This window comes from Coregonus lavaretus (assembly GCF_964263955.1).
Source record: "Coregonus lavaretus genome assembly, contig: HAP1_SCAFFOLD_318, whole genome shotgun sequence".
In the NCBI taxonomy this organism is placed as follows: domain Eukaryota; kingdom Metazoa; phylum Chordata; class Actinopteri; order Salmoniformes; family Salmonidae; genus Coregonus; species Coregonus lavaretus.
The window spans coordinates 223,392-295,480 of NW_028158144.1; positions in this window are offsets into that span (position 1 = coordinate 223,392).

Consider the following 72,089-nt stretch of genomic DNA (forward strand, 5'->3'; position numbering starts at 1 on the left):
TGGCTTCTGAAGCGGCGTCGTCGGACGTGCCAGTTGTGGCTTCTGAAGCGGCGTCGTCGGACGTGCCAGTTGTGGCTTCTGAAGCGGCGTCGTCGGACGTGCCAGTTGTGGCTTCTGAAGCGGCGTCGTCGGACGTGCCAGTTGTGGCTTCTGAAGCGGCGTCGTCGGACGTGCCAGTTGTGGCTTCTGAAGCGGCGTCGTCGGACGTGCCAGTTGTGGCTTCTGAAGCGGCGTCGTCGGACGTGCCAGTTGTGGCTTCTGAAGCGGCGTCGTCGGACGTGCCAGTTGTGGCTTCTGAAGCGGCGTCGTCGGACGTGCCAGTTGTGGCTTCTGAAGCGGCGTCGTCGGACGTGCCAGTTGTGGCTTCTGAAGCGGCGTCGTCGGACGTGCCAGTTGTGGCTTCTGAAGCGGCGTCGTCGGACGTGCCAGTTGTGGCTTCTGAAGCGGCGTCGTCGGACGTGCCAGTTGTGGCTTCTGAAGCGGCGTCGTCGGACGTGCCAGTTGTGGCTTCTGAAGCGGCGTCGTCGGACGTGCCAGTTGTGGCTTCTGAAGCGGCGTCGTCGGACGTGCCAGTTGTGGCTTCTGAAGCGGCGTCGTCGGACGTGCCAGTTGTGGCTTCTGAAGCGGCGTCGTCGGACGTGCCAGTTGTGGCTTCTGAAGCGGCGTCGTCGGACGTGCCAGTTGTGGCTTCTGAAGCGGCGTCGTCGGACGTGCCAGTTGTGGCTTCTGAAGCGGCGTCGTCGGACGTGCCAGTTGTGGCTTCTGAAGCGGCGTCGTCGGACGTGCCAGTTGTGGCTTCTGAAGCGGCGTCGTCGGACGTGCCAGTTGTGGCTTCTGAAGCGGCGTCGTCGGACGTGCCAGTTGTGGCTTCTGAAGCGGCGTCGTCGGACGTGCCAGTTGTGGCTTCTGAAGCGGCGTCGTCGGACGTGCCAGTTGTGGCTTCTGAAGCGGCGTCGTCGGACGTGCCAGTTGTGGCTTCTGAAGCGGCGTCGTCGGACGTGCCAGTTGTGGCTTCTGAAGCGGCGTCGTCGGACGTGCCAGTTGTGGCTTCTGAAGCGGCGTCGTCGGACGTGCCAGTTGTGGCTTCTGAAGCGGCGTCGTCGGACGTGCCAGTTGTGGCTTCTGAAGCGCCGTCGTCGGACGTGCCAGTTGTGGCTTCTGAAGCGGTTGTGGCAGTAGGAGAGTTTCCATAGTCATCAGACCAGCGTCTCATCTTCTCAGCAGAGGCCAGGTCGTCGTTTGCCAGAGAGCTACCATAGTTTGGAGAGTCTTGGGATGCTACTTCATTTGTATCCAAATACTCTAGAGAAAAAGAGAAGAGGAACAGTTGGGTGTTCTACACGGTCTAGGCCAAATTGCCATTTGAATGTTCAGCAACATTGCACCCCACTGAACCCGACGTAGTTCTAAACGAATGTTGCAGGCCTAACATTTTCTGGCTCCTTTAGCATCAGACACTATGGATCGGAGCATGTGCAATGGAGACGTCATTTGATGACAGCTCTGAAAAACGTAGGTTCAGGTACACAAGCAAATTTTCAAAATCAACAGCAAAGGGTTGGATAACTTCTGGTTTAAAAAAAGATTCTAAACATTTGTTATTTAGACTGGGTTACTCTACGGTGTTGAATTAGTTTAAAACACAGCAGCAAAGAACATTGCTAGAAGGGATGGGATAACATAGGGGAAGAAACGCTTACCTCCAAGTCTCCTCTGCAGAGAGACTTGATCTTGTTTCTGGGACTTGCCAACAGGGGAACAAGAAACTGAGGAGAAAGAGTTGACAGAAGTTGAGTTGACACAAAATAGCTACATATATTTAATAGCAGTGAACAAAAAAGATGACCAACGTGGAAGAAACAGACAGTCAAATTTGAATCTCCAACTTACAAAGTTCAACATGTTTCCCAAACAAAACCCTTCAATCCAAATAAAACATTAGTGAACCAACCTTTGAAGACCCCCACAGTCAGCACAAAGAGCAGAAATTCTCTCACACCTCCCATGATTATGAGAATAGTCTTTATTATCAACAAGTAATGTCATCCCGTGGCCTGTATGAGGCTTATATAGGCCACTAATGACCGTTTACCAGACAAACATGACTTAACGATCAATTAACATGCTTGATTGAGTTGAAACATTCAGATAGAAATAGACCATGTAGAACAGATGTTTCTTTGGAGGGCAGGCAATCTTTTCTACTCTATATATTGCATTTATATCTGCTATGTTTTACCCTTCTGGTCTCAGATCAGCAGTAGAAAGAAGTAGGCCTAATTATTTTAGGTATAATCTTCAAAGATTTTCGGGGGAAATAAACACTGTACCCAAATCCACTTTTTATTATGATCCTGGGAAATGGGTAGGCCTCCACCATATGGTCCTTCACAGTTTTACACCTGTGTTATATTCCTTTATTTACATAGATCACATACATAAATATATATATGTTAGCTGTTAGTAGCTTTGGGATCAAATTTTCATATTGTATTGTTACTAACCATATATCATATTTTCCTCATTTGCTCTGTAGGAGACTTGGCTGGTGGAGATTCGTCATATGAAGGACATTCAAGTGGATGTGACCCCTAACCTGCAGGACAGGCTCAGCGGGGTGACAGACATCCTGTAACGGATCTCCAAGCTAGTGTCTGAGGACCTGGAGAAGGCTGTGTCTACAGCTGTGGAGCAGGACAAGCAAGGTAACCTAACCTCACCTAACCTCACTGTATGAAGGATTTTATTTTTATGTATAGTCATCTCCAATCTGTTAAAATATATGTCTCTGTATTTCTCGCCCAATCTCTCTCCTCTTCCCCATCCCCTTCACTAGGTTCTCCCCAGGATAAGCACACCATCCTGGCTGTGGTCCCCAGTCCTGCTGCTCCATGACACCTAGCCAGAAAGCAGGGCCTCAGTGAATGTATGTGGTTGTTCCTTACTTTAACATAAAACTCTCATAGATATTAACACAGTAACTGTAAATAATAACAACTATTCTGGGCTATATAATTAGTAACCTGAATGATCTATCACCTATCCGTTGTTTTAGAGCTAATTTAGACTAATAAGCTGTACACCTAAATGTCTTCTCCCCTGCTCCCTTCCCCCTCCTCCTCCTCCTCAGACCGCTGTACCCTGACCTTTGACCCTCGCACGGTCAACGGTCACCTGCTCCTCTCCAGGGAGAACCTACGGGTGCCTCTTCCCACCATAATCTTTGACCCCTACATATCTCCCCCAGGAAGGAAAAGGGGAAACAGTGTATGGTGGGAATGAACGATCTTCCCTGGAGCCTCCAGCTGGATGAGTGCCAGTTGAGCGCCTGGCACAATGGGTGCCGGGAAACGATGGCTGGCCACTCCCACCACTCCCACGCGGCTGCATGCCTTCCACTGTGCCTTCACTCAGGAGCTGTTCCCTGCCTGTTGGATAGGGGCGTCAGCATCACCCTCTGCTTGCCACGATGACAACACGAAAGGGAATGACCGTGACCTAACAATCTCATATTGGATTAGTCTCCATAACCATAGACTTCGATAGACATCGCATCATTGTATCTGTCCCATTATGGTGTCTGCAAGAGCACAGGCAGCGCCATTGAGGCCATCTCCATTTTGAAGTAGTCCATTGTCATTTTCTTCTCCTACTGCTTCTATGAGTTGGCAAACAAACTGAAAGGGTGCACACTGCCACCTAGAGTGTGTTTGAACAGGTATAAAGCCAAGGTTGGCGATTTACTGCCACCTGCAGTTATGGCATTTTTTCTCATGAGTATAATTCATTGGCTGATCCCCCGTGGTGACCTGGATGGAATTCTGTGATCATTCCTTAACCTATAGGAAGTCCCACCCCATCCCCCCTTTTGCCCTCAGAAAAGCCTAAATTTGTCGGTGCATGGACTCTACAGGGGTACTGGCCCATGTTAACTCCAATGCTTTCCACAGTTGTGTCAAGTTGGCTGGGTGTCCTTTGGGTGGTGGACAATTCTTGATACACACGGGAAACCCCAGCAGTGTTACAGTTCTTGACACAAACCAGTGTGCCTGCCACCTAATAACATACCCCGTTCATAGGCACTTAAATGTTTTGTCTTGCCCATTCACTCTCTGAATGATACACATACACAATCCATGTCTCAATTGTCTCAAGGCTTAACACTCCTTCTTTAACCTGTCTCCTCCCCTTCATCTACACTGATTGAAGTGGATTTAACAAGTGACATCAATAAGGGATCATAGCTTTCACCTGGATTCACCTGGTCAGTCTATGTCATGGAAAGAGTTCTTCATGTTTTGTATACTCAGTGTATATAAAGATGATATCTCTATCATTCTCTATGGGCTAGGTAGAGCAAGAACCATATTGTCTATACTTGTGTCACTAACCTTGGTCTAGGGGAGTAATTACATTTATAGAGGGAAGCGAGCTAGTTATTTCGATTGAATCCCAGCCCCTGTTCCAGTTGGATACTAGGACACTGATGCCTGGATGGGTGAAAGCAATATGGCCTTCCATTATGCTCCGTGGAGACTTCTAAGATCAGTTAGTTTGGGAAAGTACTAGGATGTATGTAGGAAAGTAAGTCATTTAGGCGTATTACGGAACTATCCTGTGTATGTGAGACCTTTCCTTCTCCGACTGTAGTCTGCAACACCCATTTTTCCCATAGTGAGATAATTTAGCCAAGTCAGCATTTTAGAAACAAAATCCTTAACCTGGTGAGACCCCAGGTTGCGAAAATGCAACAGGCCCTCAAACTCATGTCAAACACTACATAGTTTATCTCTTTAGACCCGTATGTACACTGAACAAAAATATAAACGCAACATGTAAAGTGTTGGTCAAGGATTATTTATTTTTTTATTCCTTGATGTGATGTGGTGGGTGAGTGAGTGTGTTCTAGAATGTTCAGAAGAGTGACATTCAGGACATGACATAATAGGCCAACTTCTCTATACACACACACACACACACACACACACAGGCAGTAGCAGTAGTAGCATATAGCCAAGATAATCTTTCCATGTACACTGAACAAAAACATATTGTAAACGCAACATGCAAACATTTAAAAGATTTTACTGAGTTACAGTTCATATAAGGAAATCAGTCAATTTAAATACATAAATTAGGCCCTAATCTAATCTGTGGCGTTGTGTTGTGTGACAAAACTGCACATTTTAGAGTGGTATTTTATTGTCCCCAGCACAAGGTGCACCTCTGTATTGATCATGCTGTTTAATCAGCTTCTTGATATGCCACACCTGTCAGGTGGATGTATTATCTTGGCAAAGGAGAAATGCTCACTAACAGGGATGTGAACACATTTGTGCACTAATTTTAAGATAAATAATATTTTTGTGCGTATGGAACATTTCTGGGATCTTTTGTTTCAGCTCATGAAAAATGGGACCAACACTTTACGTGTTGCGTTCATATTTTTGTTCAGTATAGTTAGTTGGACTAGGATCAGGGATTCGCTTCTATACTACCTAGACATTATGGTCCCTATCAACACAAAGTTCAAGTTTCATATTACACCATATTCCCTATATACAAGGGTGACATTTCAGATTTGTACCATAAGTCAAACTTCACCAACTCTTATGTATTTAAAAACTGTTTTTTAAGGTTAATTCAGGCTAGTCTCTTTGCAATAATATTTATTTTTCAACAGAGACCTGGTCATATGATCGACTGCTACCCTCTCATATTTAAGTCGTCACATTAAAAACCTGTACAGACAAATAATAAATAAACAAATAATAGTGTCCAGTACAGGCCGTGAGAAGGAGGGGTGGGAGCTGAGATACAGGCGCTCTTCTTGTCTTCAGCAGGGGAGTAGGGTGGAGGTTTGTCCTGGAGAAGATGTTTTCATACATTCCCCTAATTTATTTGGACAGTGAAGCTAAGACTTTTAATTTGTCTCTATACTCCAGCATTTTGGATCTGAGATCAAGTGTTTCATGTGAGGCGACAGTACAGAATGTCACTTTTTATTTGAGGGTATTTTCATTCATATCTGTTTTAGAAATGAAAGCATTTTATGTATCTAGTCCCCCCATTTGAATGTATCATAATTAATTGGACAAATCCAATTATAGTGAGTAGTCAAACGTTTAGTGTCAAAAGTTTAGTATTTGGTCCCATATTCCTAGCACGCAATGACAACATCAAGCTTGTGACCAATATTCCCTCTAATCTATTTTAGCACTGAGCAAATTTCAGGTCGGCTGAGCGCAAACTTGAACGTTTTGAAAATTCTGTTCAACTTCCAACGAGTGTTAACTGTGAACACTGAGGCTGTGCCCGCTTTAACTTACTGTTTTAACAGTGGCCAAGTAGGCTACTATGGCTATTTGATCATAATGTAGGCCTACTGTCAAAAACAATGGAGAAAATGCATCCCATAACATTTAACATGGAAATAGCTGTTCAATCATTCAGCCTACAGAAGCAGCCAATGTGTGGTGTTCAATGTAGGCCTACATTCCATGAGACTTTTGAAAAAAACATGCAGGGCTTGACATTAACCTCTATGAGATCGGTGTCCCGCATACGGGACGGTTGAATTAACGTGCGCTAATGTGATTAGCATGACTGTTGTAAGAATCAGCAAACTTTCCAGGACATAGACATCTATCATATGGGCAGAAAGCTTAAATTCCTGTTAATCTAACTGCACTGTCCAATTTACAGTAGCTATTACAGTGAAAGAATACCATGTTATTGTTTGAGGAGAGTGCACAACAAATGTATCACGGCAACTGGTTTGATCAATTCACCTCTGAAGGTAAATAATGTACTTACATTCAGTAATCTTGCTCTGTTTTGTCATCCTAAGGGTCTCAGAGATAAAATGTAGCATAGTTTTGTTTGATAAAATCAATTTTTATATTCAAATGTAGGAACTGGGTTCTACAGTTTGAACCCCTGCTGTAATAATAAATAATAATTAGTCATTTAGCAGACGCTCTTATCCAGAGCGACTTACAGGAGCAATTAGGGTTAAGTGCCTTGCTCAAGGGCACATCGACAGATTTTTCACCTAGTCGGCTCAGGGATTAGAACCAGCGACCTTTCGGTTACTGGCACAACGCTCTTAACCACTAAGCTACCTGCTGTCTCTGGCTCCACACCCACCCCGCCAGGCCATCTAGATGTGTGAAAGTTAATGTATAAGCTAGTTGTCACGATCGTCATACACAGAGGACCAAGGCGCAGCGTGGAATGCGAACATACTTTTAATTTGAATGATCACACGAACAAAACAACAAACGATACGAAACGTGAAGTCCTTGGTTACAATACAAACCATACGGAACAAGATCCCACAACACATTGTGGAAAACAGGCTGCCTAAGTATGGTTCCCAATCAGAGACAACAAGCAACAGCTGATACACATTGCCTCTGATTGAGAACCACACCGGCCAACATAGAAACAAAAGAACTAGTTAATAACCCTAGCACACAAAACACATAGAAACCACACACCCTGGCTCAACATAACAGAGTCCCAGAGCCAGGGCGTGACACTAGTGATCCATCATGTATGACATTCCTGGGAGCGTGTAAACGTACATTTTGTATTACCATATCATTTTTGTATGTTCTCTATAGTTATGTACTTGAAAATGCATCAATTGACCAATTCGGCACATTTGGGCAGACTTGATACAAAATAGTCCAGTATTGCACTGCTTCACTGGATCAATCAGAAACTTTGCAAACACACTGCTGTGTGGCCAAAATGGGCAAAATCTAAATTGCGCCTAAACTGCAATATTATATTGTGGTCTTTCTCTTGCATTTCAAAAATGATGGAACAAAAAAAGAATAGAAAATGCATGTTTTTTTGTTTGTATTATCTTTTACCAGATCTAATGTGTTAAATTCCCCTACATTAATTTCACATTTCCACAGACTTCAAAGTATTTCCTTTTAAATTGTATCAAGAATATGCGTATCCTTGCTTCAGGTCTTGAGCTACAGGCAGTTAGATGTGGGTGTGTCATTTTAGGAGGAAATTGAAAAAAAGGGTCCGATCCTTAAGAGGTTAACCTGTTTATCGACTTGTCCTTCAGACAAGGAGGTGACTGAACATTTTGTTGTGTTGTTTGATGGAAGATACCACTTTACAAAATAAAATGCATTATTATTCCCATACCATTACTACAGAGAATCAGACAAATTATGCTACACTCTGCCTATTGGCTTGTTAGTTTATTCAAGCCTGTCTGAAAATATAACACTAAGACAAAAAAAGCTCTTTACCTGACTCTCTTTTCAAAGATGTCTAGAAATGCACACATGTTGTGCTCTTGTAGGAAGCAACCACTCCCCCATTGTTGACTAGAAATTACCTATAACTGGGCTAATAACACAATAACTAGCAAAGGATATGAACAAAATGTGCACACGTGGCTACATGCAGCTCTTGCTTTGAACTCAAAACAAGCACATCTACTCACGACCAGAGCTGTAAACACAGTCCAGTTCAAAGTAAATGGCACAGATCCATATGTGGCAATAGTCTATTTGCATACAGGCCTACTGCAGCTCTGATTGGTTATACCCACATCTGTGTAGAGTACGGGCTGAGTCATGTGCAATAGAATCCTACTCCCATGCATTCTGCCTACAACAAAATCTCTTGAGTAGTTTGTTTTGTTTCAGTATGTTGCATTGAAAGTGGCTAATATTGCGTTGATTCGATCACAATTGCCACAGTAAAGGAAAAATGTTGGAAGTGTTAACTAACATGAAAAACTTGTTGAGTGTAGTTCAATCTTGTGCTTCTCTCTGAGGGCTGATATTTCTTCTGAGATCTGCATGAGGCAGTCTCTGGCTACTGCGCGATCAAACACGCGCTCGCTCAGAGGGAACATTGCTTGTGACTACAATCTTGTTGGCTGCATTTGCAGTTCATTTTGGTTGTGTTTTGGATTATGTTGTGTCCAATAGAAATATATGTAAATAATGTATTGTGTCATTTTGGAGTCCATTTTATAGTAAATAAAAATATAACTTGTTTCTGAACACAATCATGAATGAATCATGAATAATAAAGAGCAAGAAAGTTAAAGAGACACAACAATCATACCCCTGAAACATGCTAATGTCTCACCATTACCAATAACAGGGGAGTTTAGCATTTTTTGGTGGGTATGATATTTATGTCTATGTTAATCAATTGTCAATGAATTAATTGTGCTCTTATTTAATACTTTGGCAATATGGGATCACTCACATCATGCTAATTAAACTATCACTACTGAAGGAACTTTACAAGAGTGAGTTAGAGAAAGAGAGATGGCGCAGACTGAGAAGGCTGACATCTTACAGAAAGTACATACTATTGTCACATATGACCGCTAAGCACTTGTGGAAGTCAGATCGACAGTTACTAACCTCGATTTCGACTACAAATCCGACATCAACTCTTACCCAGCTTTTCTCTTGTTCACACCGGACACTATTATTTTGTTTCATGGGCTATAAAGAAACGCTGCAGGCGTAGACATGTTAGTCGGGCTGGCGTCTTCTTAAGACTGAGATGAAGAGAAAATCGACTGGCACTCCCCTTCGTTTCATTGGCAAATATCCAGTCAATCAGGAATAAAATGGATGAGCTTCGTTCGAGAGTCTCCTTTCAGAGAGACTTGAAAAGCTGCAATATTATATGCCTTGCAGAAACTTGGCTGACTCAATCTATGAACATGGAACTCAGTGGTTTCTCCATGCAATGGCACGATCGGATGTAGGCAGCCTCGGGAAAGTCCAAAGGGGGAGGAGTGTGCCTCTCCATTAACAACTGGTGCGCTGCTTCCAGTGTGAAGTAAATCTCAAGATTTTGCTCACCTAATCTACAATGCTTATGGTAAGCTGCATACCTTTTTATCTACCAAGCCAACACAACTTTGGCACTCAACAAACTGTATGGGGTGTATGGGGGATTTATTATTCTCCTAATTGATGGGATGACTAACTTAGAAAGAATGCATTCTGGACTGTGCTGATGTAGGTTGTGTCACCTGGCAAGCTGTGATTGATGTGAAGAGCTGTTTTAGGGGGTAAAATGAGATAAGGATTTGTGTCTCCAAATACTAGACTATACTGGTTCTTTGTGATCTGTGAACCTTCCTTGGACGTAGAAATGGTGTCTAGGGGAGCTGGCACTTCTCATTATGACAGGTTGTTATGATAAACGTATGCCTGGAAACAGGGATGCGCTAAGAGGCGGGGAACAGCCAGTGCGCCAACGGATTGGCTGAGTAAGTCTAAACCACGCTCAAGTGTCTACTCTGATTGGCCAGCAGAGAGGTGGGAAACTCTCTCTCTGTAAGAGTATTTGAGGAAGAATCTAAAACAATAGATTTAGTTCTCTGAAGTGCCCTGCGAGGTATTTCAAGGAGCCCGTATATACGAAACATCATATTTACCATTGAAGGTTTTTGCATTAATTAAAATAACTAGTATATCTTAGAAGTCGTGTTGACCTCTTTTGTTCCTAATGCCAGATTTGAATTGACGCAACTTTGACAGGTGATAAACAAACAATAAACCGCACACCCAGAGGCAGCGTTTCTAGTGGGCATAGACTTTAACGCGGAGAGACTTACAGTACAACCGTTCTACCTCACTTCTACCAACACGTCTCTGCACATGTCGAGAGACAAATTTGAGGTGACAGAGAGTGACATTCAATACCGCCTTACACACTCTTGCCTGCATCTAGCTGATATAGGGTGTAATCATTAGTAGTCCAACAGTTGCAAACTAGAGTTTCTATTGGACAAATTCATGTATGTTTATCCCTGTTTTGTTCCATTTGCTTCCGTTTATGAAACCATTTTCAACAGAATCGGCGGAATGAATACACCCCTGAAACACGTAAACAGAGTTCACTTTCATAACAGACACGTTGTATTCCTTCTCTTCCCTTCGCTTGTGGAATTCAATGCACAACACATCAGCTGTATGTGACCAGGCGAAGAAACCTTTCCAAGCCAAACCGGTAAACCCAGCCTACATTGTTGTCCCCATAAGTAACGTCATAGTCAGCATAGCTAATAGAACTAACACATTAGTAAACACGCTACAATCATGCAGTAACATTAGTGTACAGTCAGTAAGCAGTTACACCGGCGGACCCCAGTGGCAATAAATTAGTAATACCAAAAGCTTATCTTGACTTGGAAGAGTTCCAGTGTTGTGTTGGAAAGTCATAGCCACCTAGCTAACATAGCATCCCTCTGTTTGAGCAGGGTGTTTCAGTATGCTAAACTAGCAAGCTGCATTTCCTAGCTAAGTAAGTGAAAGTGAAAAAGAAATGATGAAATCTCTCTCTCGCTATTTCTCTCGTTTCTCCTTCATTTTGGAAGAAATTATTTTGTTCAAAACTTTTCAACTATTCTCTTTCTCTCTCTTTGAGTCAACTACTCACCACATTTTATATACTGCAGTGCTCGCTAGCTGTAGTTTATGCTTTTAGTACTAGATTAATTCTCTGATCCTTTGATTGGATGAACAACATGTTAGTTCATGCTGCAGGAGCTTTGATAGGCTGGAGGACGTCCTTCGGAATTTGTCATAATAACTGTGTAACTCTACGGAAGGGGGTGAGAACTATGAGCCTCCTAGGTTTTGTCAATGTACCCAGTGGAGGACGGAAGCTAGCTGTCCTCCGGCTTCACCATGGTGCTACCCTACATAGTGCTGTTGAGGCTACTGTAGACCTTTGCAAAATACTGTGTTTTAATCAGTTATTTGGTGATGTGATTATATTTAGCATATTTTTATGTAAAAATGATCACTTTTTTAATGTTTTACCATTTTAATTTTCATGAAATTCACTGAGGAGGATGGCCCTCCCCTTCTTCCTCTGAAGAGCCTCCACTGGTATTGACTGCAGCTGAAATGCTTCCTGAGGAGACTATAGATGGCATCTGGGTTAGCTAGAATGCCACTATTCCTGATTCCGATTGAGACTACATCTTCTGCTCTTCCCTTGAGATGGATGAGAATCTCTCAGGCCTGTTCCTCTATTTTCATGTGTCCCTTTTTAATAAAGTTTATCATGGCCTCTTCCCATTCATCAAATGTAATTGTGTCTTATCTCTCCCCTCTAAAGGAAGGTGGTTCTTTGACTTTTCTTTGGGCAACTACTTGGACTTGGGAGAAGTCTAGAACTTGGCTAACTGTAGGGTCAGGTCTGTGTCTTGGTTCACTTTGGCTAGTGGCTGTAGCTCCTGTTGGGCTACTAGAACTGAAGTGCATGATAATGCTATCAGCTAGCTGCTGTCCTATCTGTTGGACTATGATACTCATCTGGCCTATTAGCACTGCATCGTCATTGGGGTTAGGAGTGGAGGTGCTAACAACCTGGGGCCTAGGTGAGTTGACAGCATGATGACAATGAGAAGCTGCATTGTCCCCACTGACTAAAGGAACTTCCCCTGCAATTTCACTACCATTGACATCACCACACACACTAGGACTACCAGTTGGGAAAGGAATAGATAACCCCAACACACCCCTTCCCCTACCAACATTGACAGGTGTTAGCAAATCTGAAAAACAAATATGGTTGAAACTCATTGTAGTAGCTCAAAATGAAAGTTGATAAAAAAAATATTTTGTAGCAAAATTTGAAATTGTGTTTTTTACATTGGATAAAAGTAGAGACTCAGAGCTAGAAAATTGTGTATCATACACTACAGTTGAGGAAAAATTAGAAATTAATTCTGCGTTAAAAATTGGTAAACTTGTAACCTAACTTATGAGAAAATTGCCTTTGAATGTTTTGTACACCTTATGGAGACCTCTTCTTTGTCTACACCCATTCAGCATCGTTCAGCTTTAGCCCCACCCATCTCTTTAAGGTATGATCCAAGCGTCCTGTCCTAACAACAACAGTCAAGCTAACTGGCTAGCTTGCTAGCTACTTCCAGACACAAATGAGAGAACAGCTCACTCTGACCATTTTACTCGCCCTAGTAGAGCTGGTTAGGATGTGTTTATGTTTTCCAGAGCGTTGGTGACTGCAACTGTGCTGCTGGCAACAATTTACGCTTTTTTGCAAATGTCTACTGACACCGGCCATATTCCATGGGTGTTGAGCGTTCGTAATTTCGTCAGTTATTATGCGCTCTGGCACACTCAGACGAGAGTTCTCTGAAATCGGAGTAGATAGCCAGAGCGAATTTAAAAGCTACATCTATCAACCTTGCCACCAGAGGTCTCTTCACAGTCCCCAAGTCCAGAACAGACTATGGGAGGCACACAGGACTACATAGAGCAATGACTACATGGAACTCTATTCCACATCAGGTAACTGATGCAAGCAGTAGAATCAAATTTAAAACATTTCTAAAAATACACCTTATGGAACAGCGGGATTGTGAAGCAACACAAACATAGGCACAGACACATGCATACACACACATGATAACATACGTTCTATACACACACGTACACATGGATTTTGTGTTGGAGATATGTGATAGTGGATTATGGGCCTGAGGGGGCACACTTTATGTTGTAAATTCTGTAATGAATGTATTGTAATGTTTTAAAAATTAATTTTGTTGGACCCCAGGAAGAGCTAATGGGTACAAATATCTACCTCAAATACCTTGTAACCCTGCACACTGATCTGGAACTGGTACTCCTTGTATATAGCTTTATTCTTGGGTATTTTATTCCTCGTCAAACATTAAAGGAACAGTTGTCTCCATGTCTCGTCCGTACCTGGTAGGAGTACTCGGGTGGGGGTCCCGCGGAGTTCATCCCATTGGCTGGGGGAGGAGGGTAGGCATAGGCCTCATTGGCCATATATTTTCCAGAGAATCTACCAATTTTCCTTCCTGAGGAAATTGCAATAAATTCTCGGGCTTCCCGGTATTCCCGTTCAAACCGAAAGTGCTATTTAAAAGCATATAATACCATTAAATAAAATCTGACATGATTATACCACTCTAAATGGAGAAATATGCACAATCTAAAGTGTTCTTTATGTATTTGTTGCAATTTAATCAACAATGTTCCCTCAAAGTCACCACACCATTTCATTGATGTAGCCTAGTTTTAACAGGCCTATGAAGCACTGATGGCCGACGGGTCAAATATGAGGTTAATACAGTACAAATTAATATTTTTAGCCTACCTTTGAAAGATGCATTTTGGTCCTTTTCTCTCCCCTTGCACCTGGCTATTGAGGGAATTTGGGAAGGTTGTGGCTGTTTATACTTCACTTATTGTTATGATTTTGTCAGAGGAAACTATAATAATAATAATAATAATATGCCATTTAGCAAACGCTTTTATCCAAAGCGACTTAGTCATGCGTGCATACATTTTTTGTGTATGGGTGGTCCCGGGGATCGAACCCACTACCCTGGTAGAGCACGCGTTACAAGCGCCGTGCTCTACCAGCTGAGCTACAAACTAATCGGAATCTCCAATAATCAAACAGTTAAGCGGAGATTCAACAATGGATAGCGCCGCAGTTGATCAATTGCCCGTGAATCTAAACCCGCATTTAATATGCCATTCTAAGGTAGGCTATATTTTACATAAAATCTTATGAGGCCTACTTACTGCATCTGTTTTCTAGCAATAAAGTAAATGATCATCTCTGAAGTCACAGCATAAATGAAACGTGAGACTTTGGACTACACAAACAGACTATATATTCAAAGTAAATAAACTGCCATTATTACTTTTATTCAATACAAAATACAGTTCTCGCATTATTTTTCAACAGGAAAAACACTTGGTCAGAAACTAAGTAATTGACACTGACTGATTCCATGTAGCAAACAAAATCATTTGCATAGGCCATACCCGTTTTAACGTGTTGCTTCAAAACAGGCTCAATTCAGGTCGGATTTGCAGTCGGCCTCGTTGGCATAAATGAGTGAAGCTTTGCCACAGACCTTTTGTATTAAAGCAGGTAGGCCTACCGGTAGCTCAAAAGTTGGAGTCAATTTTGTTACTGTATTTCAAGGTTGCGTGTACATGCACTTTGAATTCATGGCGACTAAAAACGGTAGGCTACGACGCACAAACCCTAGGCGCTACAAGCAACTCTGGGAGAGCTAGGACCAGATCGCAGCCTGCCAGCTAAGACAGGTTAACATTGCCTTTAACCTAAAAGTTTGGATTTTTACTGGCATATGCAGACCAACCCCCAAAACGATTGGCTAATGATATGAGAGCTGGTGTTACATGTAAGAATTCACGAGTAGGAAACCAATTGTCCGTAGACTCAAGACTAGTAGACACTCAGCAGAGTAATTTAAATGCAATTTGACAACATTCAGCACTGACACCATTAACCCCAATTCTAGCAACATCCTCATTTACAGACGTGATATGCACCAACCAAGCGCTCAGTTCTACAAACTACATCAGGTTAAATTGACCTAGAACCCATTACATCATTTGATGCTACTAGCATAAGCAAATGTAGCTTAAGAAAGTCCAATGGTAATTTAAACACAAATTGGTCGAAGTAGTAATATATTGCTGATGCCAAAGCATGTTTATAATGCAATAAAACTGTTTTGCCATCACCCCAGTTACTAAAGTCAGGTCATTGAACCTCCAAAACAAAACTAAGGACACAAGTATTAAAGTTACTGTTTAATTGAGGCAAAACACACAAACGCAGTTACACACAACCTGGACTAGAGTACCCATGTACGTCCCACTTCAGATATCCAGGTTTGTGGTCAACGGGGTCTCAGATGCAGAGGTGAACTGTTCCTCAATGGCATGGTCAGTAACAGAAGGCGCTTGGTCTACAGACTCGTCCCCACTTGTGCAAGAGTATAAATTACCCACAATCAGTAGTTCTCGTGGCTTCAGTAGCCAGTTGTGGCGTCGTCGGACGTGCCGGTTGTGGCTTCTGAAGCGGCGTCGTCGGACGTGCCAGTTGTGGCTTCTGAAGCGGCGTCGTCGGACGTGCCAGTTGTGGCTTCTGAAGCGGCGTCGTCGGACGTGCCAGTTGTGGCTTCTGAAGCGGCGTCGTCGGACGTGCCAGTTGTGGCTTCTGAAGCGGCGTCGTCGGACGTGCCAGTTGTGGCTTCTGAAGCGGCGTCGTCGGACGTGCCAGTTGTGGCTTCTGAAGCGGCGTCGTCGGACGTGCCAGTTGTGGCTTCTGAAGCGGCGTCGTCGGACGTGCCAGTTGTGGCTTCTGAAGCGGCGTCGTCGGACGTGCCAGTTGTGGCTTCTGAAGCGGCGTCGTCGGACGTGCCAGTTGTGGCTTCTGAAGCGGCGTCGTCGGACGTGCCAGTTGTGGCTTCTGAAGCGGCGTCGTCGGACGTGCCAGTTGTGGCTTCTGAAGCGGCGTCGTCGGACGTGCCAGTTGTGGCTTCTGAAGCGGCGTCGTCGGACGTGCCAGTTGTGGCTTCTGAAGCGGCGTCGTCGGACGTGCCAGTTGTGGCTTCTGAAGCGGCGTCGTCGGACGTGCCAGTTGTGGCTTCTGAAGCGGCGTCGTCGGACGTGCCAGTTGTGGCTTCTGAAGCGGCGTCGTCGGACGTGCCAGTTGTGGCTTCTGAAGCGGCGTCGTCGGACGTGCCAGTTGTGGCTTCTGAAGCGGCGTCGTCGGACGTGCCAGTTGTGGCTTCTGAAGCGGCGTCGTCGGACGTGCCAGTTGTGGCTTCTGAAGCGGCGTCGTCGGACGTGCCAGTTGTGGCTTCTGAAGCGGCGTCGTCGGACGTGCCAGTTGTGGCTTCTGAAGCGGCGTCGTCGGACGTGCCAGTTGTGGCTTCTGAAGCGGCGTCGTCGGACGTGCCAGTTGTGGCTTCTGAAGCGGCGTCGTCGGACGTGCCAGTTGTGGCTTCTGAAGCGGCGTCGTCGGACGTGCCAGTTGTGGCTTCTGAAGCGGCGTCGTCGGACGTGCCAGTTGTGGCTTCTGAAGCGGCGTCGTCGGACGTGCCAGTTGTGGCTTCTGAAGCGGCGTCGTCGGACGTGCCAGTTGTGGCTTCTGAAGCGGCGTCGTCGGACGTGCCAGTTGTGGCTTCTGAAGCGGCGTCGTCGGACGTGCCAGTTGTGGCTTCTGAAGCGGCGTCGTCGGACGTGCCAGTTGTGGCTTCTGAAGCGGCGTCGTCGGACGTGCCAGTTGTGGCTTCTGAAGCGGCGTCGTCGGACGTGCCAGTTGTGGCTTCTGAAGCGGCGTCGTCGGACGTGCCAGTTGTGGCTTCTGAAGCGGCGTCGTCGGACGTGCCAGTTGTGGCTTCTGAAGCGGCGTCGTCGGACGTGCCAGTTGTGGCTTCTGAAGCGGCGTCGTCGGACGTGCCAGTTGTGGCTTCTGAAGCGGCGTCGTCGGACGTGCCAGTTGTGGCTTCTGAAGCGGCGTCGTCGGACGTGCCAGTTGTGGCTTCTGAAGCGGCGTCGTCGGACGTGCCAGTTGTGGCTTCTGAAGCGGCGTCGTCGGACGTGCCAGTTGTGGCTTCTGAAGCGGCGTCGTCGGACGTGCCAGTTGTGGCTTCTGAAGCGGCGTCGTCGGACGTGCCAGTTGTGGCTTCTGAAGCGGCGTCGTCGGACGTGCCAGTTGTGGCTTCTGAAGCGGCGTCGTCGGACGTGCCAGTTGTGGCTTCTGAAGCGGCGTCGTCGGACGTGCCAGTTGTGGCTTCTGAAGCGGTTGTGGCAGTAGGAGAGTTTCCATAGTCATCAGACCAGCGTCTCATCTTCTCAGCAGAGGCCAGGTCATCGTTTGCCAGAGAGCTACCATAGTTTGGAGAGTCTTGGGATGCTACTTCATTTGTCTCCAAATACTCTAGAGAAAAAGAGAAGAGGAACAGTTGGGTGTTCTACACGGTCTAGGCCAAATTGCCATTTGAATGTTCAGCAACATTGCACCCCACTGAACCCGATGTAGTTCTAAACGAATGTTGCAGGCCTAACATTTTCTGGCTTCTTTAGCATCAGACACTATGGATCGGAGCATGTGCAATGGAGACGTCATTTGATGACAGCTCTGAAAAACGTAGGTTCAGGTACACAAGCAAATTTTCAAAATCAACAGCAAAGGGTTTGATAACTTCTGGTTTAAAAAAAGATTCTAAACATTTGTTATTTAGACTGGGTTACTCTACGGTGTTGAATTAGTTTAAAACACAGCAGCAAAGAACATTGCTAGAAGGGATGGGATAACATAGGGGAAGAAACGCTTACCTCCAAGTCTCCTCTGCAGAGAGACTTGATCTTGTTTCTGGGACTTGCCAACAGGGGAACAAGAAACTGAGGAGAAAGAGTTGACAGAAGTTGAGTTGACACAAAATAGCTACATATATTTAATAGCAGTGAACAAAAAAGATGACCAACGTGGAAGAAACAGACAGTCAAATTTGAATCTCCAACTTACAAAGTTCAACATGTTTCCCAAACAAAACCCTTCAATCCAAATAAAACATTAGTGAACCAACCTTTGAAGACCCCCACAGTCAGCACAAAGAGCAGAAATTCTCTCACACCTCCCATGATTATGAGAATAGTCTTTATTATCAACAAGTAATGTCATCCCGTGGCCTGTATGAGGCTTATATAGGCCACTAATGACCGTTTACCAGACAAACATGACTTAACGATCAATTAACATGCTTGATTGAGTTGAAACATTCAGATAGAAATAGACCATGTAGAACAGATGTTTCTTTGGAGGGCAGGCAATCTTTTCTACTCTATATATTGCATTTATATCTGCTATGTTTTACCCTTCTGGTCTCAGATCAGCAGTAGAAAGAAGTAGGCCTAATTATTTTAGGTATAATCTTCAAAGATTTTCGGGGGAAATAAACACTGTACCCAAATCCACTTTTTATTATGATCCTGGGAAATGGGTAGGCCTCCACCATATGGTCCTTCACAGTTTTACACCTGTGTTATATTCCTTTATTTACATAGATCACATACATAAATATATATATGTTAGCTGTTAGTAGCTTTGGGATCAAATTTTCATATTGTATTGTTACTAACCATATATCATATTTTCCTCATTTGCTCTGTAGGAGACTTGGCTGGTGGAGATTCGTCATATGAAGGACATTCAAGTGGATGTGACCCCTAACCTGCAGGACAGGCTCAGCGGGGTGACAGACATCCTGTAACGGATCTCCAAGCTAGTGTCTGAGGACCTGGAGAAGGCTGTGTCTACAGCTGTGGGGCAGGACAAGCAAGGTAACCTAACCTCACCTAACCTCACTGTATGAAGGATTTTATTTTTATGTATAGTCATCTCCAATCTGTTAAAATATATGTCTCTGTATTTCTCGCCCAATCTCTCTCCTCTTCCCCATCCCCTTCACTAGGTTCTCCCCAGGATAAGCACACCATCCTGGCTGTGGTCCCCAGTCCTGCTGCTCCATGACACCTAGCCAGAAAGCAGGGCCTCAGTGAATGTATGTGGTTGTTCCTTACTTTAACATAAAACTCTCATAGATATTAACACAGTAACTGTAAATAATAACAACTATTCTGGGCTATATAATTAGTAACCTGAATGATCTATCACCTATCCGTTGTTTTAGAGCTAATTTAGACTAATAAGCTGTACACCTAAATGTCTTCTCCCCTGCTCCCTTCCCCCTCCTCCTCCTCCTCAGACCGCTGTACCCTGACCTTTGACCCTCGCACGGTCAACGGTCACCTGCTCCTCTCCAGGGAGAACCTACGGGTGCCTCTTCCCACCATAATCTTTGACCCCTACATCTCTCCCCCAGGTGACCTACGAGGGCATCCCCAGGAAGGAAAAGGGGAAACAGTGTATGGTGGGAATGAACGATCTTCCCTGGAGCCTCCAGCTGGATGAGTGCCAGTTGAGCGCCTGGCACAATGGGTGCCGGGAAACGATGGCTGGCCACTCCCACCACTCCCACGCGGCTGCATGCCTTCCACTGTGCCTTCACTCAGGAGCTGTTCCCTGCCTGTTGGATAGGGGCGTCAGCATCACCCTCTGCTTGCCACGATGACAACACGAAAGGGAATGACCGTGACCTAACAATCTCATATGGGATTAGTCTCCATAACCATAGACTTCGATAGACATCGCATCATTGTATCTGTCCCATTATGGTGTCTGCAAGAGCACAGGCAGCGCCATTGAGGCCATCTCCATTTTGAAGTAGTCCATTGTCATTTTCTTCTTCTACTGCTTCTATGAGTTGGCAAACAAACTGAAAGGGTGCACACTGCCACCTAGAGTGTGTTTGAACAGGTATAAAGCCAAGGTTGGCGATTTACTGCCACCTGCAGTTATGGCATTTTTTTACATTTACATTTACATTTTTACATTTTAGTCATTTAGCAGACGCTCTTATCCAGAGCGACTTACAGGAGCAATTAGGGTTAAGTGCCTTGCTCAAGGGCACATTTACGTCATTTAGCAGACGCTCTTATCCAGAGCGACTACAAATTGGTGCATTCACCCTATAGCCAGTGGGATAACCACTTTACAATTATACAATTTGTTTTTTTTTTTTTTTTTTTTTTGGGGGGGGGGGGGGGTGGGGGGGTAGAAGGATTACTTTATCCTATCCCAGGTGTTCCTTAAAGAGGTGGGGTTTCAAATGTCTCCGGAAGGTGGTGAGTGACTCCGCTGTCCTGGCGTCGTGAGGAAGCTTGTTCCACCATTGGGGTGCCAGAGCAGCGAACAGCTTTGACTGGGCTGAGCGGGAACTATGCTTCCGCAGAGGAAGGGGAGCCAGCAGGCCAGAGGTGGATGAACGCAATGCCCTCGCCTGGGTGTAGGGACTGATCAGAGCCTGAAGGTACGGAGGTGCCGTTCCCCTCACTGCTCCATAGGCAAGCACCATGGTCTTGTAACGGATGCGAGCTTCAACTGGAAGCCAGTGGAGTGTGCAGAGGAGGGGGGTGACGTGAGAGAACTTGGGAAGGTTGAACACCAGACGGGCTGCGGCATTCTGGATGAGTTGTAGGGGTTTAATGGCACAGGCAGGGAGCCCAGCCAACAGCGAGTTGCAGTAATCCAGACGGGAGATGACAAGTGCCTGGATTAGGACCTGTGCCGCTTCCTGTGTAAGGCAGGGTCGTACTCTCCGAATGTTGTAGAGCATGAACCTGCAGGATCGGGTCACCGCCTTGATGTTAGCGGAGAACGACAGGGTGTTGTCCAGGGTCACGCCAAGGCTCTTCGCACTCTGGGAGGAGGACACAACGGAGTTGTCAACCGTGATGGCGAGATCATGGAACGGGCAGTCCTTCCCCGGGAGGAAGAGCAGCTCCGTCTTGCCAGGGTTCAGCTTGAGGTGGTGATCCGTCATCCATACTGATATGTCGGCCAGACATGCAGAGATGCGATTCGCCACCTGGTTATCAGAAGGGGGAAAGGAGAAGATTAGTTGTGTATCGTCAGCATAGCAATGATAGGAGAGGCCATGTGAGGCTATGACAGAGCCAAGTGACTTGGTGTATAGGGAGAAAAGGAGAGGGCCTAGAACTGAGCCCTGGGGGACACCAGTGGTGAGAGCACGTGGTGCGGAGACAGCTTCTCGCCACGCCACTTGGTAGGAGCGACCGGTCAGGTAGGACGCAATCCAGGAGTGAGCCGCGCCGGAGATGCCCAGCTCGGAGAGGGTGGAGAGGAGGATCTGATGGTTCACTGTATCAAAGGCAGCAGACAGGTCTAGAAGGACAAGAGCAGAGGAGAGAGAGTTAGCTTTAGCAGTGCGGAGAGCCTCCGTGACACAGAGAAGAGCAGTCTCAGTTGAATGACCAGTCCTGAAACCTGACTGGTTTGGATCAAGAAGGTCATTCTGAGAGAGATAGCAAGAGAGTTGGCTAAAGACGGCACGCTCAATAGTTTTGGAAAGAAAAGAAAGAAGGGATACTGGTCTGTAGTTGTTGACATCAGTGGGATCGAGTGTTGGTTTTTGAGAAGGGGTGCAACTCTCGCTCTCTTATTGACGGAAGGGACATGGCCAGCGGTCAAGGATGAGTTGATCAGCGAGGTGAGGTAGGGGAGAAGGTCACCGGAGATGGTCTGGAGAAGAGAGGAGGGGATGGGGTCAAGCGGGCAGGTTGTTGGGCGGCCTGCAGTCACTAGTCGCAAGATTTTATCTGGAGAGAGAGGGGAGAAAGAAGTCAAAGCATAGGGTAGGGCAGTGTGAGCAGGACCAGCAGTGTCATTAGACTTAACAAACGAGGATCGGATGTCGTCAACCTTCTTTTCAAAGTGGTTGACAAAGTCATCCACAGAGAGGGAGGAGGGGGGGGGGGGGGGGGGGGAGATTCAGCAGTGAGGAGAATGTGGCAAAGAGCTTCCTAGGGTTAGAGGCAGATGCTTGAAATTTAGAGTGGTAGAAAGTGGCCTTAGCAGCAGAAACAGATGAAGAAAATGTAGAGAGGAGGGAGTGAAAAGATGCCAGGTCGGCAGGGAGTTTAGTTTTCTTCCATTTCCGCTCAGCTGCCCGGAGCTCTGTTCTGTGAGCTCGCAATGAGTCATCAAGCCACAGAGCTGGAGGGGAGGACCGAGCCGGCCGGGAGGATAGGGGACACAGGGAGTCAAAGGATGCAGAAAGGGAGGAGAGGAGGGTTGAGGAGGCAGAATCAGGAGATTGGAGGGAGAACGATTGAGCAGAGGGAAGAGATGATAGGATGGAAGAGGAGAGAGTAGTGGGAGAGAGAGAGCGAAGGTTGCGGCGGCGCGTTACCATCTGTGTAGGGGCAGAGTGAGTAGTGTTGGAGGAGAGCGAGAGAGAAAAGGATACAAAGTAGTGGTCGGAGACATGGAGGGGAGTTGCAGTGAGATTAGTAGAAGAGCAACATCTAGTAAAGATGAAGTCAAGCGTATTGCCTGCCTTGTGAGTGGGGGGGGGGATGGTGAGAGGGTGAGGTCAAAAGAGGAGAGGAGTGGAAAGAAGGAGGCAGAGAGAAATGAGTCAAATGTAGACGTGGGGAGGTTGAAATCCCCCAAAACTGTGAAGGGTGAGCCATCCTCAGGAAAGGAACTTATCAAGGCGTCAAGCTCATTGATGAACTCTCCAAGGGAACCTGGAGGGCGATAGATGACAAGGATATTAAGCTTAAATGGGCTAGTGACTGTGACAGCGTGGAATTCAAATGAGGAGATAGACAGATGGGTTAGGGGAAAAATTGAGAATGACCACTTGGGAGAGATGAGGATTCCTGTGCCACCACCCCTCTGACCAGATGCTCTCGGGGTATGCGAGAACACATGGTCAGACGAGGAGAGAGCAGTAGGAGTAGCAGTGTTTTCAGTGGTAATCCATGTTTCCGTCAGCGCCAGGAAGTCGAGGGACTGGAGGGTAGCATAGGCTGGGATGAAGTCAGCCTTGTTGGCGGCAGAACGGCAGTTCCAGAGGCTGCCTGAGACCTGGAACTCCAGGTGTGTGGTGCGTGCAGAGACCACCAGGTTAGAGAGGCAGCAGCCACGCGGTGTGAGGCGTTTGTGTAGCCTGTGCGGAGAGGAGAGAACAGGGATAGGCAGAGGCATAGTTGACAGGCTGCAGCAGATGGCTACAATAATGCAGAGGAGATCGGAATGAAATGAACTAAACATCAGGGAAAGGAGAGAGCAGGCCTCCCTCACCAAAAAAAATAAAATATATATAACTCTCCCAACTTCCACCTCAGAAACTATAATTGTTTCACTGAACCACCCGAGTAAAACTCTCCCAACTTCCACTTTAGAAATTAGAATTGTTGTAAACTACAGCAGACTGTTATCAGTAGCTGTAATTAAGTACAGCAGCTACCAACCACCTAACGTTAATGCCTCGGATGAGGTTAGAAAAACAGCTGAATGGTAGCAGCTAGCTGGCTCAATCACAGGTACTCTTAAGCATGAAATAACATTGGAAACAATTAACCACAGTTGCAAAAAGTTACCAGTATAATTCATTGGCTGATCCCCCGTGGTGACCTGGATGGAATTCTGTGATCATTCCTTAACCTATAGGAAGTCCCACCCCATCCCCCCTTTTGCCCTCAGAAAAGCCTACATTTGTCGGGGCATGGACTCTACAGGGATACTGGCCCATGTTAACTCCAATGCTTTCCACAGTTGTGTCAAGTTGGCTGGGTGTCCTTTGGGTGGTGGACAATTATTGATACACACGGGAAACCCCAGCAGTGTTACAGTTCTTGACACAAACCAGTGTGCCTGCCACCTAATAACATACCCCGTTCATAGGCACTTAAATGTTTTGTCTTGCCCATTCACTCTCTGAATGGCACACATACACATACACAATCCATGTCTCAATTGTCTCAAGGCTTAACACTCCTTCTTTAACCTGTCTCCTCCCCTTCATCTACACTGATTGAAGTGGATTTAACAAGTGACATCAATAAGGGATCATAGCTTTCACCTGGATTCACCTGGTCAGTCTATGTCATGGAAAGAGTTCTTCATGTTTTGTATACTCAGTGTATATAAAGATGATATCGCTATCATTCTCTATGGGCTAGGTAGAGCAAGAACCATATTGTCTATACTTGTGTCACTAACCTTGGTCTAGGGGAGTAATTACATATATAGAGGGAAGCGAGCTAGTTATTTCGATTGAATCCCAGCCCCTGTTCCAGTTGGATACTAGGACACTGATGCCTGGATGGGTGAAAGCAATATGGCCTTCCATTATGCTCCGTGGAGTTGCCTCCATATTCCCTTCAACTATCCAGACTTCTAAGATCAGTTAGTTTGGGAAAGTACTAGGATGTATGTAGGAAAGTAAGTCATTTAGGCGTATTACGGAACTATCCTGTGTATGTGAGACATTTCCTTCTCCGACTGTAGTCTGCAACATCCATTTTTCCCATAGTGAGATAATTTAGCCAAGTCAGCATTTTAGAAACAAAATCCTTAACCTGGTGAGACCCCAGGTTGCGAAAATGCAACAGGCCCTCAAACTCATGTCAAACACTACATAGTTTATCTCCTTAGACCCGTATGTACACTGAACAAAAATTTAAACGCAACATGTAAAGTGTTGGTCAAGGATTATTTATTTTTTTATTCCTTGATGTGATGTGGTGGGTGAGTGAGTGTGTTCTAGAATGTTCAGAAGAGTGACATTCAGGACATGACATAATAGGCCAACTGCTCTATACACACACACACACACACACACACACACAGGCAGTAGCAGTAGTAGCATATAGCCAAGATAATCTTTCCATGTACACTGAACAAAAACATATTGTAAACGCAACATGCAAACATTTAAAAGATTTTACTGAGTTACAGTTCATATAAGGAAATCAGTCAATTTAAATACATAAATTAGGCCCTAATCTAATCTGTGGCGTTGTGTTGTGTGACAAAACTGCACATTTTAGAGTGGTATTTTATTGTCCCCAGCACAAGGTGCACCTCTGTATTGATCATGCTGTTTAATCAGCTTCTTGATATGCCACACCTGTCTGTCACGGTTTCGGCCGAGGCTGCTCCTCCTCCTTGTTCGGGCAGGCTTCGGCGGTCGTCGTCCCCGGAGTACTAGCTGCCACCGTTCGATGTTTCATGTTTGTTTGGTTTTGTCTGTTTGTACACCTGTCCCTTGTTAGTGTTTGATTTTGTTTCCTATTTAGTTATCGTGTGTTGGGTCAGGTGTTATGTGTGATTGTTTTTTGTCAAGCTGTTGCTCTCTGGATTTACTCTCGTGTTTTGTTGTGTTTCGAGAGTCCGCACTGTGTGCGCTATCGTTGTTTTACGCACTGTGTTTATTTGTGCGTAATTTGTATTTTGCCTCCCGGTTGGGTTGGCTGTTCGCCTGTTTGGTGCTGCTTTCGTTGACTAAAGTCTGTTCACGAACGCCCGTGTTTCCTGCGCTTGATTTCCACACCGCATCTACACTCAGCTACTGACAGAATCACAGATCTACCCATGGAATCAGCAGGAGCAACCGCGCCAACGGACATCATGGAGGACCGATTTCGTGGGCAGGAGGACAGGATCAACCAGATCGGTCACGCCCTGGATCGGGTGATGAACACTCTCCACCGATGGGAAAGCAGCGGGGTACCCACGCCCCCACCTACCGGACCATCCCCATCGGTCAGTCCTCCTGTCCCCCTTCCGGAACCCAGCGGGATTCGGCTCTCGCTCCCGAGGGCGTACGACGGCTCCGCTGCCGGGTGTCAAGGGTTCCTGCTGCAAGTGGAGCTCTACCTCGCCACCGTACACCCGGCGCCCTCGGGACACGAGAGCGTCTCCGCCCTCATCTCCTGTCTCACCGGCAAGGCGTTGGAGTGGGCCAACGCCGAATGGAGGAGAATAGACGCCGCTACTATTACCTATGCGGAGTTCTCCCGCCGCTTCCGTGCCGTGTTTGACCATCCACCAGAAGGGAAGGCGGCGGGGGAGCGTCTGTTCTACCTCCGACAGGGGATGAGGAGCGCACAGAATTTTGCTTTGGAGTTCCGGACTCTAGCGGCAGATGCAGGGTGGAATGAGCGGGCCCTCATAGACCCCTTCCGCTGCAGCCTCCGGGAGGACGTCCAGAGAGAGTTGGCGTGCAGGGATACCACGTTGTCGTTTGACCAACTGGTCGACATGGCCATTCGGCTGGACACCCTGGTCGCCACCCGTGGACGTCCCGGGTGGGGGTTGCCCATTCCACCTTCCGGCACCTCCGAGCCGAGCCTTATGGAGCTCGGAGGTGCTGGCGCTAGAGAACGGAGGAGTAGGAACCCGAGGGGGGCCGTTCCCTGCACCAACTGTGGCCGTGGAGGGCACACCGCGGCTAGGTGTTGGGGAAGGTTCCCCGGTGGAGGTGAAGGCAGGCCACGCATTGGGGAGTCCTCCCAGGTGAGTAGGCGCCCTACTTACCCAGAGCTTTCTGTCGTTCACGTAACCTTGCCTGTTTGTTTCCCACAGGTTGCACCTCGTTCCCAGCATAAGGCGCTAGTAGATTCAGGCGCAGCTGGGAATTTTGTAGATCGCCAGTTCTGTGTAGAGTCAGGGATTCCTCTCCTTCCCATTGATATGCCTTTCCCTGTACATGCCCTAGATAGCCGTCCGTTAGGATCTGGGTTAATTAGGGAGGTCACAGCGCCCCTTAGGATGAAGACGCAGGGGGGTCATGAGGAGACGATTCAGCTCTATCTGATTGACTCTCCTGCGTATCCGGTGGTGCTGGGACTTCCCTGGTTGATTACCCATGATCCTACTATTTCGTGGCGAGAGAAAGCTCTTAAAGGGTGGTCTGTTCAGTGTGAGGGGCTATGTCTGGGTGTTTCCATAGGGGCGACCTCGGTGGAGAGTCCAAATCAAATGCCCGCACTGCATATTCCCCCCGAGTATGAGGATTTGACATTGGTGTTTAGTAAGACAAGGGCGGCGCAGCTGCCGCCTCATAGACGGGGGGATTGTGCGATAGATCTCCAGTTAGGAGCAGCACTCCCGCGGAGCCATGTGTATCCCTTGTCTCAAGAGGAGAGGAAGGCGATGGAAACTTACATCGCCGAGTCTCTGAGACAGGGATACATACGGGCCTCCACTTCACCCGCTTCCTCGAGCTTCTTTTTTGTGAAGAAAAAAGATGGAGGTTTGCACCCGTGTATTGATTACCGCGGTCTCAATCAGATTACGGTGAAGTACAGTTATCCACTTCCTCTGATTGCGACTATGACGGAGTCATTACACGGTGCTCAGTTCTTCACAAAATTGGATCTCAGGAGCGCATATAACTTGGTGCGCATTAGAGAGGGCGATGAATGGAAGACAGCATTTAGCACGACCTCCGGTCATTACGAGTATCTCGTCATGCCATATGGGTTAATGAATGCTCCCTCAGTCTTCCAATCCTTTGTAGATGAGATTTTCCAGGACATGCAGGGGCAGGGAGTAGTCGTGTACATAGACGATATTCTGGTGTACAGTTCTACCCGAGCTGAGCATGTAGCCCTGGTGCGCCGAGTGTTGAGGAGACTGTTGGAGCATGACCTATATGTCAAGGCAGAGAAATGTCTGTTCTTTCAGAAGTCGGTCTCCTTTTTGGGTTATCAGTTGTCTGCGTCAGGGGTGAAGATGGAGGTTGACCGGGTGTCAGCTGTGCGTAATTGGCAAACCCCAACCACTGTGAAAGAGGTGCAACAGTTCTTGGGTTTTGCGAATTATTACCGGAGGTTTATCCGGGGTTTTGGACAGGTGGCAGCTCCCATAACGTCTCTGTTGAAGGGGGGTCCGGTGCGCTTGCGGTGGTCAGCTGAGGCGGACAGGGCTTTTGGGAGACTGAAGGACCTGTTTACCTCGGCGCCGGTGTTGGCGCATCCGGATCCCGCGTTACCATTCCAGGTAGAGGTAGACGCGTCCGAGGCCGGTATTGGGGCCGTCCTCTCACAACGGTCTGGCACACCACTTAAGCTCCGCCCCTGTGCTTTTTATTCTAAGAAGCTCAGTCCGGCGGAGCGGAATTATGACGTAGGGGACAGGGAGCTGTTAGCCGTGGTACACCCTTTCCTCATTTTGACGGACCACCGTAACCTGGAGTACATCCGGGCAGCTAGGAGACTGAATCCTCGCCAGGCCCGCTGGACTATGTTTCTAGCCCGGTTTGTGTTTAAAATCACTTACATCCCTGGGTCCCAGAACGGGAAGGCAGATGCCCTGTCTCGGCGGTATGACACGGAGGAGAGGTCCGTTGAGCCCACTCCCATACTACCAAAGTCTTGTTTGGTGGCACCGGTGGTATGGGAGGTCGATGCAGAGATCGACCGGGCGTTACGCACCGACCCAAGTCCTCCACAGTGTCCAGTGGGTCGGACGTACGTTCCGCTCGAGGTACGCGATCGCCTCATTTATTATCTTAAAGGTCCCCCTCCTCTGGACATCCAGGTATCGGCCGGACAGTTCACTGCCTTAGCACTAAGTACTGGTGGCCAACGTTAGCCAGGGATGTGAGGGTTTATGTCTCCTCCTGTTCGGTGTGTGCACAGTGTAAGGCGCCCAGACATTTGCCCAGGGGTAAGCTACAACCCCTGCCCGTTCCACAACGACCCTGGTCCCACCTCTCGGTGGACTTTGTTACAGACCTTCCCCCCTCACAGGGGAATACTACCATCCTGGTCGTTGTGGATCGGTTCTCGAAGGCCTGTCGTCTCCTTCCCATGCCGGGTCTCCCTACTGCCCTACAGACCGCTGAGGCTCTGTTTACCCATGTCTTCCGGCATTACGGGGTACCCGAGGATATAGTGTCTGATCGAGGCCCCCAGTTCACCTCCAGAGTGTGGAGAGCCTTTATGGAACGGTTGGGGGTTTCGGTGAGCCTTACCTCGGGTTACCACCCGGAGAGTAATGGGCAGGTTGAACGTGTCAACCAGGATTTGGGTAGGTTTCTGAGGTCTTATTGCCAGGGCCGGCCGGAGGAGTGGGCGAGATACGTTCCGTGGGCCGAGATGGCGCAGAACTCTCTCCGCCACTCCTCCACCCAACTAACCCCTTTCCAGTGTGTGTTAGGGTACCAGCCGGTTCTGGCACCTTGGCACGAGAGCCAGATCGAGGCCCCTGCGGTGGATGAGTGGGTGCGGCGCTCGGAGGAGACATGGAACGCTGCCCACGTCCATCTGCAGCGGGCCATCCGTCGGCATAAGACGAGCGCCGATCTCCACCGCAGTGAGGGGCCTGTATACGCACCTGGAGATCGAGTCTGGCTCTCGACCAGAAACCTGCCCCTCCGCCTGCCCTGCCGGAAGCTGGGTCGGCGGTTTGTGGGGCCATTCAAAGTCCTGAGGAGGTTGAACGAGGTGTGTTACAGGTTAGAACTGCCTATTGATTACAGGAATATTAACCCCTCGTTCCATGTGTCTCTCCTCAGGCCGGTGGTAGCTGGTCCACTCCAGGACTATGAGATAGAGGAGATTCCTCCGCCCCCGTTGGACATCGAGGGGGCTCCGGCGTACACTGTGAGGTCCATCCTTGATTCGAGACGCCGGATGGGGGGTCTCCAATATCTCGTGGAGTGGGAGGGGTACGGCCCGGAGGAGCGGTGCTGGGTGCCGAGGAGGGACATATTAGACCTGTCCCTGCTGACCGAGTTCCATCGGGGTCATCCTACGCGCCCTGCTCCGCGTCGTCCTGGTCGTCCCCGAGGCCGGGATCGGCGCACGGCTGGAGCCGCGCGTCAAGGGGGGGGTACTGTCACGGTTTCGGCCGAGGCTGCTCCTCCTCCTTGTTCGGGCAGGCTTCGGCGGTCGTCGTCCCCGGAGTACTAGCTGCCACCGTTCGATGTTTCATGTTTGTTTGGTTTTGTCTGTTTGTACACCTGTCCCTTGTTAGTGTTTGATTTTGTTTCCTATTTAGTTATCGTGTGTTGGGTCAGGTGTTATGTGTGATTGTTCTTTGTCAAGCTGTTGCTCTCTGGATTTACTCTCGTGTTTTGTTGTGTTTCGAGAGTCCGCACTGTGTGCGCTATCGTTGTTTTACGCACTGTGTTTATTTGTGCGTAATTTGTATTTTGCCTCCCGGTTGGGTTGGCTGTTCGCCTGTTTGGTGCTGCTTTCGTTGACTAAAGTCTGTTCACGAACGCCCGTGTTTCCTGCGCTTGATTTCCACACCGCATCTACACTCAACTACTGACACTGTCAGGTGGATGTATTATCTTGGCAAAGGAGAAATGCTCACTAACAGGGATGTGAACACATTTGTGCACTAATTTTAAGATAAATAATATTTTTGTGCGTATGGAACATTTCTGGGATCTTTTGTTTCAGCTCATGAAAAATGGGACCAACACTTTACGTGTTGGGTTCATATTTTTGTTCAGTATATTTAGTTGGACTAGGATCAGGGATTCGCTCCTATACTACCTAGACATTATGGTCCCTATCAACACAAAGTTCAAGTTTCATATTACACCATATTCCCTATATACAAGGGTGACATTTCAGATTTGTACCATAAGTCAAACTGCACCAACTCTTATGTATTTAAAAACTGTTTTTTAAGGTTAATTCAGGCTAGTCTCTTTGCAATAACATTTATTTTTCAACAGAGACCTGGTCATATGATCGACTGCTACCCTCTCATATTTAAGTTGTCACATTAAAAACCTGTACAGACAAATAATAAATAAACAAATAATAGTGTCCAGTACAGGCCGTGAGAAGGAGGGGTGGGAGCTGAGATACAAGCGCTCTTCTTGTCTTCAGCAGGGGAGTAGGGTGGAGGTTTGTCCTGGAGAAGATGTTTTCATACATTCCCCTAATTTATTTGGACAGTGAAGCTAAGACTTTTAATTTGTCTCTATACTCCAGCATTTTGGATCTGAGATCAAGTGTTTCATGTGAGGCGACAGTACAGAATGTCACCTTTTATTTGAGGGTATTTTCATTCATATCTGTTTTAGAAATGAAAGCATTTTATGTATCTAGTCCCCCCATTTGAATGTATCATAATTAATTGGACAAACATCAAGCTTGTGACCAATATTCCCTCTAATCTATTTTAGCACTGAGCAAATTTCAGGTCGGCTGAGCGCAAACTTGAAAGTTTTGAAAATTCTGTGCAACTTCCAACGAGTGTTAACTGTGAACACTGAGGCTGTGCCCGCTTTAACTTACTGTTTTAACAGTGGCCAAGTAGGCTACTATGGCTATTTGATCATAATGTAGGCCTACTGTCAAAAACAATGGAGAAAATGCATCTCATAACATTTAACATGGAAATAGCTGTTCAATCATTCAGCCTACAGAAGCAGCCAATGTGTGGTGTTCAATGTAGGCCTACATTCCATGAGACTTTTGAAAAAAACATGCAGGGCTTGACATTAACCTCTATGAGATCGGTGTCCCGTATACGGGACGGTTGAATTAACGTGCGCTAATGTGATTAGCATGACTGTTGTAAGTATCAGCAAACTTTCCAGGACATAGGCATCTATCATATGGGCAGAAAGCTTAAATTCCTGTTAATCTAAATGCACTGTCCAATTTACAGTAGCTATTACAGTGAAAGAATACCATGTTATTGTTTGAGGAGAGTGCACAACAAATGTATCACGGCAACTGGTTTGATCAACTCACCTCTGAAGGTAAATAATGTACTTACATTCAGTAATCTTGCTCTGTTTTGTCATCCTAAGGGTCTCAGAGATAAAATGTAGCATAGTTTTGTTTGATAAAATCAATTTTTATATTCAAATGTAGGAACTGGGTTCTACAGTTTGAACCCCTGCTGTCTCTGGCTCCACACCCACCCCGCCATCTAGATGTGTGAAAGTTAATGTATAAGCTAGATGTCACGATTGTCATACACAGAGGACCAAGGCGCAGCGTGGAATGCGAACATACTTTTAATTTGAATGATCACACGAACAAAACAACAAACGAAACAAAACGTGAAGTCCTTGGTTACAATACAAACCATACGGAACAAGATCCCACAACACACTGTGGAAAACAGGCTGCCTAAGTATGGTTCCCAATCAGAGACAACAAGCAACAGCTGATACAAGTTGCCTCTGATTGAGAACCACACCGGCCAACATAGAAACAAAAGAACTAGATAATAACCCTAGCACACAAAACACATAGAAACCACACACCCTGGCTCAACATAACAGAGTCCCAGAGCCAGGGCGTGACAGTACCCCCCCCCCCCCCCCAAAGGCGCGGACTGCGACCGCGCCAAACATAAACCGAACAGGGGAGGGCCGGGTGGGCATTCCTCCTCGGAGGCGGTTCCGGCTCCGGGCTTGACCCCCACCCTCCAACCAACCCCCCAAAGCGCCCCTGGTCCGGTCTGGCCCTGCTGGCCGGAGCTGGACTGAACACTGGTGGAGCGGATTGCTCTAGCTCCGGAGTGGAGCAGCTGACCGGTGCCGGACCAGGCACCGGTGGAACAGGCACGGGCTGTGCCGGACTGACGACGCGCACCACAGGCTTGGTGCGGGGAGCAGGGACGGGCCGGACCGGGCTGACGACGCGCACCATTGGCTTGGTGCGGGGAGCAGAGACGGGCCGAACCGGGCTGACGAAGCGCACCACTGGCTTGGTGCGGGGAGCAGGAACAGGCCGGACCGGGCTGACGACGCGCACCATTGGCTTGGTGCGGGGAGCAGGGACGGGCCGAACCGGGCTGACGAAGCGCACCACTGGCTTGGTGCGGGGAGCAGGAACAGGCCGGACCGGGCTGACGACGCGCACCATTGGCTTGGTGCGGGGAGCAGGGACGGGCCGAACCGGGCTGACGAAGCGCACCACTCGCTTGGTGCGGGGAGCAGGAACAGGCTGGACCGGGCTGACGACGCGCACCACAGGCTTTGTGCGGGGAGCAGGGACGGGCCGAACCGGGCTGACGAAGCGCACCACTGGCTTGGTGCGGGGAGCAGGAACAGGCCGGACCGGGCTGACGACGCGCACCACAGGCTTGGTGCGAGGGGCAGGAACATGCCGGACCGGGCTGGCGACGCGCACCACAGGCTCGGTGCGAGGGACAGGAACAAGCCGGACTGTACTGGGGACACACACCACTGGCCCTACGCGGGGATCAGGAACGGGCCGGACCGGACTGTCATCACACCCCAGTACCTCTCGTCGTGCCTCTACATTCTCCTTCCCCCTGGTGACATGTGACTCCCGTAACCTGGCGGCCTCCTTTGCCAACCCGCTGAACCACTTTATCCCAGGCCTCCTGCTGCCCCGTCGTCCACGGCGTGAGCCCCCCCCCTAAAAAATTTCTGGCCGTCTCTCCTCCCCATGGGCCAGGCCTCCATGGCTCTCGCCAGACTCTCGCTCCTCTGCTCCAAAGTCCAGCTTCTCTCCTCCTCCCGCGGCTTGACCCAGTCGAGGTTGATATCCTTCAGAGTCACCTCTGGCGTTGGCTCCTGGACACGCTGCTTGGTCCAGTTATGGTGGGATCTTCTGTCACGATCGTCATACACAGAGGACAAAGGCGCAGCGTGGAATGCGAACATACTTTTAATTTGAATGATCACACGAACAAAACAACAAACGATACGAAACGTGAAGTCCTTGGTTACAATACAAACCATACGGAACAAGATCCCACAACACACTGTGGAAAACAGGCTGCCTAAGTATGGTTCCCAATCAGAGACAACAAGCAACAGCTGATACACGTTGCCTCTGATTGAGAACCACACCGGCCAACATAGAAACAAAAGAACTAGTTAATAACCCTAGCACACAAAACACATAGAAACCACACACCCTGGCTCAACATAACAGAGTCCCAGAGCCAGGGCGTGACACTAGTGATCCATCATGTATGACATTCCTGGGAGCGTGTAAACTTACATTTTGTATTACCATATCATTTTTGTATGTTCTCTATAGTTATGTACTTGAAAATGCATCAATTGACCAATTCGGCACATTTGGGCAGACTTGATACAAAATAGTCCAGTATTGCACTGCTTCACTGGATCAATCTGAAACTTTGCAAACACACTGCTGTGTGGCCAAAATGGGCAAAACTAAATTCCGCCTAAACTGCAATATTATATTGTGGTCTTTCTCTTGCATTTCAAAAATGATGGAACAAAAAAAGAATAGAAAATGCATGTTTTTTTGTTTGTATTATCTTTTACCAGATCTAATGTGTTAAATTCTCCTACATTAATTTCACATTTCCACAAACTTCAAAGTATTTCCTTTTAAATGGTATCAAGAATATGCGTATCCTTGCTTCAGGTCTTGAGCTACAGGCAGTTAGATGTGGGTGTGTCATTTTAGGAGGAAATTGAAAAAAAGGGTCCGATCCTTAAGAGGTTAACCTGTTTATCCACTTGTCCTTCAGACAAGGAGGTGACTGAACATTTTGTTGTGTTGTTTGATGGAAGATACCACTTTACAAAATAAAATGCATTATTATTCCCATACCATTACTACAGAGAATCAGACAAATTATGCTACACTCTGCCTATTGGCTTGTTAGTTTATTCAAGCCTGTCTGAAAATATAACACTAAGACAAAAAAAGCTCTTTACCTGACTCTCTTTTCAAAGATGTCTAGAAATGCACACATGTTGTGCTCTTGTAGGAAGCAACCACTCCCCCATTGTTGACTAGAAATTACCTATAACTGGGCTAATAACACAATAACTAGCAAAGGATATGAACAAAATGTGCACACGTGGCTACATGCAGCTCTTGCTTTGAACTCAAAACAAGCACATCTACTCACGACCAGAGCTGTAAACACAGTCCAGTTCAAAGTAAATGGCACAGATCCATATGTGGCAATAGTCTATTTGCATACAGGCCTACTGCAGCTCTGATTGGTTATACCCACCTCTGTGTAGAGTACGGGCTGAGTCATGTGCAATAGAATCCTACTCCCATGCATTCTGCCTACAACAAAATCTCTTGAGTAGTTTGTTTTGTTTCAGTATGTTGCATTGAAAGTGGCTAATATTGCGTTGATTCGATCACAATTGCCACAGTAAAGGAAAAATGTTGGAAGTGTTAACTAACATGAAAAACTTGTTGAGTGTAGTTCAATCTTGTGCTTCTCTCTGAGGGCTGATATTTCTTCTGAGATCTGCATGAGGCAGTCTCTGGCTACTGCGCGCTCAAACACGCGCTCGCTCAGAGGGAACATTGCTTGTGACTACAATCTTGTTGGCTGCATTTGCAGTTCGTTTTGGTTGTGTTTTGGATTATGTTGTGTCCAATAGAAATATATGTAAATAATGTATTGTGTCATTTTGGAGTCCATTTTATAGTAAATAAAAATAGAACTTGTTTCTGAACACAATCATGAATGAATCATGAATAATAAAGAGCAAGAAAGTTAAAGAGACACAACAATCATACCCCTGAAACATGCTAATGTCTCACCATTACCAATAACAGGGGAGTTTAGCATTTTTTGGTGGGTATGATATTTATGTTTATGTTAATCAATTGTCAATGAATTAATTGTGCTCTTATTTAATACTTTGGCAATATGGGATCACTCACATCATGCTAATTAAACTATCACTACTGAAGGAACTTTACAAGAGTGAGTTAGAGAAAGAGAGATGGCGCAGACTGAGAAGGCTGACATCTTACAGAAAGTACATACTATTGTCACATATGACCGCTAAGCACTTGTGGAAGTCAGATCGACAGTTACTAACCTCGATTTCGACTACAAATCCGACATCAACTCTTACCCAGCTTTTCTCTTGTTCACACCGGACACTATTATTTTGTTTCATGGGCTATAAAGAAACGCTGCAGGCGTAGACATGTTAGTCGGGCTGGCGTCTTCTTAAGACTGAGATGAAGAGAAAATCGACTGGCACTCCCCTCCGTTTCATTGGCAAATATCCAGTCAATCAGGAATAAAATGGATGAGCTTCGTTCGAGAGACTCCTTTCAGAAAGACTTGAAAAGCTGCAATATTATATGCCTTGCAGAAACTTCATTTTGTGTCAGAGGGTAAGATGAGAAATCATTAATGGTGCTATTGGTGGAAATCTATTTATCATTTCAAGGCATGGAGTAACAATCTGCATTTATGAGTGTAAATTCCACTGCTGATGTGTTGATTGAATGGGTACGATGGAGTATTTGTTTGGTTAATGCTAAATGGAAGATTTGGAGCGTGGTTGGGGGTTGAAAACTCACTTATTCAATAGGGAATGGGTGGAGAGAGAGAGAGTTTTTACGTGTATTAAAAGTTGCATAAGATAGCTTTAGTAGTATTCTAGATAGGTCTATGAAAATATGTTACAAGTACGAATGACATTATTTCCTAAGAAGGAAGATTGTAGGGAAGTTTCCCGCGCCTCCCTTATAATGTAGGAAGGAGCAGGAGAGGGGGAGGAGATGTAAGAGACAGTACATAGTTCAGATGGTAGGAATGTCATTAAGTGTATGCTGATCAACGATAGCAAGTATTTGTTTTATTAATTAGGGCCTAATCAGAGAGAAAAGTTTAAGAAATGGAATAGCAAACTGAAATGGGTTAGCGGGAAAATACAAAATTGTCGGTACATTCTAGAACGATAATTTATTTTGGTTACGGGGATGCAAGTATGCATTGGCTGTTGTGCTGGGGGAATAGCGCCAGCCTGTGGTGGGTTATGGATTGGTGAAATTGGGGGGACAGGAACAATAGAAGGGGAGACAGATTTTCCTAGGGGGTTGAACAAATAATTAATAATGGATCATTTGAGATGAGATCACATGTAACAGAGTTAGGGTAATCAATTAAATAATCATTGTATACTCAAGGAATTTTGAGTGGTTTAATGGATTAGTTATGAGGAATTAGATTGATACAAACAATTATTGATGGGTTAAGACTGGGGATATCTGTATCATGTTTTGTGTATACTACCATCTTTAGATTATAACCAGGAGAAAGAGATTAGCTCATCTCAGTTAGGCAGTATTTAGGTAATACAAGTGAGCTACCAAATTAAGTGAGGCCTGGCTATTTGTGGTTGTTGTTTTTCAAATTGGGTTAAAATGGGTTCACAGAGCCAGAGGCTGTACAGAGAAAGGTGGAGCCCCCATGTTGCCCTAGTGAAATAACATTCATAGGAATGGTTATCACTAGGTAAATGGAGAAAACAGGGGGAAAACATTACTGACTGGCAGAATACACCAAATGGGGATCAGTGTGGCCACTCCACTGGGAGATATAGAAGAAAGTTGAATTGGAGAGCAAAAACCCTGCCCGGGGTCCACCTGGAGATAAGTTTTAACGGATGACAGGAAGAGATTTCTTAACTCAGGAACAGGAGGCTGAGTTAGCAGCAATTCCGTTCAAATTATGGTCACAAGGACCAGCCGATGTAGGACTAATTAAGGGGGTAGCTCCAGTACAAGTGATTCCTCGATCCGATCATAGACCATACCAAAAGCAATATCCTATGAAACCAGAAGCAATAAAAGGGATAACACCTACATTTGAGCATTTACTTAAGGGAGGGGTGATAATTCCTGGAGATGAGGCACAATGCAACTCTCCAGTATTTCCTCTTAAAAAGGTGGCACCTAGCGCCAACTGGAGGATGGTCATGGACTTGCAGGGGGTTAATAGAAATATATTTCCCAGAGCTCCATGTGTACCAGATCCACATACATTGCTGAACCAATTGAAACCAGAGAACTCCTATTTTACAGTGATAGATTTAGCTAATGCTTTCTTTAGTATCCCAGTTCATCCGGATAGTCAGGGATGGTTTGGCTTTACTTTTCAGGGAAGGAAATGGACTTACGCTAGGATGCCTCAAGGCTACTCGGAAAGTCTTACAATCTTTGCCCAGGCTATAACTAGGAATTTGGGAAAGTTGGAACCTAGGGAAGGAAGCCAAATGTTAGTTTATGTAGATGATATTCTATTGGCTAATCCCACTCAGGAGGGATGTAAGAGGGATACAATCAAATTGTTAACCTTCCTGGCAGAACAGGGACACAAAGTGAGCAAAAAGAAACTTCAACTTTGGCAGAGCGAGGTCATTTACCTAGGAAACACTATAACTCAGGAGGGGCGAATGTTCAACTCATCCAGGAAAACTGCTATACTTGAAGCGCCAAAACCGTTAAACAAAAAACAAATGATGAGCTTTTTGGTAATGATAAACTGCTGTAAAGCTTGGGTACTCCATTATGTACTGCATACGGGTAAATTAAGTGATCTTAACTATGGGAAGGCAATGGCAGCCCATGGTAAAATAATTTGGAACTCTAAGGAGGCATACATACATCAGGGATGTTATCCAAATGGTAGAGAGTAAAGAGGGATATGACATTGGTCGTGATTTAAAGATGATGAGGTTTTTTGGTGGGCTATTAGATATAACTGGGTTAATCATGAACATAGAGGTTTTTATTCTTTGTTGCTAGGCAGAAGACTTAGGTGACCTAAATATGGACTTGTCATGTCCAACAATCAGTCTTCAGGTCAAGCCCGGGAGAGCCTGGGTAGAACAGAGCTTGAACTAAACATGAGTGTTTTTACAAGATAAGAGATTGATGATTGGATTACTAATTGATTCTGAACTGGATGAAAGTCGAATTTAGCTGCCATAAAAGACAAAGGAAGTGGGAGGAGCAATAAAGAAGCAAAAGACAATCTCAAAAATGAAAGGCATGGCAATTGGATGATAAATTACATAAGGGATTGTTTAGGAAGGTGGTAATATTGACACATGGGCAAATCATGTGTCAAAAAAGGGGGAGTGATAGGATTAAATAATAATGATAGGATTAAATAATAAATAGAAAAAAATAAATAAAAAAATAGAAATTGAGAGCTGAACATGTATGTGTGAAGATAGTTTATTAACCACACCTGTATGTCAGAGGTTTTGTGCCCCACAGGTGAACTAAAGGAGAAGGTGACCCACTCTATCTCACCAGGAGACTGGGTGAGCATCCAGTCCCTAAAATAAGAAAAACTGGAAGCAGGCCTGTTGGGAAGGGCCCTATCAAGTCCTATTAGATCCACCTGGGTGCATGTCACACACTGCAAAAAGGTAAACCCAGTTACACCTGACGAACAAACACAGAGTTAGGAGAAAGAACCGATCACCACTAGGGCTCGGGGGTTGGCTCCTTAACGAAGATTCCCTTACCCTCTCTGATCATCCCTGTGTGAGTTCGGTAGAAGGTGAAGCAATGGGTTGGCGTCTGACATGTTCTCAGGGCGAGGGTGGGGATTCACAGGTCTCCTGACGGTAGGTAGATGCCTGATTGTGGGGGCCATATTCCTAACACACTCAAACCCTCCTGATCAGCCAGAAGTAGTAGTTAACCTAACACAAGTTGATAAAATAATACCTGAGCACAGTCTACGAAGGCATAGGAGACAGCTAGACGTAGGGAAAGGGGAAGTACTAGGGACTTTAGGGAAGGACATCACCATATGTATGTCACCATGTACATCCTGGGATTATGTAGTTGCTCATACCAAGTGGGGGGGGATATGTCAATCTCCATACACAGTTTAGGGACAGGTGTAGTATTGTGAAAGTAGGGAATTACCAGAAATGGCAGTGCGACCCATATAAGGGTAGGTACTGTCTGAAAGTCTGAATTATGCTAAAACAGGTTACAGACCTGAACAAGTGAGATATCCTCTTCAACTGGGGCACCCTATAGAGTAAACCTCTCTGAGGGAGGTAGTGAGACCGGGGCTGTGGTAAAGATAGTACAAACCGTAGGAATCTTGACCGGTGGTTGGAATGGATTTAGTATACGGCAAGAAATGTCTAAAGAGGACTGTTATGCCTGTGGGACAGCCAAACCAAGGTTAACAACTACTCCGTTCCCCTTGACAGGCTTTAACTCTCTGTCAGGTTTATCCTCCATGCAAGCCACCTGGGAATGTGGTGAAAGAGTCTTGTAGTAACTTGAACTATCTGTATCCCCCGAAAACAAAGTCATTCCGACCTAGGTTGCCTCTGTTTGAAGTCTCAGGGGGTTCTAATTGTTTTTCTAGGACTGGTAATATAGGATACAGAGTAGGGCATCTTAGCTCCTGCTCCCACACAGAGAATATCACAACTAAAAGAGACCATGACTAATCTCTCCTCTTTGTTGCAGCCAGAGGATTTTAGGAACCAAAACCAGGCCCGTGCTGACATCTGATGGTTGTGTGGTGATAACTGATTGTGAACTCACCTACATATGTAAACAATCAAACGTGTCAGAGACTGGTGAGTTGTCACGTAGAAAGTGGGACCTCCTCCCGGGTTCCTTTGATGAAAGGATATATATATTGATGGGATAGGAGTACCTCGATGGGTTCCAGAACAATTCAAAGCTAGGAATCAGATCGCAGCTGAGTTTGAATCAAGTATTTTTTGGTGGTCAACAATTAATAAAAACGTAGATTGGATAAATTATATTTACTATAACCAGCAAAGATTTATAAACCACACTCGTGATGCATTAAAGGGATTAGCTGAGCAGACAGCGGCAACTAGCTTAATGACATGGCAGAATAGAATAGCTTTAGATATGCTTTTGGCTGAGCGGGGCGGAGTTTGTGTTCTGTTTGGATCTATGTGCTGTATTTTCATCCTCAAACAACATAGCACCGGACGGGTCCGTGACAAAAGAGCTTCAGGGGAGTAACTACGCTGACGAACGAACTGGCTGAGAACTCTGGTATTGATAGCTCCATAAACGGTTGGTTTGATAACATATTTGGTAAATGGAAAACTATTGTTGTAACTATTCTGGTTGAAGTTATAGCTTCTATGGGTATACTTGTTCTTTGTGGATGTTGTCTTATTTCCTGTGTCTGAGGTTTGGTGAGAAAGGAGATGGGGAAGGTGGTTTCCCAACAGATGGTGAGATACGGCCCAATCCTGGACTCCGACCTAAGGAATTAAGGATATGACCTACCAGGCTTGGTGGAGTGACACTAGAGGGTGTCTAAAGGGGGCCAAAATATACTTCTCTGTTTGTGTTTTATGTTTTAATAGTCTTATGTTTTGTGTTCTATTAATCCTGTGTTTTATGGTTTGAAGTTCCTTGGTGACTGGTAACAATTTGCAAGTTGGGTGTAGATGGACTGAGGGTTTTTATTTTTTAGTATCATCATAGCCTATTAATAAAAGTGTGATTCTTTTTGTTTGTATTGTATTATAATGAATGACACCCTGTGTTGTCATATTTTGAATCACACCCAGTGGGTGTGAAAAGGGGGATTATGGGGGATTTATTATTCTCCTAATTGATGGGATGACTAACTTAGAAAGAATGCATTCTGGACTGTGCTGATGTCGGTTGTGTCACCTGGCAAGCTGTGATTGATGTGAAGAGCTGTTTTAGGGGGTAAAATGAGATAAGGATTTGTGTCTCCAAATACTAGACTATACTGGTTCTTTGTGATCTGTGAACCTTCCTTGGACGTAGGAATGGTGTCTAGGGGAGCTGGCACTTCTCATTATGACAGGTTGTTATGATAAACGTATGCCTGGAAACAGGGATGTGCTAAGAGGCGGGGAACAGCCAGTGCGCCAACGGATTGGCTGAGTAAGTGTCACGGTTTCGGCCGAGGCTGCTCCTCCTCCTGGTTCGGGCAGGCTTCGGCGGTCGTCGGCCCCGGAGTACTAGCTGCCACCGATCTATGTTTCATGTTTGTTTGGTTTTGTCTTGATGTTGTACACCTGTGTCTTGTTAGTCCTCGTTAGTGTCCTATTTAGTTCTCGTTGTGTGTGTTTGTCTTTGTGTGTGATTACTCTTCTGTTTTGTGTTGGAGCTACGTACTTCCCTCCAGTGATTTGGAGAGGTTTTTCGCACATGTTAGTGTGCCGTTGGTTTGACGCCTGTGTGCGCCGTTATTTCGCCTTCGGGCTTATTGTGCTTATTTTCTACGTTAATATTGCACTAAAGTCTTATTGGACTGAGCTTCTGCGTCCTGCGCTTGATTCATGCACCACACCCACCTTCAGCACCCCTTGACAGAATCACACACCAAAATGGAATCAGCAGGATCTGCTGTTACGCCTGAGTCGCTCGAGGAGCATGTTCGCGGCCAAGATGACCAGATACGACAACTGGGGACCGCTCATCAACACCCTGCACCGATGGGAGGCCAGCGGGGTACCCACACCTCCACCTACCCTGCCAACCCCATCGGCCGGTCCACCAGTCCCAGGTCCGGAACCCAGGGGGATTCGGCTCTCGCTCCCGAGGGCGTGTGACGGAACAGCTGCCGGGTGTCAGGGGTTCCTCCTGCAGGTGGAGCTCTACCTGGCCACTGTACACCCGGTGCCCTCGGGACACGAGAGCGTTTCCGCCCTCATCTCCTGTCTCACGGGCAAGGCGTTGGAGTGGGCTAACGCCGAGTGGAGGAAGATGGACGCCAACACCATCTCCTACGCCGAGTTCTCCCGCCGCTTCAAGGCCGTGTTCGACCATCCACCTGAGGGCAAAGCGGCGGGGGAGCGTCTAGTCCACCTGAGAAAGGGGAGGAGGAGCGCACAGGCGTTTGCTCTAGAGTTCCGGACTCTAGCGGCGGACGCAGGGTGGAATGAACGGGCCCTCATCGACCATTTTCGATGTAGCCTACGGGAGGACGTTCAACGTGAGTTGGCCTGCAGGGATACCCATCTCACCTTCGACCAGTTGGTCGATATGTCCATCCGTCTGGACACCCTGCTGGCCACCCGTGGACGTCCCGAGGGGGGTCCGTCCATTCCGCCCTCCGGCACCTCCGAGCCGAGCCCTATGGAGCTCGGGGGTGCCGGCGCTAGAGAAAGGAGGAGGAGGAGCCCGAGGGGGCCTGTCTCCTGCACCAAGGGCGGTCGTGGAGGGCACACTGCGGCCAGGTGCTGGGGAGGGTTCTCCGGGGGAGAAGACAACAGGCCACGCACTGGGGGGGCCTCCCAGGTGAGTAGACGTCCCACTTACCCAGAGCTTTCTGTTGCGCACTTTTGTATACCTGTGTGTTTTCCACAGGTTGCACTTCATTCCCAGCATAAGGCGCTAGTAGATTCAGGCGCAGCTGGGAATTTTGTTGATCGGAAGTTTTGTTTAGATTTAGGGATCCCTCTCCTACCTGTTGACAAACCTTTTCCCGTTCATGCCTTAGATAGCCGCCCGTTGGGGTCGGGGTTGATTAGGGAGATCACAGCACCACTTAGGATGTGTGCGCAGGGGGGTCATGAAGAGACTATACAGCTGTATCTGATCGACTCTCCTGCGTACCCAGTGGTGCTGGGAATTCCCTGGTTAAGCACCCATAACCCTGCTAGTTCGTGGCAACAGAGGGCTCTCGATGGGTGGTCTGCTCAGTGCGAGGGGCGATGTCTGGGTGTTTCCGTGGGGGCGACTTCGGTGGAAAGTCCAAACCAAGTGCCCGCACTGCACATTCCGCCTGAATATGGGGATTTAGCTCTCGTGTTTAGTAAAACTAGGGCGACGCAGTTGCCTCCTCATAGACAGGGGGATTGTGCGATTGATCTCCAGGCAGGATCAGCGCTCCCACGGAGCCACGTGTATCCTTTGTCTCAAGAGGAGAGAAAAGCTATGGAGACTTACATAGCCGAATCTTTGCGACAGGGATACATTCGGCCCTCCACTTCTCCCGCCTCCTCAAGCTTCTTTTTTGTGAAGAAGAAAGATGGAGGGTTGCGCCCGTGCATTGATTACCATGGTCTCAATCAGATTACTGTGAAATACAGTTATCCACTCCCTCTGATTGCGACCATGACAGAGTCATTGCATGGAGAGCGGTTTTTCACAAAATTGGATCTCAGGAGCGCGTATAACTTGGTGCGCATTAGGGAGGGCGACGAATGGAAGACAGCGTTTAGTACCACGTCAGGTCATTTCGAATATCTCGTCATGCCATATGGGTTGATGAATGCTCCATCAGTCTTCCAATCCTTCGTAGATGACATTTTCCGGGATATGCAGGGACAAGGGGTGGTCGTGTACATTGATGACATTCTGGTGTACTCGTCTACCCGAGCCGAGCATATAACCCTGGTGCGTCGTGTATTGAGGAGGCTGTTGGAGCACGACCTATATGTCAAGGCAGAGAAATGTCTGTTTTTCCAGGAGTCGGTCTCCTTTTTGGGTTATCGGTTGTCCGCGTCAGGGGTGAGAATGGAGGTGGATCGTGTGTCCGCTGTGCATAATTGGCAAACTCCAACCACTGTAAAGGAGGTGCAGCAGTTCTTGGGCTTTGCGAATTACTACCGGAGGTTTATCCGGGGTTTTGGACAGGTGGCAGCTCCCATCACATCACTTCTGAAAGGGGGTCCGGTGCGCCTGCAGTGGTCAGCTGATGCGGACAGGGCCTTTAGGAGACTGAAGGACCTGTTTACGTCGGCTCCGGTGCTGGCGCATCCGGATCCCGCATTACCCTTTCAGGTTGAGGTAGACGCGTCTGAGGCTGGTATAGGGGCCGTTCTCTCTCAACGGTCCGGCACGCCACCTAAACTCCGCCCCTGTGCTTTTTACTCAAAAAAGCTCAGCCCGGCGGAGCGTAACTTGACATTGGGGACAGGGAGCTGTTAGCTGTAGTTCAAGCCCTTAAGGTGTGGAGGCATTGGCTTGAGGGGGCTCAACACCCTTTCCTCATTTTGACTGACCATCGGAACTTGGAGTACATCTGGGCAGCGAGGAGACTGAACCCTCGCCAGGCTCGATGGAGTATGTTTCTCACTAGGTTCGTATTTAAAATCACGTACATCCCTGGGTCCCAGAATGGTAAGGCAGATGCGCTGTCCCGGCGGTATGACATGGAGGAGAGGTCCGTTGAGCCTACTCCCATACTACCGGAATCTTGCCTTGTGGCACCGGTGGTGTGGGAGGTCGATGCCGAAATCGAGCGAGCATTGCGTACCGACCCCAGCCCTCCACAGTGTCCTGAGGGTCGGAAGTACGTTCCGCTCGAGATTCGGGATCGACTCATTTACTGGGCTCACACGTCACCCTCCTCTGGACATCCGGGTATCGGCCGGACGGTGCATTGCCTTAGCCCTAAATACTGGTGGCCCACTTTGGCTAGGGATGTGAGGGTTTATGTCTCCTCCTGCTCGGTGTGCAACCAGTGTAAGGCGCCCCGACATCTGCCCAGGGGTAAGTTACAACCCCTGCCCGTTCCACAACGACCATGGTCTCACCTCTCGGTGGATTTTGTGACAGACCTTCCCCTCTCTCAGAGGAATACCACCATCCTGGTCGTTGTGGACCGGTTCTCTAAGGCCTGTCGTCTTCTCCCTATGTCGGGTCTTCCTACTGCCCTACAGACCGCTGAGGCCCTATTTACCCATGTCTTCCGGCATTACGGGGTACCCGAGGATATAGTGTCTGATCGAGGCCCCCAGTTTACCTCCCGTGTTTGGAGAGCGTTCATGGAGCGGTTGGGGGTCTCGGTTAGCCTTACCTCAGGGTACCACCCGGAGAGTAACGGGCAGGTAGAACGTGTCAACCAGGATGTGGGTAGGTTTCTGAGGTCGTATTGCCAGGGCCGGCCGGAGGAGTAGGCACGGTACATTCCCTGGGCCAAGATGGCCCAGAACTCTCTCCGCCACTCCTCTACCAACCTATTCCCCTTCCAATGTGTGTTAGGTTACCAGCCGGTTCTGGCACCTTGGCAGCAGAGCCAGATCGAGGCCCCTGCGGTGGATGATTGGATGAGGTGCTCGGAAGAGACGTGGAACGCTGCCCACGTCCACCTGCAGCGGGCCGTCCTTCGTCACAAGGCGAGCGCCGATCTCCACCGCAGTGAGGGGCCGGTGTATGCACCCGGAGATCGAGTCTGGCTCTCTACCAGAAACCTACCCCTCCGCCTGCCCTGCCGGAAGCTGGGTCGGCGGTTTGTGGGGCCCTTTAAAGTCCTGAGAAGATTGAACGAGGTGTGTTATAGGTTACATCTACCTGTTGAGTATAAGAATATTAACCCCTCGTTCCATGTGTCTCTTCTCAGGCCGGTGGTAGCTGGTCCACTCCAGTACAATGAGATAGGGGAGACTCCTCCGCCCCCACTGGACATCGAGGGGGCTCCGGCGTACACCATTCGGTCCATCTTGGACTCAAGACGCCGGATGGGGGGTCTCCAGTATCTCGTGGAGTGGGAGGGGTATGGCCCGGAGGAGCGGTGCTGGGTGCCGCGGAGGGACATCCTAGACCCATCTCTCCTGTCGGAGTTCCACCGGGACCATCCCGCGCGCCCTGCTCCGCGTCCTCCTGGTCGTCTCCGAGGCCGGGGTCGGCGCACGGCTGGAGCCGCGCGTCAAGGGGGGGGGGTACTGTCACGGTTTCGGCCGAGGCTGCTCCTCCTCCTGGTTCGGGCAGGCTTCGGCGGTCGTCGTCCCCGGAGTACTAGCTGCCACCGATCTATGTTTCATGTTCGTTTGGTTTTGTCTTGATGTTGTACACCTGTGTCTTGTTAGTCCTCGTTAGTGTCCTATTTAGTTCTCGTTGTGTGTGTTTGTCTTTGTGTGTGATTGCTCTTCTGTTTTGTGTTGGAGCTACGTTCTTCCCTCCAGTGTTTTGGAGAGGTTTTTCACACATGTTAGTGCGCCGTTGGTTTGACGCCTGTGTGCGCCGTTATTTCGCCTTCGGGCTTATTGTGCTTAAAGTCTTTTTGGACTGAGCTTCTGCGTCCTGCGCTTGATTCATGCACCACACCCACCTTCAGCACCCCTTGACAGTAAGTCTAAACCACGTTCAAGCGTCTACTCTGATTGCCCAGCAGAGAGGTCGGAAACTCTCTCTCTGTAAGAGTATTTGAGGAAGAATCTAAAACAATAGATTTAGTTCTCTGAAATGCCCTGCGAGGTATTTCAAGGAGCCCGTATATACGAAACATCATATTTACCATTGAAGGTTTTTGCATTAATTAAAATAACTAGTATATCTTAGAAGTCGTGTTGACCTCTTTTGTTCCTAATGCCAGATTTGAATTGACGCAACTTTGACAGGTGATAAACAAACAATAAACCGCACACCCAGAGGCAGCGTTTCTAGTGGGCAGAGACTTTAACGCGGAGAGACTTACAGTACAACCGTTCTACCTCACTTCTACCAACACGTCTCTGCACATGTCGAGAGACAAATTTGAGGTGACAGAGAGTGACATTCAATACCGCCTTACACACTCTTGCCTGCATCTAGCTGATATAGGGTGTAATCATTAGTTGTCCAACAGTTGCAAACTAGAGTTTCTATTGGACAAATTAATGTATGTTTATCCCTGTTTTGTTCCATTTGCTTCCGTTTATGAAACCATTTTCAACAGAATCGGCGGAATGAATACACCCCTGAAACACGTAAACAGAGTTCACTTTCATAACAGACACGTTGTATTCCTTCTCTTCCCTTCGCTTGTGGAATTCAATACACAACACATCAGCTGTATGTGACCAGGCGAAGAAACCTTTCCAAGCCAAACCGGTAAACCCAGCCTACATTGTTGTCCCCATAAGTAACGTCATAGTCAGCATAGCTAATAGAACTAACGCATTAGTAAACACGCTACAATCATGCAGTAACATTAGTGTACAGTCAGTAAGCAGTTACACCGACGGACCCCAGTGGCAATAAATTAGTAATACCAAAAGCTTATCTTGACTTGGAAGAGTTCCAGTGTTGTGTTGGAAAGTCATAGCCACCTAGCTAACATAGCATCCCTCTGTTTGAGCAGGGTGTTTCAGTATGCTAAACTAGCAAGCTGCATTTCCTAGCTAAGTAAGTGAAAGTGAAAAAGAAATGATGAAATCTCTCTCTCGCTATTTCTCTCGTTTCTCCTTCATTTTGGAAGAAATTATTTTGTTCAAAACTTTTCAACTATTCTCTTTCTCTCTCTTTGAGTCAACTACTCACCACATTTTATATATTGCAGTGCTCGCTAGCTGTAGTTTGTGCTTTTAGTACTAGATTAATTCTCTGATCCTTTGATTGGATGAACAACATGTTAGTTCATGCTGCAGGAGCTTTGATAGGCTGGAGGACGTCCTTCGGAATTTGTCATAATTACTGTGTAACTCTACGGAAGGGGGTGAGAACTATGAGCCTCCTAGGTTTTGTCAATGTACCCAGTGGAGGACGGAAGCTATCTGTCCTCCGGCTTCACCATGGTGCTACCCTACATAGTGCTGTTGAGGCTACTGTAGACCTTTGCAAAATATTGTGTTTTAATCAGTTATTTGGTGATGTGATTATATTTAGCATATTTTTATGTAAAAAGGATCACTTTTTTAATGTTTTACCATTTTAATTTTCATGAAATTCACTGAGGAGGATGGCCCTCCCCTTCTTCCTCTGAAGAGCCTCCACTGGTATTGACTGCAGCTGAAAGGCTTCCTGAGGAGACTATAGATGGCATCTGGGTTAGCTAGAATGCCACTATTCCTGATTCCGATTGAGACTACATCTTCTGCTCTTCCCTTGAGATGGATGAGAATCTCTCAGGCCTGTTCCTCTATTTTCATGTGTCCCTTTTTAATAAAGTTTATCATGGCCTCTTCCCATTCATCAAATGTAATTGTGTCTTATCTCTCCCCTCTAAAGGAAGGTGGTTCTTTGACTTTTCTTTGGGCAACTACTTGGACTTGGGAGAAGTCTAGAACTTGGCTAACTGTAGGGTCAGGTCTGTGTCTTGGTTCACTTTGGCTAGTGGCTGTAGCTCCTGTTGGGCTACTAGAACTGAAGTGCATGATAATGCTATCAGCTAGCTGCTGTCCTATCTGTTGGACTATGATACTCATCTGGCCTATTAGCACTGCATCGTCATTGGGGTTAGGAGTGGAGGTGCTAACAACCTGGGGCCTAGGTGAGTTGACTGCATGATGACAATGAGAAGCTGCATTGTCCCCACTGACTAAAGGAACTTCCCCTGCAATTTCACTACCATTGACATCACCACACACACTAGGACTACCAGTTGGGAAAGGAATAGATAACCCCAACACACCCCTTCCCCTACCAACATTGACAGGTGTTAGCAAATCTGAAAAACAAATATGGTTGAAACTCATTGTAGTAGCTCAAAATGAAAGTTGATAAAAAAAATATTTTGTAGCAAAATTTGAAATTGTGTTTTTTACATTGGATAAAAGTAGAGACTCAGAGCTAGAAAATTGTGTATCATACACTACAGTTGAGGAAAAATTAGAAATTAATTCTGCGTTGAAAATTGGTAAACTTGTAACCTAACTTATGAGAAAATTGCCTTTGAATGTTTTGTACACCTTATGGAGACCTCTTCTTTGTCTACACCCATTCAGCATCGTTCAGCTTTAGCCCCACCCATCTCTTTAAGGTATGATCCAAGCGTCCTGTCCTAACAACAACAGTCAAGCTAACTGGCTAGCTTGCTAGCTACTTCCAGACACAAATGAGAGAACAGCTCACTCTGACCATTTTACTCGCCCTAGTAGAGCTGGTTAGGATGTTTTTATGTTTTCCAGAGCGTTGGTGACTGCAACTGTGCTGCTGGCAACAATTTACGCTTTTTTGCAAATGTCTACTGACACCGGCCATATTCCATGGGTGTTGAGCGTTCGTAATTTCGTCAGTTATTATGCGCTCTGGCACACTCAGACGAGAGTTCTCTGAAATCGGAGTAGATAGCCAGAGCGAATTTAAAAGCTACATCTATCAACCTTGCCACCAGAGGTCTCTTCACAGTCCCCAAGTCCAGAACAGACTATGGGAGGCACACAGGACTACATAGAGCAATGACTACATGGAACTCTATTCCACATCAGGTAACTGATGCAAGCAGTAGAATCAAATTTAAAACATTTCTAAAAATACACCTTATGGAACAGCGGGATTGTGAAGCAACACAAACATAGGCACAGACACATGCATACACACACATGATAACATACGTTCTATACACACACGTACACATGGATTTTGTGTTGGAGATATGTGATAGTGGATTATGGGCCTGAGGGGGCACACTTTATGTTGTAAATTCTGTAATGAATGTATTGTAATGTTTTAAAAATTAATTTTGTTGGACCCCAGGAAGAGCTAATGGGTACAAATATCTACCTCAAATACCTTGTAACCCTGCACACTGATCTGGAACTGGTACTCCTTGTATATAGCTTTATTCTTGGGTATTTTATTCCTCGTCAAACATTAAAGGAACAGTTGTCTCCATGTCTCGTCCGTACCTGGTAGGAGTACTCGGGTGGGGGTCCCGCGGAGTTCATCCCATTGGCTGGGGGAGGAGGGTAGGCATAGGCCTCATTGGCCATATATTTTCCAGAGAATCTACCAATTTTCCTTCCTGAGGAAATTGCAATAAATTCTCGGGCTTCCCGGTATTCCCGTTCAAACCGAAAGTGCTATTTAAAAGCATATAATACCATTAAATAAAATCTGACATGATTATACCACTCTAAATGGAGAAATATGCACAATCTAAAGTGTTCTTTATGTATTTGTTGCAATTTAATCAACAATGTTCCCTCAAAGTCACCACACCATTTCATTGATGTAGCCTAGTTTTAACAGGCCTATGAAGCACTGATGGCCGACGGGTCAAATATGAGGTTAATACAGTACAAATTAATATTTTTAGCCTACCTTTGAAAGATGCATTTTGGTCCTTTTCTCTCCCCTTGCACCTGGCTATTGAGGGAATTTGGGAAGGTTGTGGCTGTTTATACTTCACTTATTGTTATGATTTTGTCAGAGGAAACTAATCGGAATCTCCAATAATCAAACAGTTAAGCGGAGATTCAACAATGGATAGCGCCGCAGTTGATCAATTGCCCGTGAATCTAAACCCGCATTTAATATGCCATTCTAAGGTAGGCTATATTTTACATAAAATCTTATGAGGCCTACTTACTGCATCTGTTTTCTAGCAATAAAGTAAATGATCATCTCTGAAGTCACAGCATAAATGAAACGTGAGACTTTGGACTACACAAACAGACTATATATTCAAAGTAAATAAACTGCCATTATTACTTTTATTCAATACAAAATACAGTTCTCGCATTATTTTTCAACAGGAAAAACACTTGGTCAGAAACTAAGTAATTGACACTGACTGATTCCATGTAGCAAACAAAATCATTTGCATAGGCCATACCCGTTTTAACGTGTTGCTTCAAAACAGGCTCAATTCAGGTCGGATTTGCAGTCGGCCTCGTTGGCATAAATGAGTAAAGCTTTGCCACAGACCTTTTGTATTAAAGCAGGTAGGCCTACCGGTAGCTCAAAAGTTGGAGTCAATTTTGTTACTGTATTTCAAGGTTGCGTGTACATGCACTTTGAATTCATGGCGACTAAAAACGGTAGGCTACGACGCACAAACCCTAGGCGCTACAAGCAACTCTGGGAGAGCTAGGACCAGATCGCAGCCTGCCAGCTAAGACAGGTTAACATTGCCTTTAACCTAAAAGTTTGGATTTTTACTGGCATATGCAGACCAACCCCCAAAACGATTGGCTAATGATATGAGAGCTGGTGTTACATGTAAGAATTCACGAGTAGGAAACCAATTGTCCGTAGACTCAAGACTAGTAGACACTCAGCAGAGTAATTTAAATGCAATTTGACAACATTCAGCACTGACACCATTAACCCCAATTCTAGCAACATCCTCATTTACAGACGTGATATGCACCAACCCCAAGCGCTCAGTTCTACAAACTACATCAGGTTAAATTGACCTAGAACCCATTACATCATTTGATGCTACTAGCATAAGCAAATGTAGCTTAAGAAAGTCCAATGGTAATTTAAACACAAATTGGTCGAAGTAGTAATATATTGCTGATGCCAAAGCATGTTTATAATGCAATAAAACTGTTTTGCCATAACCCCAGTTACTAAAGTCAGGTCATTGAACCTCCAAAACAAAACTAAGGACACAAGTATTAAAGTTACTGTTTAATTGAGGCAAAACACACAAACGCAGTTACACACAACCTGGACTAGAGTACCCATGTACGTCCCACTTCAGATATCCATGTTTGTGGTCAACGGGGTCTCAGATGCAGAGGTGAACTGTTCCTCAATGGCATGGTCAGTAACAGAAGGCGCTTGGTCTACAGACTCGTCCCCACTTGTGCTAGAGTATAAATTAACCACAATCAGTAGTTCTCGTGGCTTCAGTAGCCAGTTGTGGCGTCGTCGGACGTGCCGGTTGTGGCTTCTGAAGCGGCGTCGTCGGACGTGCCAGTTGTGGCTTCTGAAGCGGCGTCGTCGGACGTGCCAGTTGTGGCTTCTGAAGCGGCGTCGTCGGACGTGCCAGTTGTGGCTTCTGAAGCGGCGTCGTCGGACGTGCCAGTTGTGGCTTCTGAAGCGGCGTCGTCGGACGTGCCAGTTGTGGCTTCTGAAGCGGCGTCGTCGGACGTGCCAGTTGTGGCTTCTGAAGCGGCGTCGTCGGACGTGCCAGTTGTGGCTTCTGAAGCGGCGTCGTCGGACGTGCCAGTTGTGGCTTCTGAAGCGGCGTCGTCGGACGTGCCAGTTGTGGCTTCTGAAGCGGCGTCGTCGGACGTGCCAGTTGTGGCTTCTGAAGCGGCGTCGTCGGACGTGCCAGTTGTGGCTTCTGAAGCGGCGTCGTCGGACGTGCCAGTTGTGGCTTCTGAAGCGGCGTCGTCGGACGTGCCAGTTGTGGCTTCTGAAGCGGCGTCGTCGGACGTGCCAGTTGTGGCTTCTGAAGCGGCGTCGTCGGACGTGCCAGTTGTGGCTTCTGAAGCGGCGTCGTCGGACGTGCCAGTTGTGGCTTCTGAAGCGGCGTCGTCGGACGTGCCAGTTGTGGCTTCTGAAGCGGCGTCGTCGGACGTGCCAGTTGTGGCTTCTGAAGCGGCGTCGTCGGACGTGCCAGTTGTGGCTTCTGAAGCGTCGGACGTGCCAGTTGTGGCTTCTGAAGCGTCGGACGTGCCAGTTGTGGCTTCTGAAGCGTCGGACGTGCCAGTTGTGGCTTCTGAAGCGTCGGACGTGCCAGTTGTGGCTTCTGAAGCGTCGGACGTGCCAGTTGTGGCTTCTGAAGCGTCGGACGTGCCAGTTGTGGCTTCTGAAGCGTCGGACGTGCCAGTTGTGGCTTCTGAAGCGTCGGACGTGCCAGTTGTGGCTTCTGAAGCGTCGGACGTGCCAGTTGTGGCTTCTGAAGCGTCGGACGTGCCAGTTGTGGCTTCTGAAGCGGCGTCGTCGGACGTGCCAGTTGTGGCTTCTGAAGCGGCGTCGTCGGACGTGCCAGTTGTGGCTTCTGAAGCGGCGTCGTCGGACGTGCCAGTTGTGGCTTCTGAAGCGGCGTCGTCGGACGTGCCAGTTGTGGCTTCTGAAGCGGCGTCGTCGGACGTGCCAGTTGTGGCTTCTGAAGCGGCGTCGTCGGACGTGCCAGTTGTGGCTTCTGAAGCGGCGTCGTCGGACGTGCCAGTTGTGGCTTCTGAAGCGGCGTCGTCGGACGTGCCAGTTGTGGCTTCTGAAGCGGCGTCGTCGGACGTGCCAGTTGTGGCTTCTGAAGCGGCGTCGTCGGACGTGCCAGTTGTGGCTTCTGAAGCGGCGTCGTCGGACGTGCCAGTTGTGGCTTCTGAAGCGGCGTCGTCGGACGTGCCAGTTGTGGCTTCTGAAGCGGCGTCGTCGGACGTGCCAGTTGTGGCTTCTGAAGCGGCGTCGTCGGACGTGCCAGTTGTGGCTTCTGAAGCGGCATCGTCGGACGTGCCAGTTGTGGCTTCTGAAGCGGCGTCGTCGGACGTGCCAGTTGTGGCTTCTGAAGCGGCGTCGTCGGACGTGCCAGTTGTGGCTTCTGAAGCGGCGTCGTCGGACGTGCCAGTTGTGGCTTCTGAAGCGGCGTCGTCGGACGTGCCAGTTGTGGCTTCTGAAGCGGCGTCGTCGGACGTGCCAGTTGTGGCTTCTGAAGCGGCGTCGTCGGACGTGCCAGTTGTGGCTTCTGAAGCGGCGTCGTCGGACGTGCCAGTTGTGGCTTCTGAAGCGGCGTCGTCGGACGTGCCAGTTGTGGCTTCTGAAGCGGCGTCGTCGGACGTGCCAGTTGTGGCTTCTGAAGCGGCGTCGTCGGACGTGCCAGTTGTGGCTTCTGAAGCGGCGTCGTCGGACGTGCCAGTTGTGGCTTCTGAAGCGGCGTCGTCGGACATGCCAGTTGTGGCTTCTGAAGCGGTTGTGGCAGTAGGAGAGTTTCCATAGTCATCAGACCAGCGTCTCATCTTCTCAGCAGAGGCCAGGTCATCGTTTGCCAGAGAGCTACCATAGTTTGGAGAGTCTTGGGATGCTACTTCATTTGTCTCCAAATACTCTAGAGAAAAAGAGAAGAGGAACAGTTGGGTGTTCTACACGGTCTAGGCCAAATTGCCATTTGAATGTTCAGCAACATTGCACCCCACTGAACCCGACGTAGTTCTAAACGAATGTTGCAGGCCTAACATTTTCTGGCTTCTTTAGCATCAGACACTATGGATCGGAGCATGTGCAATGGAGACGTCATTTGATGACAGCTCTGAAAAACGTAGGTTCAGGTACACAAGCAAATTTTCAAAATCAACAGCAAAGGGTTTGATAACTTCTGGTTTAAAAAAAGATTCTAAACATTTGTTATTTAGACTGGGTTACTCTACGGTGTTGAATTAGTTTAAAACACAGCAGCAAAGAACATTGCTAGAAGGGATGGGATAACATAGGGGAAGAAACGCTTACCTCCAAGTCTCCTCTGCAGAGAGACTTGATCTTGTTTCTGGGACTTGCCAACAGGGGAACAAGAAACTGAGGAGAAAGAGTTGACAGAAGTTGAGTTGACACAAAATAGCTACATATATTTAATAGCAGTGAACAAAAAAGAGGACCAACGTGGAAGAAACAGACAGATTTGAATCTCCAACTTACAAAGTTCAACATGTTTCCCAAACAAAACCCTTCAATCCAAATAAAACATTAGTGAACCAACCTTTGAAGACCCCCACAGTCAGCACAAAGAGCAGAAATTCTCTCACACCTCCCATGATTATGAGAATAGTCTTTATTATCAACAAGTAATGTCATCCCGTGGCCTGTATGAGGCTTATATAGGCCACTAATGACCGTTTACCAGACAAACATGACTTAACGATCAATTAACATGCTTGATTGAGTTGAAACATTCAGATAGAAATAGACCATGTAGAACAGATGTTTCTTTGGAGGGCAGGCAATCTTTTCTACTCTATATATTGCATTTATATCTGCTATGTTTTACCCTTCTGGTCTCAGATCAGCAGTAGAAAGAAGTAGGCCTAATTATTTTAGGTATAATCTTCAAAGATTTTCGGGGGAAATAAACACTGTACCCAAATCCACTTTTTATTATGATCCTGGGAAATGGGTAGGCCTCCACCATATGGTCCTTCACAGTTTTACACCTGTGTTATATTCCTTTATTTACATAGATCACATACATAAACATATATGTTAGCTGTTAGTAGCTTTGGGATCAAATTTTCATATTGTATTGTTACTAACCATATATCATATTTTCCTCATTTGCTCTGTAGGAGACTTGGCTGGTGGAGATTCGTCATATGAAGGACATTCAAGTGGATGTGACCCCTAACCTGCAGGACAGGCTCAGCGGGGTGACAGACATCCTGTAACGGATCTCCAAGCTAGTGTCTGAGGACCTGGAGAAGGCTGTGTCTACAGCTGTGGAGCAGGACAAGCAAGGTAACCTAACCTCACCTAACCTCACTGTATGAAGGATTTTATTTTTATGTATAGTCATCTCCAATCTGTTAAAATATATGTCTCTGTATTTCTCGCCCAATCTCTCTACTCTTCCCCATCCCCTTCACTAGGTTCTCCCCAGGATAAGCACACCATCCTGGCTGTGGTCCCCAGTCCTGCTGCTCCATGACACCTAGCCAGAAAGCAGGGCCTCAGTGAATGTATGTGGTTGTTCCTTACTTTAACATAAAACTCTCATAGATATTAACACAGTAACTGTAAATAATAACAACTATTCTGGGCTATATAATTAGTAACCTGAATGATCTATCACCTATCCGTTGTTTTAGAGCTAATTTAGACTAATAAGCTGTACACCTAAATGTCTTCTCCCCTGCTCCCTTCCCCCTCCTCCTCCTCCTCAGACCGCTGTACCCTGACCTTTGACCCTCGCACGGTCAACGGTCACCTGCTCCTCTCCAGGGAGAACCTACGGGTGCCTCTTCCCACCATAATCTTTGACCCCTACATATCTTCCCCAGGAAGGAAAAGGGGAAACAGTGTATGGTGGGAATGAACGATCTTCCCTGGAGCCTCCAGCTGGATGAGTGCCAGTTGAGCGCCTGGCACAATGGGTGCCGGGAAACGATGGCTGGCCACTCCCACCACTCCCACGCGGCTGCATGCCTTCCACTGTACCTTCACTCAGGAGCTGTTCCCTGCCTGTTGGATAGGGGCGTCAGCATCACCCTCTGCTTGCCACGATGACAACACGAAAGGGAATGACCGTGACCTAACAATGTCATATTGGATTAGTCTCCATAACCATAGACTTCTATAGACATCGCATCATTGTATCTGTCCCATTATGGTGTCTGCAAGAGCACAGGCAGCGCCATTGAGGCCATCTCCATTTTGAAGTAGTCCATTGTCATTTTCTTCTTCTACTGCTTCTATGAGTTGGCAAACAAACTGAAAGGGTGCACACTGCCACCTAGAGTGTGTTTGAACAGGTATAAAGCCAAGGTTGGCGATTTACTGCCACCTGCAGTTATGGCATTTTTTCTCATGAGTATAATTCATTGGCTGATCCCCCGTGGTGACCTGGATGGAATTCTGTGATCATTCCTTAACCTATAGGAAGTCCCACCCCATCCCCCCTTTTGCCCTCAGAAAAGCCTAAATTTGTCGGTGCATGGACTCTACAGGGGTACTGGCCCATGTTAACTCCAATGCTTTCCACAGTTGTGTCAAGTTGGCTGGGTGTCCTTTGGGTGGTGGACAATTCTTGATACACACGGGAAACCCCAGCAGTGTTACAGTTCTTGACACAAACCAGTGTGCCTGCCACCTAATAACATACCCCGTTCATAGGCACTTAAATGTTTTGTCTTGCCCATTCACTCTCTGAATGGCACACATACAAATACACAATCCATGTCTCAATTGTCTCAAGGCTTAACACTCCTTCTTTAACCTGTCTCCTCCCCTTCATCTACACTGATTGAAGTGGATTTAACAAGTGACATCAATAAGGGATCATAGCTTTCACCTGGATTCACCTGGTCAGTCTATGTCATGGAAAGAGTTCTTCATGTTTTGTATACTCAGTGTATATAAAGATGATATCTCTATCATTCTCTATGGGCTAGGTAGAGCAAGAACCATATTGTCTATACTTGTGTCACTAACCTTGGTCTAGGGGAGTAATTACATATATAGAGGGAAGCGAGCTAGTTATTTCGATTGAATCCCAGCCCCTGTTCCAGTTGGATACTAGGACACTGATGCCTGGATGGGTGAAAGCAATATGGCCTTCCATTATGCTCCGTGGAGACTTCTAAGATCAGTTAGTTTGGGAAAGTACTAGGATGTATGTAGGAAAGTAAGTCATTTAGGCGTATTACGGAACTATCCTGTGTATGTGAGACCTTTCCTTCTCCGACTGTAGTCTGCAACACCCATTTTTCCCATAGTGAGATAATTTAGCCAAGTCAGCATTTTAGAAACAAAATCCTTAACCTGGTGAGACCCCAGGTTGCGAAAATGCAACAGGCCCTCAAACTCATGTCAAACACTACATAGTTTATCTCTTTAGACCCGTATGTACACTGAACAAAAATATAAACGCAACATGTAAAGTGTTGGTCAAGGATTATTTATTTTTTTATTCCTTGATGTGATGTGGTGGGTGAGTGAGTGTGTTCTAGAATGTTCAGAAGAGTGACATTCAGGACATGACATAATAGGCCAACTTCTCTATACACACACACACACACACACACACACAGGCAGTAGCAGTAGTAGCATATAGCCAAGATAATCTTTCCATGTACACTGAACAAAAACATATTGTAAACGCAACATGCAAACATTTAAAAGATTTTACTGAGTTACAGTTCATATAAGGAAATCAGTCAATTTAAATACATAAATTAGGCCCTAATCTAATCTGTGGCGTTGTGTTGTGTGACAAAACTGCACATTTTAGAGTGGTATTTTATTGTCCCCAGCACAAGGTGCACCTCTGTATTGATCATGCTGTTTAATCAGCTTCTTGATATGCCACACCTGTCAGGTGGATGTATTATCTTGGCAAAGGAGAAATGCTCACTAACAGGGATGTGAACACATTTGTGCACTAATTTTAAGATAAATAATATTTTTGTGCGTATGGAACATTTCTGGGATCTTTTGTTTCAGCTCATGAAAAATGGGACCAACACTTTACGTGTTGCGTTCATATTTTTGTTCAGTATAGTTAGTTGGACTAGGATCAGGGATTCGCTTCTATACTACCTAGACATTATGGTCCCTATCAACACAAAGTTCAAGTTTCATATTACACCATATTCCCTATATACAAGGGTGACATTTCAGATTTGTACCATAAGTCAAACTTCACCAACTCTTATGTATTTAAAAACTGTTTTTTAAGGTTAATTCAGGCTAGTCTCTTTGCAATAATATTTATTTTTCAACAGAGACCTGGTCATATGATCGACTGCTACCCTCTCATATTTAAGTCGTCACATTAAAAACCTGTACAGACAAATAATAAATAAACAAATAATAGTGTCCAGTACAGGCCGTGAGAAGGAGGGGTGGGAGCTGAGATACAGGCGCTCTTCTTGTCTTCAGCAGGGGAGTAGGGTGGAGGTTTGTCCTGGAGAAGATGTTTTCATACATTCCCCTAATTTATTTGGACAGTGAAGCTAAGACTTTTAATTTGTCTCTATACTCCAGCATTTTGGATCTGAGATCAAGTGTTTCATGTGAGGCGACAGTACAGAATGTCACTTTTTATTTGAGGGTATTTTCATTCATATCTGTTTTAGAAATGAAAGCATTTTATGTATCTAGTCCCCCCATTTGAATGTATCATAATTAATTGGACAAACATCAAGCTTGTGACCAATATTCCCTCTAATCTATTTTAGCACTGAGCAAATTTCAGGTCGGCTGAGCGCAAACTTGAACGTTTTGAAAATTCTGTGCAACTTCCAACGAGTGTTAACTGTGAACACTGAGGCTGTGCCCGCTTTAACTTACTGTTTTAACAGTGGCCAAGTAGGCTACTATGGCTATTTGATCATAATGTAGGCCTACTGTCAAAAACAATGGAGAAAATGCATCTCATAACATTTAACATGGAAATAGCTGTTCAATCATTCAGCCTACAGAAGCAGCCAATGTGTGGTGTTCAATGTAGGCCTACATTCCATGAGACTTTTGAAAAAAACATGCAGGGCTTGACATTAACCTCTATGAGATCGGTGTCCCGTATACGGGACGGTTGAATTAACGTGCGCTAATGTGATTAGCATGACTGTTGTAAGTATCAGCAAACTTTCCAGGACATAGACATCTATCATATGGGCAGAAAACTTAAATTCCTGTTAATCTAACTGCACTGTCCAATTTACAGTAGCTATTACAGTGAAAGAATACCATGTTATTGTTTGAGGAGAGTGCACAACAAATGTATCACGGCAACTGGTTTGATCAATTCACCTCTGAAGGTAAATAATGTACTTACATTCAGTAATCTTGCTCTGTTTTGTCATCCTAAGGGTCTCAGAGATAAAATGTAGCATAGTTTTGTTTGATAAAATCAATTTTTATATTCAAATGTAGGAACTGGGTTCTACAGTTTGAACCCCTGCTGTCTCTGGCTCCACACCCACCCCGCCATCTAGATGTGTGAAAGTTAATGTATAAGCTAGTTGTCACGATTGTCATACACAGAGGACCAAGGCGCAGCGTGGAATGCGAACATACTTTTAATTTGAATGATCACACGAACAAAACAACAAACGATACAAAACGTGAAGTCCTTGGTTACAATACAAACCATACGGAACAAGATCCCACAACACACTGTGGAAAACAGGCTGCCTAAGTATGGTTCCCAATCAGAGACAACAAGCAACAGCTGATACAAGTTGCCTCTGATTGAGAACCACACCGGCCAACATAGAAACAAAAGAACTAGATAATAACCCTAGCACACAAAACACATAGAAACCACACACCCTGGCTCAACATAACAGAGTCCCAGAGCCAGGGCGTGACAGTACCCCCCCACCCCCCCAAAGGCGCGGACTGCGACCGCGCCAAACATAAACCGAACAGGGGAGGGCCGGGTGGGCATTCCTCCTCGGAGGCGGTTCCGGCTCCGGGCTTGACCCCCACCCTCCAACCAACCCCCCAAAGCGCCCCTGGTCCGGTCTGGCCCTGCTGGCCGGAGCTGGACTGAACACTGGTGGAGCGGATTGCTCTAGCTCCGGGGTGGAGCAGCTGACCGGTGCCGGACCAGGCACCGGTGGAACAGGCACGGGCTGTGCCGGACTGACGACGCGCACCACAGGCTTGGTGCGGGGAGCAGGGACGGGCCGGACCGGGCTGACGACGCGCACCATTGGCTTGGTGCGGGGAGCAGAGACGGGCCGAACCGGGCTGACGAAGCGCACCACTGGCTTGGTGCGGGGAGCAGGAACAGGCCGGACCGGGCTGACGACGCGCACCATTGGCTTGGTGCGGGGAGCAGGGACGGGCCGAACCGGGCTGACGAAGCGCACCACTGGCTTGGTGCGGGGAGCAGGAACAGGCCGGACCGGGCTGACGACGCGCACCACTGGCTTGGTGCGGGGAGCAGGGACGGGCCGAACCGGGCTGACGAAGCGCACCACTCGCTTGGTGCGGGGAGCAGGAACAGGCCGGACCGGGCTGACGACGCGCACCACAGCCTTGGTGCGAGGGGCAGGAACATGCCGGACCGGGCTGGCGATGCGCACCACAGGCTCGGTGCGAGGGACAGGAACAAGCCGGACTGTACTGGGGACACACACCACTGGCCCTACGCGGGGATCAGGAACGGGCCGGACCGGACTGGCAAAACAAACCAGAAATAGAATAGTGGAGGACGGAAGCTAGCTGTCCTCCGGCTACACCATGGTGCTACCCTACATAGTGCTGTTGAGGCTACTGTAGACCTTTGCAAAATACTGTGTTTTAATCAGTTATTTGTTGATGTGATTATATTGAGTATAGATTTATCTAAAAAGGATCACTTTTTTAATGTTTTACCATTTACATTTTCATGAAATTCACTGAGGAGGATGGCCCTCCCCTTCTTCCTCTGAAGAGCCTCCACTGGTATTGACTGCAGCTGAAATACTTCCTGAGGAGACTATAGATGGCATCTGGGTTAGCTAGAATGTCACTATTCCTGATTCCGATTGAGACTACATCTTCTGCTCTTCCCTTGAGATGGATGAGAATCTCTCAGGCCTGTTCCTCTATTTTCATGTGTCCCTTTTTAATAAAGTTTATCATGGCCTCTTCCCATTCATCAAATGTAATTGTGTCTTATCTCTCCCCTCTAAAGGAAGGTGGTTCTTTGACTTTTCTTTGGGCAACTACTTGCCCAAAGAGAAGTCTAGAACTTGGCTAACTGGAGGGTCAGGTCTGTGTCTTGGTTCACTTTGGCTAGTGGCTGTAGCTCCTGTTGGGCTACTAGAACTGAAGTGCATGATAATGCTATCAGCTAGCTGCTGTCCTATCTGTTGGACTATGATACTCATCTGGCCTATTAGCACTGCATCGTCATTGGGGTTAGGAGTGGAGGTGCTAACAACCTGGGGCCTAGGTGAGTTGACTGCATGATGACAATGAGAAGCTGCATTGTCCCCACTGACTAAAGGAACTTCACCTGCAATTTCACTACCATTGACATCACCACACACACTAGGACTACCAGTTGGGAAAGGAATAGATAACCCCAACACACCCCTTCCCCTACCAACATTGACAGGTGTTAGCAAATCTGAAAAACAAATACGGTTGAAACTCAACAAATACGGTAGCTCAAAATGAAAGTTGATAAAAAAAATATTTTGTAGCAAAATTTGAAATTGTGTTTTTTACATTGGATAAAAGTAGAGACTCAGAGCTAGAAAATTGTGTATCATACACTACAGTTGAGGAAAAATTAGAAATTAATTATGCGTTGAAAATTGGTAAACTTGTAACCTAACTTATGAGAAAATTGCCTTTGAATGTTTTGTACACCTTATGGAGACCTCTTCTTTGTCTACACCCATTCAGCATCGTTCACACCCTCTCAAGCTTTAGCCCCACCCATCTCTTTAAGGTATGATCCGAGCGTCCTGTCCTAACAACAGCAGTCAAGCTAACTGGCTAGCTTGCTAGCTACTTCCAGACACAAATGAGAGAACAGCTCACTCTGACCATTTTACTCGCCCTAGCAGAGCTGGTTAGGATGTTTTTATGTTTTCCAGAGCGTTGGTGACTGCAACTGTGCTGCTGGCAACAATTTACGCTTTTTTGCAAACGTCTACTGACACCGGCCATATTCCACGGGTGTTGAGCGTTCGTAATTTCGTCAGTTATTATGCGCTCTGGCACACTCAGACGAGAGTTCTCTGAAATCGGAGTAGATAGCCAGAGCGAATTTAAAAGCTACATCTATCAACCTTGCCACCAGAGGTCTCTTCACAGTCCCCAAGTCCAGAACAGACTATGGGAGGCACACAGGACTACATAGAGCAATGACTACATGGAACTCTATTCCACATCAGGTAACTGATGCAAGCAGTAGAATCAAATTTAAAACATTTCTAAAAATACACCTTATGGAACAGTGGGATTGTGAAGCAACACAAACATAGGCACAGACACATGCATACACACACATGATAACATACGTTCTATACACACACGTACACATGGATTTTGTGTTGTAGATATGTGATAGTGGATTATGGGCCTGAGGGGGCACACTTTATGTTGTAAATTCTGTAATGAATGTATTGTAATGTTTTAAAAATTAATTTTGTTGGACCCCAGGAAGAGCTAATGGGTACAAATATCTACCTCAAATACCTTGTAACCCTGCACACTGATCTGGAACTGGTACTCCTTGTATATAGCTTTATTCTTGGGTATTTTATTCCTCGTCAAACATTAAAGGAACAGTTGTCTCCATGTCTCGTCCGTACCTGGTAGGAGTACTCGGGTGGGGGTCCCGCGGAGTTCATTTCAAGGCGTGCTGAAGGTGGGTGTGGTGTATGAATCATGCGCAGAACGCAGAGGCTCAGTCCAAAGGCTTTAGTGCAATATATATAAAAGACAGAAGCACAATAAGCCCGAAGGCGAATATACGGCGCACACAGGCGACAAAACAAACGGCGCACAAACATGTGCAAAAATAACCTCTCCAAAACACTGGATGGAAAATGTAGCTCCAAACACGAAACAGAAGCGCAATCACACACAACGACAAGCACACACAACGAGAACTAAATAGGACACTAACGAGGACTAACAAGACACAGGTGTACAACATCCAGACAAAACCAAACGAACATGAAACATATATCGGTGGCAGCTAGTACTCCGGGGACGACGACCGCCGAAGCCTGCCCGAACCAGGAGGAGGAGCAGCCTCGGCCGAAACCGTGACAGTACCCCCCCCCCCTTGACGCGCGGCTCCAGCTTTGCGCCGACCCCGGCCTCGGGGACGACCAGGAGGACGCGGAGCAGGGCGCGCGGGATGGTCCCGGTGGAACTCCGACAGGAGAGATGGGTCTAGGATGTCCTTCCGCGGCACCCCTCCCACTCCACGAGATACTGGAGACCCCCCATCCGGCGTCTAGAGTCCAAGATGGACCGAACGGTGTACGCCGGAGCCCCCTCGATGTCCAGTGGGGGCGGAGGAGTCTCCCCTATCTCATTGTCCTGGAGTGGAGCAGCTACCACCGGCCTGAGAAGAGACACATGGAACGAGGGGTTAATATTCTTATACTCAACAGGTAGATGTAACCTATAACACACCTCGTTCAATTTTCTCAGGACTTTAAAGGGCCCCACAAACCGCCGACCCAGCTTCCGGCAGGGCAGGCGGAGGGGTAGGTTTCTGGTAGAGAGCCAGACTCGATCTCCGGGTGCGTACACCGGCCCCTCACTGCGGTGGAGATCGGCGCTCGCCTTGTGACGAAGGACGGCCCGCTGCAGATGGACGTGGGCAGCGTTCCACGTCTCTTCCGAGCGCCTCATCCAATCATCCACCGCAGGGGCCTCGATCTGGCTCTGCTGCCAAGGTGCCAGAACCGGCTGGTAACCTAACACACATTGGAAGGGGGTTAGGTTAGTAGAGGAGTGGCGGAGAGAGTTCTGGGCCATCTCGGCCCAGGGAATGTACCGTGCCCACTCCTCCGGCCGGTCCTGGCAATACGACCTCAGAAACCTACCCACATCCTGGTTGACACGTTCTACCTGCCCGTTACTCTCCGGGTGGTACCCTGAGGTAAGGCTAACCGAGACCCCCAAACGCTCCATGAACGCTCTCCAAACACGAGAGGTAAACTGGGGGCCTCGATCAGACACTATATCCTCGGGTACCCCGTAATGCCGGAAGACGTGGGTAAATAGGGCCTCAGCGGTCTCTAGGGCAGTAGGAAGACCCGACATAGGGAGAAGACGACAGGCCTTAGAGAACCGGTCCACAACGACCAGGATGGTGGTATTCCCCTGAGAGAGGGGAAGGTCTGTCAAAAAATCCACCGAGAGGTGGGACCATGGTCGTTGTGGAACGGGCAGGGGTTGTAACTTACCCCTGGGCAGATGTCGGGGCGCCTTACACTGGGCACACACCGAGCAGGAGGAGACATAAACCCTCACATCCCTAGCCAAAGTGGGCCACCAGTATTTAGGGCTAAGGGAATGCACCGTCCGGCCGATACCCGGATGTCCAGAGGAGGGTGACGTGTGAGCCCAGTAAATGAGTCGATCCCGAATCTCGAGCGGAACGTACTTCCGACCCTCAGGACACTGTGGAGGGCTGGGGTCGGTACGCAACGCTCGCTCGATTTCGGCATCGACCTCCCACACCACCGGTGCCACAAGGCAAGACTCCGGTAGTATGGGAGTGGGCTCAACGGACCTCTCCTCCGTGTCATACCGCCGGGACAGCGCATCCGCCTTACCATTCTGGGACCCAGGGATGTACGTGATTTTAAATACGAACCTGGTGAGAAACATACTCCATCGAGCCTGGCGAGGGTTCAGTCTCCTCGCTGCCCGGATGTACTCCAGGTTCCGATGGTCAGTCAAAATGAGGAAAGGGTGTTGAGCCCCCTCAAGCCAATGCCTCCACACCTTAAGGGCTTGAACTACAGCTAACAGCTCCCTGTCCCCAACGTCATAGTTACGCTCCGCCGGGCTGAGCTTCTTTGAGTAAAAAGCACAGGGGCGGAGTTTAGGTGGCGTGCCGGACCGTTGAGAGAGAACGGCCCCTATACCAGCCTCAGACGCGTCTACCTCGACCTGAAAGGGTAATGCGGGATCCGGATGCGCCAGCACCGGAGCCGACGTAAACAGGTCCTTCAGTCTCCTAAAGGCCCTGTCCGCATCGGCTGACCACTGCAGGCGCACCGGACCCCCCTTCAGAAGGGACGTGATGGGAGCTGCCACCTGTCCAAAACCCCGGATAAACCTCCGGTAGTAATTCGCAAAGCCCAAAAACTGCTGCACCTCTTTTACAGTAGTTGGGGTTTGCCAATTACGCACAGCGGACACACGATCCACCTCCATTCTCACCCCTGACGCGGACAACCGATAACCCAAAAAGGAGACCAACTCCTGGAAAAACAGACATTTCTCTGCCTTGACATATAGGTCGTGCTCCAACAGCCTCCTCAATACACGACGCACCAGGGTTATATGCTCGGCTCGGGTAGACGAGTACACCAGAATGTCATCAATGTACACGACCACCCCTTGTCCCTGCATATCCCGGAATATGTCATCTACGAAGGATTGGAAGACTGATGGAGCATTCATCAACCCATATGGCATGACGAGATATTCGAAATGACCTGACGTGGTACTAAAAGCTGTCTTCCATTCGTCACCCTTCCTAATGCGCACCAAGTTATACGCGCTCCTGAGATCCAGTTTTGTGAAAAACCGCGCTCCATGCAATGACTCCGTCATGGTCGCAATCAGAGGGAGTGGATAACTGTATTTCACAGTAATCTGATTGAGTCCACGGTAATCAATGCACGGGCGCAACCCTCCATCTTTCTTTTTCACAAAAAAGAAGCTCGAGGAGGCGGGAGAAGTGGAGGGCCGAATGTATCCCTGTCTCAAAGATTCGGCTATGTAAGTCTCCATAGCTTTTCTCTCCTCTTGAGACAAAGGATAAACATGGCTCCGTGGGAGCGCTGCTCCTGCCTGGAGATCAATCGCACAATCCCCCTGTCTATGAGGAGGCAACTGCGTCGCCCCAGTTTTGCTAAACACGAGAGCTAAATCCCCATATTCAGGCGGAATGTGCAGTGCGGGCACTTGGTTTGGACTTTCCACCGAAGTCGCCCCCACGGAAACACCCAGACATCGCCCCTCGCACTGAGCAGACCACCCATCGAGAGCCCTCTGTTGCCACGAAATAGCAGGGTTATGGGTGCTTAACCAGGGAATCCCCAGCACCACTGGGTACGCAGGAGAGTCGATCAGATACAGCTGTATAGTCTCCTCATGACCCCCCTGCGCACACATCCGAAGTGGCGCTGTGATCTCCCTGATCAACCCCGACCCCAACGGGCGGCTATCTAAGGCATGAACGGGAAAAGGTTTGTCAACAGGTAGGAGAGGGATCCCTAACTCAAAACAAAACTTCCGATCAACAAAATTCCCAGCTGCGCCTGAATCTTCTAGCGCCTTATGCTGGGAATGAAGTGCAACCTGTGGAAAACACACAGGTATACAAAAGTGCGCAACAGAAAGCTCTGGGTAAGTGGGACGTCTACTCACCTGGGAGGCCCCCCCAGTGCGTGGCCTGTTGTCTTCTCCCCCGGAGAACCATCCCCAGCACCTGGCCGCAGTGTGCCCTCCACGACCGCACTTGGTGCAGGAGACAGGCCCCCTCGGGCTCCTCCTCCTCCGTTCTCTAGCGCCGGCACCCCCGAGCTCCATAGGGCTCGGCTCGGAGGTGCCGGAGGGCGGAATGGACGGACTCCCCTCGGGCCAGCAGGGTGTCCAGACGGATGGACATATCGACCAATTGGTCGAAGGTAAGATGGGTATCCCTGCAGGCCAACTCACGTTGAACGTCCTCTCGTAGGCTACATCGAAAATGGTCGATGAGAGCCCGTTCATTCCACCCTGCATCCGCCGCTAGAGTCCGGTACTCTAGAGCGAACACCTGAGCGCTCCTCTTCCCCTGTCTCAAATGGACTAGACGCTCCCCCGCCGCTTTGCCCTCAGGTGGATGGTCGAACACGGCCTTGAAGCGGCGGGAGAACTCGGCGTAGGTGATGGTGTTGGCGTCCATCTTCCTCCACTCGGCGTTAGCCCACTCCAACGCCTTGCCCGTGAGACAGGAGATGAGGGCGGAAACGCTCTCGTATCCCGAGGGCACCGGGTGTACAGTGGCCAGGTAGAGCTCCACCTGCAGGAGGAACCCCTGACACCCGGCAGCTGTTCCGTCATACGCCCTCGGGAGCGAGAGCCGAATCCCCCTGGGTTCCGAACCTGGGACTGGTGGACCGACCGATGGGGTGGGCAGGGTAGGTGGAGGTGTGGGTACCCTGCTGGCCTCCCATCGGTGCAAGGTGTTGATTACCTCCTGTAGAGCGGACACCAGTTGTCTTATCTGGCCCTCTTGCCCACGGAGATGCTCCTCGAGCGACACAGGCGTCACTGCCGATCCTGCTGATTCCATTAAGGTGTGTGATTCTGTCAAGGCGTGCTGAAGGTGGGTGTGGTGTATGAATCATGCGCAGAACGCAGAGGCTCAGTCCAAAGGCTTTAGTGCAATATATATAAAAGACAGAAGCACAATAAGCCCGAAGGCGAATACACGGCGCACACAGGCGACAAAAGAAACGGCGCACAAACATGTGCAAAAATAACCTCTCCAAAACACTGGAGGGGAAATGTAGCTCCAAACACGAAACAGAAGCGCAATCACACACAACGACAAGCACACACAACGAGAACTAAATAGGACACTAACGAGGACTAACAAGACACAGGTGTACAACATCCAGACAAAACCAAACGAACATGAAACATAGATCGGTGGCAGCTAGTACTCCGGGGACGACGACCGCCGAAGCCTGCCCGAACCAGGAGGAGGAGCAGCCTCGGCCGAAACCGTGACAGTTCATCCCATTGGCTGGGGGAGGAGGGTAGGCATAGGCCTCATTGGCCATATATTTTCCAGAGAATCTACCAATTTTCCTTCCTGAGGAAATTGCAATAAATTCTCGGGCTTCCCGGTATTCCCGTTCAAACCGAAAGTGCTATTTAAAAGCATATAATACCATTAAATAAAATCTGACATGATTATACCACTCTAAATGGAGAAATATGCACAATCTAAAGGGTTCTTTATGTATTTGTTGCAATTTAATCAACAATGTTCCCTCAAAGTCACCACACCATTTCATTGATGTAGCCTAGTTTTAACAGGCCTATGAAGCACTGATGGCCGACGGGTCAAATATGAGGTTAATACAGTACAAATTAATATTTTTAGCCTACCTTTGAAAGATGCATTTTGGTCCTTTTCTCTCCCCTTGCACCTGGCTATCGAGGGAATTTGGGAAGGTTGTGGCTGTTTATACTTCACTTATTGTTATGATTTTGTCAGAGGAAACTAATCGGAATCTCCAATAATCAAACAGTTAAGCGGAGATTCAACAATGGATAGCGCCGCAGTTGATCAATTGCCCGTGAATCTAAACCCGCATTTAATATGCCATTCTAAGGTAGGCTATATTTTACATAAAATCTTATGAGGCCTACTTACTGCATCTGTTTTCTAGCAATAAAGTAAATGATCATCTCTGAAGTCACAGCATAAATGAAACGTGAGACTTTGGACTACACAAACGGACTATATATTCAAAGTAAATAAACTGCCATTATTACTTTTATTCAATACAAAATACAGTTCTCGCATTATTTTTCAACAGGAAAAACACTTGGTCAGAAACTAAGTAATTGACACTGACTGATTCCATGTAGCAAACAAAATCATTTGCATAGGCCATACCCGTTTTAACGTGTTGCTTCAAAACAGGCTCAATTCAGGTCGGATTTGCAGTCGGCCTCGTTGGCATAAATGAGTAAAGCTTTGCCACAGACCTTTTGTATTAAAGCAGGTAGGCCTACCGGTAGCTCAAAAGTTGGAGTCAATTTTGTTACTGTATTTCAAGGTTGCGTGTACATGCACTTTGAATTCATGGCGACTAAAAACGGTAGGCTACGACGCACAAACCCTAGGCGCTACAAGCAACTCTGGGAGAGCTAGGACCAGATCGCAGCCTGCCAGCTAAGACAGGTTAACATTGCCTTTAACCTAAAAGTTTGGATTTTTACTGGCATATGCAGACCAACCCCCAAAACGATTGGCTAATGATATGAGAGCTGGTGTTACATGTAAGAATTCACGAGTAGGAAACCAATTGTCCGTAGACTCAAGACTAGTAGACACTCAGAGTAATTTAAATGCAATTTGACAACATTCAGCACTGACACCATTAACCCCAATTCTAGCAACATCCTCATTTACAGACGTGATATGCACCAACCCCAAGCGCTCAGTTCTACAAACTACATCAGGTTAAATTGACCTAGAACCCATTACATCATTTGATGCTACTAGCATAAGCAAATGTAGCTTAAGAAAGTCCAAAGGTAATTTAAACACCTTAACCACAAATTGGTCGAAGTAGTAATATATTGCTGATGCCAAAGCAGGTTTATAATGCAATAAAACTGTTTTGCCATCACCCCAGTTACTAAAGTCAGGTCATTGAACCTCCAAAACAAAACTAAGGACACAAGTATTAAAGTTACTGTTTAATTGAGGCAAAACACACAAACGCAGTTACACACAACCTGGACTAGAGTACCCATGTACGTCCCACTTCAGATATCCATGTTTGTGGTCAACGGGGTCTCAGATGCAGAGGTGAACTGTTCCTCAATGGCATGGTCAGTAACAGAAGGCGCTTGGTCTACAGACTCGTCCCCACTTGTGCTAGAGTATAAATTAACCACAATCAGTAGTTCTCGTGGCTTCAGTAGCCAGTTGTGTCGTCGTCGGACGTGCCGGTTGTGGCTTCTGAAGCGGCGTCGTCGGACGTGCCAGTTGTGGCTTCTGAAGCGGCGTCGTCGGACGTGCCAGTTGTGGCTTCTGAAGCGGCGTCGTCGGACGTGCCAGTTGTGGCTTCTGAAGCGGCGTCGTCGGACGTGCCAGTTGTGGCTTCTGAAGCGGCGTCGTCGGACGTGCCAGTTGTGGCTTCTGAAGCGGCGTCGTCGGACGTGCCAGTTGTGGCTTCTGAAGCGGCGTCGTCGGACGTGCCAGTTGTGGCTTCTGAAGCGGCGTCGTCGGACGTGCCAGTTGTGGCTTCTGAAGCGGCGTCGTCGGACGTGCCAGTTGTGGCTTCTGAAGCGGCGTCGTCGGACGTGCCAGTTGTGGCTACTGAAGCGGCGTCGTCGGACGTGCCAGTTGTGGCTTCTGAAGCGGCGTCGTCGGACGTGCCAGTTGTGGCTTCTGAAGCGGCGTCGTCGGACGTGCCAGTTGTGGCTTCTGAAGCGGCGTCGTCGGACGTGCCAGTTGTGGCTTCTGAAGCGGCGTCGTCGGACGTGCCAGTTGTGGCTTCTGAAGCGGCGTCGTCGGACGTGCCAGTTGTGGCTTCTGAAGCGGCGTCGTCGGACGTGCCAGTTGTGGCTTCTGAAGCGGCGTCGTCGGACGTGCCAGTTGTGGCTTCTGAAGCGGCGTCGTCGGACGTGCCAGTTGTGGCTTCTGAAGCGGCGTCGTCGGACGTGCCAGTTGTGGCTTCTGAAGCGGCGTCGTCGGACGTGCCAGTTGTGGCTTCTGAAGCGGCGTCGTCGGACGTGCCAGTTGTGGCTTCTGAAGCGGCGTCGTCGGACGTGCCAGTTGTGGCTTCTGAAGCGGCGTCGTCGGACGTGCCAGTTGTGGCTTCTGAAGCGGCGTCGTCGGACGTGCCAGTTGTGGCTTCTGAAGCGGCGTCGTCGGACGTGCCAGTTGTGGCTTCTGAAGCGGCGTCGTCGGACGTGCCAGTTGTGGCTTCTGAAGCGGCGTCGTCGGACGTGCCAGTTGTGGCTTCTGAAGCGGCGTCGTCGGACGTGCCAGTTGTGGCTTCTGAAGCGGCGTCGTCGGACGTGCCAGTTGTGGCTTCTGAAGCGGCGTCGTCGGACGTGCCAGTTGTGGCTTCTGAAGCGGCGTCGTCGGACATGCCAGTTGTGGCTTCTGAAGCGGTTGTGGCAGTAGGAGAGTTTCCATAGTCATCAGACCAGCGTCTCATCTTCTCAGCAGAGGCCAGGTCATCGTTTGCCAGAGAGCTACCATAGTTTGGAGAGTCTTGGGATGCTACTTCATTTGTCTCCAAATACTCTAGAGAAAAAGAGAAGAGGAACAGTTGGGTGTTCTACACGGTCTAGGCCAAATTGCCATTTGAATGTTCAGCAACATTGCAC